At 50.3% G+C, this 70,619-nt stretch overlaps 1 protein-coding gene and 1 long non-coding RNA gene across 5 annotated transcripts; one reads left to right on the top strand and one right to left on the bottom strand.

Annotated features, from left to right (window-relative positions):
• Positions 1-28,473: 28,473 nt before the first annotated feature.
• Positions 28,474-65,819, bottom strand: RPS6KA1 (ribosomal protein S6 kinase A1). 4 transcript variants are annotated; one of them, XM_043909357.1, is made up of 22 exons: positions 65,585-65,819; positions 59,366-59,410; positions 50,896-51,012; positions 50,523-50,604; positions 48,643-48,723; positions 48,381-48,460; positions 46,660-46,766; positions 45,652-45,689; positions 45,171-45,313; positions 44,685-44,755; positions 44,277-44,365; positions 43,259-43,323; positions 42,898-43,000; positions 41,373-41,503; positions 39,756-39,881; positions 39,443-39,532; positions 38,915-39,073; positions 31,525-31,686; positions 31,210-31,286; positions 30,816-30,933; positions 29,766-29,903; positions 28,474-29,424 (listed from the first exon to the last, which is right to left on the bottom strand). In XM_043909357.1, exons 1-22 carry the CDS (start codon positions 65,645-65,647, stop codon positions 29,302-29,304), a joined length of 2,208 nt encoding a protein of 735 aa, XP_043765292.1. In that variant the 5' UTR covers positions 65,648-65,819; the 3' UTR covers positions 28,474-29,301. The 4 variants fall into 4 exon arrangements, with proteins under 4 accessions (XP_043765292.1, XP_043765293.1, XP_043765291.1 ...); XM_043909358.1 differs by lacking the exons at positions 59,366-59,410; positions 65,585-65,819 and adding an exon at positions 53,806-53,931; XM_043909356.1 differs by lacking the exons at positions 59,366-59,410; positions 65,585-65,819 and adding an exon at positions 51,866-52,085 and having other exon boundaries at positions 39,756-39,878.
• On the top strand, positions 64,471-68,488 carry LOC122698397. The gene is made up of 4 exons (XR_006342323.1): positions 64,471-64,560; positions 64,993-65,122; positions 65,225-65,305; positions 68,313-68,488. It is a non-coding gene; the product is annotated as an uncharacterized LOC122698397 (long non-coding RNA).
• Positions 68,489-70,619: the final 2,131 nt, after the last annotated feature.

Below are 70,619 nucleotides of genomic sequence, written 5' to 3'. Positions count from 1 at the left end.
ATTCAAGGTCTCTCTGTTCATCCCACCAGATTAGCTAACAGTTACTCAGGCCAAATAGCCACAGTATCTTTGACTCCACTCTATTTCTCATATACCCCTCCCCTCTTATTAGTTCAGTTCAGTTCAATTCAGTCGCACAGTCGTGTCCGACTCTTTGCGACCCCATGAATCGCAGCACGCCAGGCCTCCCTGTCCATCACCAACTCCTGGAGTTTACGCCCATCGAGTCGGTGATGCCATCCAGCCATCTCACCCTCTGTCACCCCCTTCTCCTCCTGCCCCCAATCCCTCCCAGCATCAGGGTCTTTTCTAATGAGTCAACTCTTCGCATGAGGTGGCCACAGTACTGGAGTTTCAGCTTCAACATCAGTCCTTCCAATGAACACCCAGGACTGCAAATCCTGGTACGTTTACCTCTAAAATCTAACAACTTGTCAGCATCTCTGCTGCTGCTGTCCTGATCTGAGACACCATTGTTTTTTGCCTAGATTCCTGCAATTGCCTCCCGAACTGTTCTCCCTGCTTCTGCCCTTGCTATCCTATCTTCTTTTTTTCTGCAAAGCAGCCAGAATAAACCTTCTAAAACATAAGTCATATCATAAAACATAAATCATTCCTCCAATGACTTCCCGTGTCACTCAAATAAAAGTCTTTAATGACTTCCAAGGCCCTACAATTCTGCCCCCTACACTGCTGCTTCCCTGGCCTAGCTCCTAAATCTCTCCCTAGCTCACTCTATTCAGCTACACTAGTCTCCTTCAACAAGGAAACTCTTGTCTGAAGACCTTTACATTTGCTGTTCTTTCTGCCAGGAATTCTTTTCTCTCTAATGTTTGTAAAGTGTCCTCCATTTTTTTTAATGTCTTAGCTCAGGGGGCCCTTTCTGATCATCCTTTGTAAAATGGATAACTCTACCCAAACAATAGCCTCATCTCCCTTCACCCTACTGTCTGATTCTCCACAACCTTGAGCACCATGAGGTAGACTGTAGGTTTACTTATTTCTTGTTTGCTTCCTCCCCTGCCCTTCAAAATATAAGTTCCTGAGGACAGCGATTTTATTCTCTGTTCTTAGAACACAGATTTCAGCTCCTAGAACACTGCCTGGCTCAATGAATTTAGAGGCAGGTGACTAAAGAACAGAGCCTATTTGATCAATGACTGAATGAACAGAAAGACAAAATCGTTCTCCTGAGGATGGGAAAGCACTTTTTAAACTAGGAAGTCATGGCAGAGGTTTATTTCTTCCAGTTGATTCTTTGGTTTCGAAGCCTTAAGAACAGCTTCTGGACTCCCCTGGTGGCTCTGTGGTAAAGAATCCACCTGCCAATGCAGGAGACACAGATTCGATCCCCGGTCCAGGAAGATTCCACATTCCTCTAGGCAATTAAGTCCGTGCCCACAACTACCAAGCCAGCCTAGAGTCAGGGCTTTGCAACAAGAGGAGTCACAGGAGTGAGAAAGCTGGCCCTGCAACAAAGAGGAGCCCCTGCTCACCTCAACTAGAGAAAGCTCGAGCACAGCAACGAAGACCCAGCACAACTTAAAGAAAAACTCAACAACTTCTGAAAGCTTTAACTAAATTGAGTGGATCAAATGATCTTGGTTTATGCAGTGCTGACTACCAGTTGGCAGGCTACCAGTCATATAACTGGGTATGTCCAGGAGCACAGTCTTGCCCCTATCACCTTCTCTGGTTCACTGCAAGGCTTACTGAATACCTTTCTCTTTTCTTTGTTTCTTTTTAAAAATATTATATGACATATTTATTTAACGTGTATAATACACATATGTTACTCTTTTCTAAGACACACTTCCATGCCTTTGGCTTTTTTGAGTTTTTTATTCTGGGCAATGGGAGTGATAGTTGGTCCCTGTCTGTGGTTGGGATTCTATACAGGGAAAGTCATTCAATTAAATCAAGCAGTATTGAATCCTTAATTGACACAAATGAGACAGACAGACAGCTGGAGGAGTGGGGGAGGGACAAGGAGCAGGTGCTCTGCATAATGGAGAAAGAAGAGGGGCAGAATATAAATTCAGCTCACTTGTGAGTCTAGGGTTTCTACCGCAAGATAGGTAAGTTTTGCCACAGCTTACTTTACATACAGCAGAAAGGATCTGGTGGTATCTTTGCCAAGGATAAGGCAACAGATTCCAAATGCTTGTGCCATTTTGGCTGCCCTGATGGCCAAGTCGGCCTCTTTTCAGGTACAGTCATTTATGAAAATCACTCTTGGTGGAGCCCAGGGTTTGTTTGTTTTTTTCCCCAGATAACTTTATCACATAATGTTTGAATGAAAGAAACCACTTTTTAAATTCCTTTCTCAAACAAAGGGATTCTTAACACATGAGTTAGGAAAGTGAGGGAAAGGATGTTTCTAAATCATCAAATGCCAGATATAGGGGCATTCCTGCTGAGGAGGCATGTCCCTTGACAACTCTGGAATTTCCCTGAGAATGTTGGGGGTATTTTTTCCTCTTAGCCCCATCTTGATCTGAGCTTTGACTCCTCAGCTCAGACAATTCTTCTCTGTATCCATGGGAATTGCTCCCATAATTAGCAGTGTCTCCTGCCTGGAACACAGACAAGTAAATGTTCAAACCTGGCAGCTGATCCTGGGAAGGAAAGCTGATTAAATCTTTCCTGTTGAGAGGCACCTCTCTGATTTGAATGTGACACCTACATCCTCCACCTCAGGTTTGTCTGAGAGAAGCAATTTCACCCATGCCTTCATAACCGGAGATCCTGATATTTAAAGATATTTAATCTTAAAAAGAGCCCACTAGTTTCCCACTGATTTAGTAAAAAGCACAGGCTTCTCCCCCACCCCTTTCCTGGCCCCTTCTCCACTAAACACCACCCTGGATTTGGTATGATGAAAGCTCCTGCTGCACAGGTCTCATCAAATGCCAGGAGCCTTGAGGAATAAAAGGAGTTCAGAACACCACTAAGTACACGTAAGTATTAACTGCAGTGGAAGAGTGAAAGAGCGGGCAAACTCTTTAAAAGTTTTGGTAAGACAGGCTGGAACCATGAAGCCCCAAAGTGAACATTCTTGGTGATATTCTGTTCCAGAAAAGCTTTCTATGGGAGGAGGTGTATTCTTATCTGGATGTATCTAGGGTTATGTATGACCATTCAAATGTGTGCAGGAGAGACAGTATCCATTTTCTTCTGATATCAAGGCAACCCTTTAAGTGTATCCAAATTTATTTCGGTTAGTGCAATAAAAAAGCCAGGTTGGAGAATTATGTCTAAAACAAAAACAAAAGCCATTGTATGCTTGAAGTTTCCCACTGAAAGCCTGCTTTTCGAGCAGTTTGCCTCTCCACAGTTCCAGTCACCTCACAGTATTTGCATTCAGGCAGGTTGGCTGTGAACAAAGCAAGTTTGCTTCACAGGCAGTAGCCCTAAACATACTCTCTCAGGACAAAAGTTTTCCTTAGCAGTGTTTTCTACACGGCTCTGGTGAAGGGCCATTCACTTACCTCCAACCTCTTTCTCCTGGGAGACAAAGGCACCTTTGGGCAGCAGTGACATGGGAGAGTTAGAATCAGATTTGTTATCGCCATTGCAGCCTTCAATTTCAGTAAGAGGCTAAATCTGTCTATTCCAACTACAGGAAGGCAGTCTTTATAACCCCTGGAGCACTTGGCCAATTATGCACCTGCAAATATACCATACAGGACATTTCAGGTTCCTAAGCACTTTGAAAACCGATACTTAAACAGTCTCAAGGGATCCTATCACCCACCTCGAATAATAGCTGCTTTGGAATCTGTTGTTGGCACCAGAAAAAGAAAGAGTCCTCTGAAGTCATTCTAAAGCCATTTTTATTGTGCATTTTCAAACAAAGAACCTCACCAAAAGAACTTCTGTTACAAAATCAGGGTAGAAAGTCAAACTCATCTCGTCTAAGAGTCAATTACCCTGGCAATTTTGTGAAGGGATGGGAAATGAGTGCTAGGGGAAAGGGTTGTGGGGAGGGGGTGGGATTGGCTTTTAAAATCCCCTGGGTGAGAAGGGTGTTCCCACTGACTCTAAGCTCTAACAATTACAACAGAAGGGCCTCTGTGACTTTCTGGCTATAAACTTTTTATGATTATTAACTGGGGAAATCTAGAATATGTGGAATTTTAACAATCGGCTTTCAACCTCCATTTGCTTCTTTCTGAGAAATTTGTTTTTGCACAGAGTGTAATAACCTAAGGCTCAGAATTTACGTTGACTACCTTATATTCCTTGCTTAAACCCACCTTCTTACATATCTTACTTCCAATAAAGAGGCAGATGCCCTACATGCTGTTTATCTCGGGAAAGAAATACATGTGGGAAAAGAAGCAATTTTCTTCTTGCAATTAAATTGTCATGACCACCTGTTGTGGGATTATCCTGCCATCTGCTGTTCAAAAGAGAAACAACAGCAGAGAAACAGGTTGGATGAGCTAAAATGTTCCTCAGTTGATAAAGGGTTTCAGTACAGTTTAAAATCTTCTTTTTTTTTTTTTTTAAAGAGTATCGCTCTCAATTACTATTGTGAAGTAGAGCTAATGGCTGATGGAATATCCCCAAAATGGGAGGACAACTGGCACTATTGTTTCTAGTTGTAGAACCTTTTTCCCTTGACCTAATAATTTCACTCCTAGAAACCTCTTCTAAAGGATGAATCTGAAATTCAGAAAAGGCCATGTGTGCAAAGATGTTTATCATGATGATCATTTTATATTGAAAAAAATTACAGAAGCAACTCAAAAGCCCACCAACTAGCAAATGGTTAGGATCATCTACTTGGTGGAATATTCTGAAGCTACTGTAATTATTTACATGAAAAATTTGACATGATGGTGTGCTTAAAATGCACCATAAAAATAAAACAGATTAAAAGAGCAGATTAAGGACATCCCTGTTGTTCTAGTGGTTAAGAATACGCCTGCCCATGCAGGGGCCCCGGGTTTGATCCCCGGTCCTAGAAGATCCCACATGCCGTGCGGCAGCTAAGTCCCTGCACCACAACTAGTGAGCCCTCGTTCTAGAGCCCAGACAATGCAACTGTTGTGGCAGTCCGAGGGCAGCTAGGAAAAGTATTTCCAGACACAGTATTTCAGACAGGAGTGAGTTTATTAAGAACAAAGAGCAGAGATAATGAGAGTCCTGCAAGCTCAGCGGGCTGACCTCCTGACAGACCAGGAGAGTCCACGGGAGGCTGTTAGAACAGTGGGCGGGCTCAGGGGAGAGCCGACGCTTTCGTGGGCTAGGAGCCAATTTTTATAGCCTCAAGACAAAGAAAATTCCTGCTGCAAGGGTGGCACGAGGTGACTGGTTAGGACACTACAGGGTGAGTGCACCCAGGGTGGGCATTTTTGCCTAATATGGGGTCAGAATACTCTGGTGGTTCCGATGGTAAAGAATCTGCCTGTCATGCAGGAGACCTGGGTTCAATCCCTGGGTCGGGAAGGTCCCCTGGAGGAGAGCATGGCAACCCACTCCGGCATTCTTGCCTGGAGAATCCCATGGACAGAGGAGCCTGGTGGGCTACAGTCTGTGGGGTCGAAAAGAATCGGACACGACTGAGCGACTAACACTTTCACTATTCGTGGGGTCAGGAAGCTGGCTGGTAAAGATCAGGGGGCTTTTGGCAATGGTTACAATGGGGCTCAGTCAGTTCCAGAGGTGACCTTGGTTCTGAGCTCCACTTCCGTGGCCTTGGTGCAAGGCCTCGCACCTGTGACCTTGGTATGGAATTACTGAAGCCCAAGGCCCAGAGCTTGTGCTCTACAACAGGAGAAGCCACCACAACGAGAAGCCCACACAAGCAGAGAGCAGCCCTTGCTCGCTGAAGCTAGAGAAAGCCCGCATGCAGCAACAAAGACCCAGAGGAGCCAAAAATAGATAAATAAAGAGCAATGTTCCTTAAGCTCTTTGGCTGCTCTAATTGTTTCCCATCTGACCATCTTGTGTAGTCTCTCTTCCCTCGTGGTGCCAGCCAGAGTGATCATTCTAAAATGCAAGGTTGGGATTTCCCTGGCAATCCAGTGAGTAAGATGCTGTGCTTCCATTATAGGGGGCATGGGTTCGATCCCTGGTTGGGGAACTAAGATTCCACTTGCTGCATGGCATGGTCAAAAGAAAAGAAAGAAAAAAAAAGGAAGGTTGATGAAGCTATTCCCCAGCTCAAAATCTTTCAAAGGCTCCCACTGCCTTATGAAATTAAGTTCAAACTCCATGCTATTTCACCCCTTTGTGATTTTGCTCATGCTGTTCCCACTGCCAGGGATGCCTCTTCTCACTATCTGCCTGACAACTCCTCCCCATCTTTTGGGACTCGGTTCGGGCATCAGCTCCTCTTGACACCTTTCCTGACACCTGGCCCTTCAACAGAACTGACCACAGCCTCCTTTGTACCAGTGGCTCCCCTCCCCACCATACTATAATAACATCACTTATCACATAGGTAATTTTCTCTTTCCTTATCTGACTCCTTCCCTGGATGTAAAGCTCCTTGTTTATGAATCTTACATCAAGGGGTAGATCCCGGACTTCCCTGGTGGTCCAGTGTTTGAGAGTCTGCCTGCCAATGCAGAGGATGCAGTTTTGATCCCTGGTCTGGGAGAATTCTACATGCTGCTTGGCAACTAAGGCCGTGGGCCACCACTACTGAAACCTGCACCCCAGAGCTTGTATTCCACAAGAGAAGCCGCTACAGTGAGAAGCCCACGCACTGCAACTAGAGTAGCCCCTGCTCACTGCATCAGAAAAAGCCCTCAAGCAGCAACAAAGACCCAGTGCCGCCAAAATAAATAAAATGAAAAAATTTTAAAGGTGTATATCCCAGCACCTAGTACTGTGTCTTGTTTATACTAGAAGTTCTATAAATGCTTGCTCAATAAGGAATTCATCTAAAACATTTTGTTTATTTATTTATTTTGGCCGTACCACTTGGCTTGTGGGATCTTGGTTCCCCAACCAGGGATTGTACCTGTGCCATGGCAGTGAAAGCTCGGAATACTAACCACTCAGTCACCAGGGAATTCCCACATCTAACATTTTAATTTCCAGAAGGCTTTCATTATAATGTGGCATTTGATTCCGATAAGTGGCAAAGCAAGGACTTGAACCCAGGTTTTCTAAAAGGAAGGAAAAAACTCAAACCCTGTAGCAGATACTATTTTTGCTCACCCCAAATCCTCTCAGATCTTTTACCAGTTCCTCCACACCTCTTTTAGGTGCTGTTTGCTTTTGCTTCCAGTAACCAGTACCTGCGGCTCTTCCCAGGAGGACGGTCCTCAGGCTACTAGAATGGCTTTGATTCTTTCCTCTTCCCTTTTCGTGCAATGGTGTTAAGTCACCTCAGTTGAGTCAGACTCTGCAACCCTACTGACTGTAGCCCACCAGGCTCCTCTGTCTATGGGATTCTCCAGGAAAGAATACTAGAGAGTGTTGCCATTTCCCACTTCAGAGGCTCTTCCTGACCCAGGGATGGAACACTCGTCTCTTGTTCCTGAATTGGCAGGCGGGTTCTTTACCACTAGCGGCACCTAGGAAGTCCTCTGTCTTCCCTGCTACTGCTGCTGCCAAGTCGCTTCAGTCGTGGCCGACTCTGTGGGACCCCATAGACGGCAGTCCACCAGGCTCCTCTGTCCCTGGGATTCTCCAGGCAAGAATACTGGACTGGATTGCCATTTCCTTCTCCAGTCTCTCTTCCCTAGCCTCTAGCAAATGACTAACTGGAGGTGGGAATTTGCAAACTCAGTTGATTGTCTCCAGTAGAATTTATACTCCTGAGTTCCCTAAGGGATTAAGCTACGCTTTCTGGGACTACCTGAAACCTCATTTTTGCTTGGCTTCTTTCTCTTCTTTGCCTTGCTTCCCCTTGGCCCTCTCTGGCTTCTTGGAGGACTTCCTTAATTAATCGCCTATCTAGGATCGTTGTCTCAGACTCTGCTTCTAAGGTTTCCAAAGCATCCACCTAAGCATTTCCTTAGTTCCTACTTTACGTCGGAACCTGTTAAGTGCTCTTACAAAAGCTAGTTTATTTATACCTCACCAACTCTCTGTGAATGACGTATATAAATTTTTTTTAACACCTGAATAAACAGGCTTAGAGAGCCAAGGTAATTTATCCAAGGTCACAGCCATCGGAAGAGTCAGAAGTTGAACCTAGTTATTTTTACCCCAAAGATGTGTCCTTTTCACTAAGTCTTGATGCCTCTTGTGACTCTAAATTCAATGTTTTTCTCTTTGTGAGGATGGCATCATAGGCTGACTGAGTTTAGTGGGAACTCTTATTTTGGACATTTATCTGCACATCGGGTGGATTCATTTGCCAGTTTGTATAAATTTTAGTAATGTCAGATAAATAGTAAGAGCAGGTAAAAGACAAAAAGCACTTCATCAAAATAGGCTTGCTCTTTTCTCTACTGCAGGATGTTCCTAGAATAACTATATATCATTCTAAAAACTTGGGATCTTTTGCCAGTTTCCTAACTCTCTGGGCCTCAATTTTATCATCTTTAAAATGGGGAAATAAGATAATAAGAATACCCACTTAACTTGATAGGTTAATGAAAAACACTTAGAACTGACACAAAGTGTGTGTTCAGTAAGTGTTGGTTACTCTTGTTATTATTAAAACTGCTACTTAATATTAAACATGTCTTTGTCCTTTTGGTCACATGTACATTACAGTGTAGAGACTCAGGATGGACAAAACACTAGCAATGAGTCACTTACAGAAGCCCTGTGTGTACTAAGAAGGAGCTTGTTCCTCAGATATCAATATTGCTATCAATATTTCCAAGTAGGTAGATTGTTGTTTAGTTGCTAAGTCATGTCTGACTCTTTGCGACCCCATGGACTGCAGCATGCCAGGCTTCCCTGTCCTTCACTATCTCCTGGAATTTGCTCAAACTCATGTCCATTGAGTTGGTGATGCCATCCAACCATCTCATCCTCGTCGCCCCCTTCTCCTCCTGTCCTCAATCTTTCCTAGTATCGGAGTAGATAAAAAGTATTATTGAGTTGTTCACAGTCCACAGAAGTTAATTCATAGTCCCTCTTGTGGTGACTCCTAGAATTACCGTTATCACTTAGATAAATCATAGAGGATCACATTTGCAGGAGTTGTCAGACACTGAAAGACCACTTTAGTTCAGAGGTTACAAAGCTAGAGTTCCAGACCCCCATATGTCAGAGAAGGTCTAATGAAAATTTTCAAAATTTCAAAAAGTCTAGCTAAAATTGTTCTTTTACTTATCACAGAAAAAAGTTTTTTCCACACATATTAACTCTTTTAATCCTTTGAGATAGGTGTCACACTATTATTCCCATTTTGCAGATGGGGAAGTTAATTCATAGAGACATTGAATAATCTGTCCAAGGAAGCAAATAACAGAAATGGCTTTGAATCCAGGCAGTGTAGCTTCAGGGCCTATCTCGTCACCTAATTGCCTAGCTGTATAGTTGCAGTAGTACTAGCTCTATTTCCCCAGTGCCCACTATATATGCCAGTCCACAAATTAAGCTCACATCATATTTTCTCACTCCGGAGCTGCATTTTGCAGATAAAAAAGCTCAGACTCAAAAAGGGCACAAGGAAGGTTAGAAGTGAAAGATTCATCACCTCTTTGTGAAGATGGATTCACAGGTGTATACAGATGTCAAAACATCCAATTTACACTGTGTAGTCTATCGTATGTCAGTTTTATTTCAATAGAGCTGTTTTTAAAAACAGCAAGAAAAATATTTTAAAAATAAAAACAACATGGAGATGTCAGGTTGTAGCATGAGACTAGTAAAAATTATAAAGCTGGGGAATGTTAACTGTTAGCCAGAATGAGGGGATATAGAGATTCAAGAGCCAATATAGCCATTCTGGAGAACAATTTGCCAGTACACAGTCAAGTGAATTCTGGATTTAGCCTATGCCCCAGTAATTCTGTTCTTGAGTCAACATTAAAAAAAGAAGAGTCACACCATAGTGAAACTGCACAAAATCAAGGAAAAGAAAACACACAAATATTCAGGAGAGGGGGACTTTTTTGGCTTTGTGGAGCAGCTTGAGAGACCCTTAGTTCTCCCATCAGGGATCAAACCTGAGCCCCCTGCATTGAAGGTACACAGTCTTAACCACTGAACCACCAAGGAAGTCCCAGGAGAGGCATACTTTTAACCTCAATATTAATATTTACTTTAAATATTATAAAGCTATAGTATGAAGTAACTATAGTATAAACTATAATATAAAGCTTTAGTAATAAAACAGTGTGGTATTATGTTAAGACATATACCTCAATAGAATAGAGAGTTAAGGGACAGAGCCACATGTATATGGTCAGTTGGTTACCAAGAAAAGTGCTGTAAAAGGATAGTCAGTCTTTCAAAAAATGGTGCAGAACCAACTTGGATATCCATAAGTAAAAAATAAATTTCAACTCTTCTCTCATACCATACAAAAAAATTAATTTGAAGTGGATCATAAACCTAATCATAGATGCTAAAACTTTGCAAGAAAGTAGAAGAAAATCTTTGAGAACTTGGGATAGAAAAAGCTTTCTTAGGAACTTCTCTGGTGGTCCAGTGACTAAGACTCCATGCTCCCAATGCAGGGAGCTTAGGTTCTATCATTGGTCAGAGAACTAGATCCCACATGCCCCAACTAAAGATCCTTGCATGCTGCAAGGGAGATCAAAGATCCCATGTACTGCAGCTAAGACCTGGCACAACCACATAAATAAGTAAAAAGAACTTTTAAAGTCACTTAAAAAAAAAGAGAGAGAGTTTTCTTAGAGTTAAAAAAGAAAATTAACCATCAGAGTAAGACTTTACATTGAAACTACTTGATAAAAAAAAGTCTTCTGCCCTTCTAAAGACAATGCAAGTTGCAGACTAGGGGAAAATATTTTTTATGTATATTACTGACAAGGAAACTGTATCCAGAATACATTAAAAAACGTATTCTCAATACGTCTTAAAAAACCTATCAACTCAATAATAAGAAAACTCAGGGAAAAAGAAGTGAAAGATTTGCTCAGATTCTTTTCCAAGGAAGATATATGAACAATGAGCAAGCGCATGAGGAGATGCTCAGCATCATTAGCCATCAGGGGAAATGCAGATTAAACCACAATATGATATATCTGTATGCTTCCACCAGAAAAGCTGTAATTTAAACAGGCATAACACCAAGTGTCAGTGATGTTGCAGAGCAACCAGAACCCTCAAATGTGGCTGATGGGATTGTAAAGTGGTTCATACAAATATTTTGGAGAACAGTTTGATAGTTCCTTAAAAGTTGAACATATGCTTAACTTATGACCCAGCAATTCTACTAGATAAGTAAAAACGTATGTCTACAAAAAGTCTTGGGACTTCTCTGGTGGTCCAGTGGCTAAGACTCCATGCTCCCAATGCAGGGAACCCACGTTCCATCCTTGGTCAGAGAACGAGATCTCTCATGCCACAACTAAGGAGCCTGCATCCAGAACAACAACAACAAAAGATCCCGAATGCCTCAATAAAGATTGAGGAACCTGCAGCTGCAACTAAGACCTGCTGCAGCCAAATAAATAATTAATTTTTTTTAAACTTTAAAAAACCTAATCCTTAAAAAAGTCTTGTATATGAATGTTTATAGCAGCTCCATTCATAATAGCCCCAAATTGCTAGTAACCCAAGTGTCTTTGAACAGGTAAATGAATAAATGAACTGTGGTATAATAATACAATGGAATACCACCTGGCAATAAAAAGGAATGAACTACTGAAATATGCAATTATGGATGAATCTTGAAAACATCATGCTGATGAAGGAAGATAGACAAACAAAGAGTATATCAGCACATCATGTATTACCCTCTTTACATGAAATTTTAAGGAAAAACTGGTGAGAACTCACTACCGTCTCATCATTGAAACTGAGGTCCAGCACGCTGAAAAAAAAGGAAAAACTGGAGATAGAATCAGTGATTTTCTGGGGGTAGAGAGGTTAATAGCAATAGAATTTTGGGGGCTAATGTAAATGTTCTATATCTTGATTGGGGAGTTTTTGCATAAGTATATATATTTGTCAAAACTCATCCAACTGTATACTTTAAGTGGATGTATTTTATTAAGTGAAAATTATGATATTTCTTTCACCTTTTCACTTTGATTTTAAAAATAAAAAAGATTAGAAGGAGACAAAAGGAGTAGGAGGAGGGAGGGGAAGAGGAAAGAGAAGGTGAGGGAGAAGCATCACTCAGGCTCAGAAACCAAAGTCATTTACCTAAGGTCCCATAGCTGATGAACTGTGGAGTTGAGAGCCCAGTCTAGATCTACCTGACTTCAAATCTCAGTCTCTTGCCACTGTTCCCATCAGCCAATGTGGTTCGATTTTAGACACAGGATTAGTGAAAGAAAAAATAACACAAAGGGATATTTAGTGGTTTTAAACAAACAGAACTGTTGGTTGGGTTTTAGTCCCTCACATTACAGATGAGAAACCTGAAGTCCAGAGAAGGAGGTGACTTACCCAAGGTCACACAGCTGGTAAATGACACGATTGGGACAATAACTCGGCTTCAGTGTTTTTAAGATTTCTCCTTGAGACACTTCTCCTCCAGTTTCATTCTATCATTTTTCTCTGCCTCAAAGAGAAAAGCATAAAGAAAGAGTAATAAAAAAGATGAAAAAACAATAGTCAAATGAGTGTTGCAAGCAACAAAAATAAAAAGAGGCAAGAGCAAGCTATGAGGCTCAAATGATGAAGAATGTTTTTCTGGAGGAGGCAGGACTTGATGGAAACCTGGAAAGACAGCCATAGTGACATTTGTGTGCAAGAGAGTTTAATTACAGGGGGGTGGGTAGATTTCATGGGAATATGTTTACAAGGTACCCTGCCATCCCATTCAGAGTGTTTTCCTCTGGAAACCTGCCAACCCCAGAATGTTATCTTTCACTGGAGCCTTAATTGTTTAGGTTGAGATCATATTCATATGTTTCCAGGAGTCCTAGGTCGTAGAAACTCTCCAACACACTGAATGCAGAATTCAGTCATGAGCTCTTCCATCATTTCATAACTGTGCCTACCGAGTGGGGGTGCAGAGTATGAAGAGGTGTGGAATGAGGGGTACGACCCTGTGTGAGCTTCTCAGGTCCAAAGAGACAGATCCTGGGAGACTTGGAGGCTGTGGATGATGAGAATGGACCTTTTGTTGATCTCTTAGGGTAGTTCTTGCTGGGGTAAGAAAGAAACCCATGAACAATTTTTTTTTGGCTAATGTGAAGTCCAGAACAGGTGTCCCTGATTGACATGTGACCTTCTTCTAAACGGATTCATTAACCCAAGCTCTTTCCATCTCATGGCTCTGCCATCTCACCACATAAAGCCCAAAGTGACTATGTTTGTCAAACTGCAGAAAGGAGAAAGAGATGGGGAGGTCTTCTTGGGAGGATTTTGTGAACAGATAATGTCTGCTCGCATCCCATTGGCTAGAACTCTGTCACATGAGCACATCTAATATCAAGTGTAGTCTAGCTGTGTGCCCAGGAAGAAGAGGAAGCAGAGAGTCAGAGGGGATAAAGACAAAAGGGACCTTGCCTGCAGCTTGTAAATAAAATAATTACGACTGATTGAATGTCTGCTTCAGTGCCAAACATGGTGCAGGGCACTTTACTTAACTCAGTCCTCTGAAACACTTGTGTAAAGTAGGTATATTATACAGAAGATGGTAGAGAAAAACACTGAGGTTCAGAAAGGTTGGATATTTTACCCAAAGTCATACAGATAGTGGGTCGTACAGCCAAGTTCTCAAGCCTGGGTCTGTCTGATTCTAGAGCCCAGTCTAGTTGTAAGAATGGGATCCCTTGGACTTGTGTTCCTTAGTTTTATTTCTATCTGATCACCTTTATATAAACTACTAAAGAGCAAACAAATTATTCATTTATGCATCCTCCCAGTGCTTCCCAGTATAGGCTGTGATCTATATATATACATATTTAAATTCTTGGCTGCACTGAGTCTTTGTTGCTGTGTTCAGGCTTTCTCTAGTTGTGGCAAGTGGGATTGCTCTCTAGTTGTGGTCCCCTGTTGCAGGGGCCCCTCTTGCTGCAGAGCATGAGCTGCGAAGTGTGCGGGCTTCAGCAACTGCAGCTCTTGGACACTAGAGCAAGGGCTCAGTAATCATGGTGCCCAGGCTCCACAGCATGTGGATTTCATTTCATTTTGTCCCTGAACAGCATTCCACGGACTGAATGTGCCACAATTCGTTTAACCCATTCATCTGTTGACAGACATTTTCCCCCATTTTGGCTCCTATGAATATTCATGTAGGAGCTTTGTGTGAACATATGTTTTTATTTCTCTTGGGTAAATAGAGTTGACCCACAGCATGTGGAATCTTCCTGGACCAGGGATTGAGCCTGTGTCCTCTCCATTGGCAAGCAGACTGTTAACCACTGGGCCACCAGGGAAATCCCAATACTGTTTTTTGATTAAATAATAATGCAAGTTAAAAGTGCCTTAAAAGTGTACAAAGTCCATTTGTGACTTTAAAACAATCCTCATAAAAAACCTAAGCAAGGACTTCCCTGGTGGCTCAGTAGTTAAGACTCCACGTCCCCAGTGAAGAGGCACAGGTTTGATCCCTTGTCTTGGGACGATCTGATGCTGCATGCCCCTCCAAAAAAAAAAAAAAAACAAAACCCCAAAACGCCAAAAAACTTAAGGAAAAAACTAAACTGAGTTGTTCAGTGTCTTGCCTAAAATCACATGGTAAAAGCAAAATCAGAACAAAGTCTACCAATGCCAAGTCCAGTACTGATACCAGCTTTACCACTCTCTAATAGGATGACCTTGGGTAGGTAATTTAACATCAAAATAATTTAACCTCATACTCTTAAGTAAAATGAGTATAATAAAAGGTAAGTAAGTAAAGGCAGTAATTCTTATAAAGCACTTAGTACAGTGAGTAGCACCCATAAGCACTCAATGCACATGAACTACTGATTAAAGGATTTAAGTTCTTTGATATTTCAGTTGTTTAAGTTCTCTGACATTCCATTTTTTCATGTGTGAAATAACAATATCTCTTTGATGTGGTTTTTGATAATTAAATGAGCTAACCTGACTTGAAGAGCCAACTCATCGGAAAAGACTCCCTGATTCTGGGAAAGATTGAAGGAAGGAGGAGAAGGGGCAACAGAGGATGAGATGGTTGGATGGTATCACTGATTCAATGGACATGAGTTTGAACAAACTACGGGAGATAGTGAAGGACAGGGAAGCCTGGCATGCTGCAGTCCATGGGGTCTCAAAGAGTCGGAGACGACTTAGCCGATGAACAGCAACAACAAAAACTTGCATTTCAAGGCCCGGGTTAAGTGCTGAGCATGTGGTAAATGGGAGGAAAGAAGAGTGATTACCTTTTAACAAACACCAAACCAAAGTCATCATTTTTTTCCTCCAAAAATTAGATGTTTTTTGGGTAGGTGCCCAGGAAATATTTGTTGACTGACAAATGAGCTGATGCCAACATCACTGCAGTGTATCATGTAATAAATAAATTTCATCTGTCTAAACATGTTGCTTTTCAGGCAATCAAAACACTTTCCCATCCCTATTTAGGCTTTCTCAGTTTCAGTGTTGGGGATCAGTAAATCATTCCTTTTTCCCATGGTGTCCCTGAGACCCTGGACAGTAGTTAAGACTCTCCTTGATATCCAGAAGGCAGAAAGATGGCTCTATAGGGCTATGGTCAAGGGTACAGTAGCTAATTCTGAATCTCTGCACTGGTTTGGTTCTTGGGACGTGTGCTTGAGGCTGGATTGAAACACACAGGCATGTATATATTTTTTGTGTATGAGTTTGTGACTTCTTTTAAAGTCCATAGCTTCATTTTAAAAAGTTAGTCAAAAAAAAAAAAAAATAAAAAAAAAAAATAAAAAGTTAGTCAAGTCTTTTAAAAGCACAAAGAAGAATCATTGTTAACATTTTGTTGTCTATCATTTTGGCTTTTTCTATACATATAACATTAAGAAGATAAATCTATCTTATACTGTACTCATACTTGCCTTTTTTTTTAATTTTAATATTTATTGGCTGTGCCAGGCCTGGGAACTCTTAGTTTTAGCATGTGTGACCTAGTTCCCTATCCAGGGATCCAATCCAGGCCCCTGCATTAGGAGCACAGAGTCTTAGCTACCGGACCACCAAGGTCAGGAAGTCTCCCCAATTTTTTAAATGAAGCAAAAGTTTTGAACAGACAAAAGAATATGTAGGAATAACCAGTAAATACATGAAAAGATGTTCAGCATCAATAGTCATTAGAGAAATGCAAAGTAAAACCACAAAGGGAAACCAATTCACACCCACTAGAATGACTAAAGTTAAAAAGACTAATAATACCAAAGATTGGCAAGGGTATGAAGCAAATGGAACTTTCATACATTGCTAGTCAGGGTGTAAAATGTCCTTTGGGAAACAGCTGAGTCATTTTTTAGTTAAACATACACCTACCCCAGCATGGAGCAACGACACTTCTATATATTTACCCAAGAGAAATAAAAACGTATGTCCACACAAAGCTCCTACATGAATATTCATATGAGCCAAAATGGGAAAAAGTGTCCATAAACAGATGAATGGGTTAAACGAATTGTGGCACATTCAGTCCATGGAGAGCAGTTCAGGGACAAAACGAAATGAATTCCTGACACAGGCAACAACACAGGCGAATGTTTATTGATGTTATGTTGAACAAAGGAAGTCAGACATGAAAGAGCACACTCTGTATAATTCCATTTATACATGTTCTAGAACAGGCAACACTAATTTATAGAGACAAAAAATTAGAATGGTGGCTGCCTCTGACCTTGGGGGAGATGGAGAAGGGACAGGAGGAAATTCTCTGGGTAATAAAAGCGTATCTTGTGAGTGGTATGGGTTTCACAGGTGTACACATTTGTCAAAACTCATCTGATCGTATACATATAACCCATGCATCTTGTTGATGGTGAATTAAACCTCACATAGCTGATATAAATACACTTGTGGAATTGCTTCCTGGTCTGTCAGCTTGTGTTGGAGTTTAGGAAAGGAACCCCCCTCTGAGTCACCCCAGAGTGGAATAGGGCCGGTCATAGTCAAGGATTAGCCCACCTGCTGGCAGTTTGCCTGCCCCCCCAAAAGTTGTATCTGCACCTCAGCTCCCTCATTGTGACCCCAAGGCCCTTTTTTTTTTTCTTTTTTGGCTGCACTGTGTGACTTGTGGTATCTTAGTTCTCTGACCAGGAAAGGAACCTGGGCCCCAGAAGTGAAGGCATCTAACCACTGGGCTGCCAGAGGATTCCCAACTTTTTATTACTATTATTATTATTTATTTATTTATTTTGGCTGCGTGTGGTGCTCCGGCTTTTCTTGTTGTAGAGCATGGGCTCTAGAGCCCACAGGCTTAGGTGATGCGTCACGGCATATGTCCTTAGTGGCCTCGAATGGGATCGAACCTGCATCTCCTGTGTTGGAAGGTGGATTCTTAATCACTAGACCACCAGGGAAGTCCCCCCAGCACCTTTCTTATGCAATGCTGATCCTGCTAGTCTTGGCTAACCAGAGGGAACTTAGGCAAGTCACAGGCCTGGCGGGGAGGGGGGCCTCTCCTGATACAAATGTGGCCAGCTTTGCAGTCAGAGATTTGGGGTTCCAATCCCAGCAGTAGGCTTCCTTCCGTTCTCAGCTGTCTGTACCTTGGCTAAATCACTTACCCGCCCTGAAGCCCAGTGCTCCAGACAGGCGAGGAACATTGGTCTTTGCAGTTCAGTGCTGGGATGAGAAGACTGTTCCGCATGCTTGTCAAGTAAAAATCTAATATCTGCTCCCCTGGACACAATGGTTCTCAACAGTTTAGGGGATCACAAACCCCTCTGAGAATCTGATGAGAACCCTGAACCTTCTCCCCAAGAAAACTACACAAGTGTACACCCTTTTACATATCATTTCCTCGTTTCTGGGAAGCCCATGGACCTCAAGTTAAGATCCCTGGTTCTGGAGGGTTTCTTTCAGCTCTGAATGTTCTATCAAGCATTCTTGCAGCATAGCTACCATTTTTCCTGCACCTAATCTCTGCAAGAACCTTCACTCTTATGACCCTCTGAGGATGGTTTACAAATGAAGAAAACAAAATTCAGAGAGGTCAAGTGACCTGCCCGAGATCACACAGCCTGTCATGGCTGATGTTGAGACCTGACTTCACTCTCGTGCCTTCTGATTCTAATCCTCTACTTACTGCTCCAGGTGAGAATATTCAGTCCCCTTCAGTTGCTCCCTGATGCTCACACAAAGGGTCTGGGACCTGGAATGCTCTGTAATAACAGCAGGAATGACTGTCCTTACCCAGTCCTCTAGTAAGAAGATTCTGCAATGGGTGAGTGACGCCAGGCCCAGCCCAGGTGCAGACCTCAGGCTCCACTCAAGCATGTGTCATCTGCCCCTCGATTTCTCAATTTAGCCCACAGCCTGAGGAGTGGGTGTGGAGCGGAAGAAGGGAAGAGAAACAGAGGAAATTACTTATAAAAAGAAGTTTCAGGTTGAGTCATACACATGAGTTATAACTCAGAGAGAGGCTCTGAGGTAGGAGAGGAAAAGACAGAGACAGTCCTTTTGAGAGGGTTCCTTCTTCTCGTGGGACAAAGATGTTCAGATGAGTTGCTGGTGTCTCTGCTCTGGAGACAGAGAGACAGAGAGGCAGAGACAGAAGTCTTTGCCCTGGGAGGAGTGAGTGGGTAGTAGTGTTAACAACACGTGTTAATCGTTAATCGTTTCCTATGTGTCAGGCCCTCTGCCATGTGCTTCTGAGGCGGTGCTTAATTTTACCTTTACCAGAGTAGACAGTACTATTAATTCCCATTTTTAAAGAAGGGGAAATTGAGACAGAAAGGCTAAATGACTTGCCCAAGGTCACACAGACAAGTGGTCAACATTGGCTTCTAACCCAGAAATGTTTATACTTTAAGAAAAAAAAAAAAAAAAGTAAACAATGTGGAGTCCTTCCCCAAGGCTACTGAGCAGGACCTCATACCAAGGCTACAGAAGTGGAGTCTAGAAACAAGGTCATCTTGGGAACTGACTGAGCCCCATTGTAACCGCTGCCAAAAGCCCCCCTGATTATCACCAGCAGGCTTCCTGACCCCAGTTCAGTTCAGTTGCTCAGTCGTGTCCGGCTCTTTGCGACCCCATGGACTACAGCACGCCAGGCTTCCCTGTCCTTCACCAGCTCCTGGCGCTTTCTCAAATTCATGTCCATCCAACTATCTCATCCTCTGTCGTCCCTTTCTCTTCCTGCCTTCAATCTTTCCCAGCATCAGGGTCTTTTCCAATGAGTCAGTTCTTTGCATCAGGTGGCCAAAGGATTGGAGTTTCAGCTGACCCCATATTAGGCAAAAATGCCCACCTCAGTGCTCACCCTACAGTTCCCTAACTAGTCACCTAACTTCCCTGGTACCTCAGATGGTAAAGAATCTGCCTGCAACACGGAAGACCTGCTTTGATCCCTGGGTTAAAGATACCCTGGAGAAGGGAACAGCTACCCACTCCGGTGTTCTTGCCTGGAGAATGCCCATGGACAGAGGAGCCTGGCGGGCTACAGTCCATGGGGTCGCAAAGAGTTGGACATGACTGAACAATTTTCACTTCACAATGCCAATCTGCCAGCAGGAATTTTCTTTGTCTTGAGGCTATAAAAATTGGCTATTAACCCATGAAAAGCGTCAGCTCTCCCTTGAGTCAACCCGCTGTTCTCACAGCGTCTCAGTCGGCTCTCACTGGCCTGTCAGGAAGTCAACCCACTGTGCTCACCACGCCCTCATTATCTCTGCTCCCTGCTCTTAATAAACTCACTCCCTTCTAAAACGCTCTGTGTCTGGAAATTCTTTTCTAACCCGCGCTTGGACTGCCACGACAAACAAAACCAGGACGGCTCTGACTGGAGTCCGTACTTAATCCCCGGACTCCGGGTTTCTTCCTACGTTCTGTTTGATGTTTGCTTATAACCAAGACTCTGTAGACACACCCTCTCCTTTAACACTCACATCAGCCCGTTTGACCGTTGGGGAAACCTCAGAGGAGTGAAATGACTCGCCCCAGGTCAAAGAGCAGGTCAGCCTTGGGGTTGGGGAGTGACTGCAGATCCAGCTGTTCCCACCACCGCCACCTGCCTTCAGGGACGAGTTGGGCCAGAGGGTCCACTGCACAGCCCTGGGGAGGGCATGGCTCCCAAGGCCCTCCTGCTCACCTCCGCATCTGTGTCTCTTGACAGCACAACCTTTGCCTGTGGCTGCAGCTGCTTCCCTGAGGGTGGGGATGGGGGTGTCCTTTAGATTTCCCTCCTGTTACTGCTGAGTCATTTCTCCCTCGAGTCCTTGGAGTTAGTGGGAACCCCCTCAAGAAATGGAAGCTACGCAGAAGACCTCAGTTCAAAGCAGAGGAATCTTCCTGCCATGTGGGGGAATGCCTTGTGATGTGGTGGTGGTGGTGGGGGGTCTCCGTAATTGCTGGCGGTATCTGAGTAGAAACGGGAGAACCATCTGTTGGAGATTCCTGTCGTGGGTGGAGACTGGGTTGAGGCCTTTAGAGCCCTTTTAACTGTGAAATTTTACAAGTCAGTGTGGGATGAAACGTAGGCTGTGCAGCAGAGTGGCCTAGAATGAGCTTTGGGGCCAAATAGCATGTGTGCTTGCTTAGTTGCTTCAGGCATGTACAACTCTTTGCGATCCCCTGGGCTGTAGCCTGCCAGGTTCCTCTGTCCATGGGATTCTCCAGGCAAATACTGGAGTGGGTTGCCATGCCCTCCTTCGGGGGATCTTCCCTACCCAGGGATTGAACCCGTGTCTCCTGAGGCTCCTATATTGCAGGTGGATTCTTTACTGTTAAGCCACCAGGGAAGCCCGGGGCCAAATAGACCTGGGCTCAAAACCTGGCTCAGTCAACCTCCTTGCTGGTGACTGGTGGGCAAGTTTCTTCTCTTAGCTTCAGTTTCCTTGTTATAAGATGGAAATGATCATACCCACCTCATGAGATTGCTTTGAGTATTAGGGGTGATATATATACTGTGCCCAGCATAAAGCAGGAACTCAGTCATGCCTACTATCATTGCCAGTAAATGAATGGCCAGATCAAGGATTAAATCCATATGTTAATCAAAGTACCAAATGTTTGGATGCTTAACATTTAGGGGAAACCAGCCTTTTCTCTGAGGGTGCCTGTCCCAGAAATAACCATGAAAAACATAAAATGTAAGTGGGTGAAATACAAGAAACAATTAGGGACTTTGATGCCTGTGCCAACAATTGAGAACTGGCGTCTCTGACTCAGAGGGGATGTGTAAAATCATCTAAATAAGTCCCCACCTGGCAACAGGAATCTTCTCGAAGATCTTGACAAGTCTCATTAGTTCTCTGCCTTAGCCCAGGCTATGGGGAACTCACTACCTTCTGAGACTGTCCATAGGAAACTCCCCAAATTCCCTAAGTTGTTTTCTGTCCTTTGCCAGCTGGGAAAACAACTTTCTAACAACATCTTCTAATTGAGACCAGACCCCAATACTATAGGCACCTTTATGACCACATGGCTAGCTGAGGTGGAGAGTGATAACCAGACAGCTCTGTGGAATATGGTAAGTAGATTTGGGGCTTCTTGGAAGCGGAGAGGTGGGACAGTACCCTGTTAAGAGCAAAGTTTCAGAACCACACAGACCTCAGTTTGAGTTCTACTCTTTCACTTAGCTGTATCCTTGGGCGAGGATATTTTTCACACAGCTGTATCCTGTAACCTCCTAGCCTCAACTTTCTCATGCTTGGAATGGAATTAATCATATCTCTGGGGACTTCCCCAGTAGTCCAGTGGTTAGACCTCTGCGCTTCCACTGCAGGGGGCATGAGTTCGATCCCTAGTTGGGGAACTAAGATCCTGCAAGCCACGGAGCACAGCCAGAAAAAAAAAAATCTCCTTCACATGAGGATCAACTGAAATAAAGCCTGGAAAACAGCTGGCATCCAGCGCTTCCACAGAGCGAGTATCTGTTTAATAGGTGCATGGGGATATTTCATGGGATGGGCACCCTAGAGGATGGCAGCTCAGGCACTGTTATTTGAGCCTTAATGGGAAGAGTGACTCTGGAACTTGGGAACATCTGGACTGACAATTCGATTCCTCAAGTCAGGTTATTTCTATAAATGGGTTTTGCCCAGGGAGTCAGCACTCAGAGAGGAAAGTTCCTGGCTAAGATGCTGGTGACTGAGAAGTGTGCTTCTGAAGTCTATTGAGTTCCTGAGGGCAGGGGGTGGGGGTGGGGGCTGAGCTTGTAAAAGTTAGAACAAGCTTAACTGTGCAAGTCACGCTTTTTACCTTCCAAAACATGTGCAAACTTACTTGCTCATTTGATCTTTAGGTTAAGCTGTGACATGAGCCCAGGTTGTAATTCCCATTTAGCAAGTGAGGAACCTGAGGCTCAGAGAGGTGAAGTATATGAGTGTCAGGGTTTAGCTGCTGAGAGAGCAGTTGTGGGCTCCCACTCTACCCATCGTCACTTCTTGGTTCTTGAATCCTCCGTCTGGTGCCTGGGGCAGGACACTAACTGCTTGGTTCGTCAGAGCATCAGCTTCCTTTCCTCCTTCTTAGATGTCTTTCCAGGCTCCTGCGACTCTGTGGGTGAAGTTTCTATGCTTCCTCTTACATCTCCAAGCCCACTGTTTCTGTGTTCTCTCTCATTCATTCATTCAACAAATGCTAGCTGAGGACCAAAATATTGTGTGCCAGGCCTGGAGCTAGGTGCTTGGGATACAGAAATGAACAAAACACAGCCCATACCTTCGAATTCACAGTCTGGGTAGGGAGAAAATACATCATTAGCCAGTTCTAAATCTGTATAACATACAGTGTCTGGGGATCCCAAAGGAGAACTGCCAAACCCTGTCTGGGATGTCCTAGTTGGCTTCCTGGAGGTGTCATTTGAATTTTCCTAAAGGATGAGTAGAAGTTAACCAGGCAGAATCCGGTGGAGGCAGGAGCCTGGCAAGTTCAGGTCTTGTGAGCAATCTGGGGACAAGTTATGAGAGCTGATGCTGGGGCTCAGCAGGGACCAGGTCACACAGGACACTGACTGTCAGACTAGGACTGACTGTCTGGGCTCTCTCTGTGGACAGCAGGGAGCCACTCCAGAGCAGACGCTGGGTCAGAATTTGTGATTCTAAATGGAGGATGCTGGGGACACAAAAGACCGAAGGGAAGTAGTAGGCAGCGGCAAAGAACAACAACAACAAAAAAACAAGATCGGGGACTTCCCTGGTAGTCCAGTGGTTGAGAATCTGCCTTCCAATGGGTGGGGTGGAGGTGCTGGTTGGGCCCCTGGTTAGGGAACTAAGATCCTACATGCAGCAGGGCAGCTAAGCCCACGTGCCACAACTAGAGCGAAGCCTGTGAGTCACAACAGAGATTCCACGTGCTGCAGCTAAGACCCAATGCAGCTAATAAATAAATAATAAATATTAAAAAACAAAAACAAATAAGCAACAAAAAAGAGGCAGACGGGGAGAAGGGAGAGAAGGGGATGGATCCCTAAAGTATTTAGGGAACAATACTGATGGGACCAGAAGGCAGACTGGATGTAGGAAGTGGGGGACGGGGTCAGGGATGAGCCTCAGGATTCCAGCAGGGATGATGGGGTCCAGGGTGGATGACCTCGGGTGGTGGGTGGGACCAGAAATGAACACACCGTGGTCAGGGGGCTCAGCACTATGTGTGTGAGTGGGTGTTCACGAGGGTGCCTCAGCCTTTGGGGTTCCAGTGCAGGTTTCCCTGCTCCTGTAGAGAGACTGCGAGCTCAGAAACTGCAAGCCAAGGTCAGCTCAGAAGTTGAACTGCTAGTGTCAGAATCTCCTTCTATCATAATAAGACTTACTCATCTCTTGGGTCCTTGCTTTCTTATCTATAAAGTGAGAAGGTTGAGAAATAACAGAAGCAAAAGCCTCTGGTTCGTAAAGCTTTGGATTGTGCCAGACTGGCAGGTTCCCATTCACTGTTACCTCCTTTCCTTTGCTGGCTCTCCCTCCTCCCCGTCATCTCCTCTAAATGCTAGTATGTGCTCAGTCTCCATCAGTCCCCGTCTCTGCTCTCAGTCCCTACAATTGTTATTATTGTTCAGTCGCTAAATTGTGTCTGATTCTTTGTGACCCCATGTACTGCAGCATGCCAGGCTTTCCTGTCCTTCACCATCTCCTCGAGTTTGTTCAAATTCATGTCCATTGAGCCGGTGATGCTATCCAACCATCTCATCCTCTGTCATCCCCCACTCTTGCCCTCAGTCTTTCTCAGCATCAGGGTCTTTTCCAATGAGTCCCTCTTCCAATCAGGTGGTGAAAGTATTGGAGCTTCAGCTTCAGAGTCAGTGCTTCCAATGAATGTTCAGAGTTGATTTCCTTTAAGATAGACTGGTTTGATCTCCATGCAGTCCAAGGGACTCTCAAGAGTCTTCTCCAACACCACAGTTCAAAAGCAGCAATTCTTTGGCGCTCAGCCTTCTTTATGGTCCAACTCTCACATCTGTACATGATTACTAGAAAGACCATAGCTTTGACTATATGGACCTTTATCAGAATGTGATGTCTCTGCTTTTTAATATGCTGTCTAGGTTTGTCACAGCTTTCCTTCCAAGGAGCAAGCATCTTTTAATTTCATGGCTGCATTCACTGTAGTGATTTTGGAGCCCAAGAAGAGAAAATCTGTTACCACTTCCACTTTTCCCCCATCTATTTGCCATGAAGTGATGGGACTGGATGCCATGATCTTAGTTTTTTGAACATTGAGTTTTAAGCCAGCCTTTTCACTCTCTTCCTTCACCCTCATCAAGAGGCTCTTTAGTTCCTCTTCACTTTCTGGCATTAGAGTGGTATCATCTGCATATCTGAGGTTGTTGATATTTCTCCCAGGAATCTTGATTCCAGTTTGTGATTCATCCAGCCTGGCATTTCACATGGTATACTCTGCACAGAAGTTAAATAAGCAGGGTGACAATATATAGCCTTGACGTACTCCTTTCCCAATTTGGAACCAGTCCATTGTTCCATGTCTGGTTCTAACCTGCTTCTTGACCTGTATACAGGCTTCTCAGGAGACAGGTAAGATGATCTGGTATTCTCATCTCTAAGAATTTTCCGCAGTTTGCTGTGATCCATACAGTCAAAAGCTTTAGAGTAGTCAATGAAGCAGAAGTAGATGTTTTTCTGGTATTCCCTTGCTTTCTCTATGATCCAACGAAAGTTGGCAATTTGACCTCTGATTCCTCTGCCTTTTCTAAACCCAGTTTGTACATCTGGAAGTTCTTGGCTCACATACTGTTGAAACCTAGCTTGAAGGATTTTGAGCATAACCTTACAAGTATGTGTAATGAATGCAATTGCATGGTAGTTTAAACATTCTTTGGCATTGCCCCTCTTTGGGATTGGAATGAAAACTGACCTTTTCCAGTCCTTTGGCCACCGCTGAGTTTTCCAAGTTTGTTGACATATTGAATGCAACACTTTAGCACCATCATCTTTTAGGATTTTGAATAGCTCTGCTGGAATTCCATCACCTCCACCAACTTTGTTTGCAGTAATGCTTTCTAAGGCTCACTTGACTTCACAGTCCAGGATGTCTGGCTCTACGTGAGTGACCACACCATCATGGTTTTCTGGGTCATTAAGACCTTTTTTGTGTAGTTCTTCTGTGTGTTCTTGCCACCTCTTCTTAATCTCTTCTGCTTCTGTTAGGTCCTTACCATTTCTGTCCTTTATGGTGTCCATCCTTGCACAAAATATTCCCTTGCTATCTCCAATTTCCCCATTCTGTTGTTTTCCTCTATTTCTTTGCATTGTTCATTTAAGAAGGCCTTCTTTTCTCTCCTTGCTATTCTCTGGAATTCTGCATTTCAATTTCTCCCTTGCCTTTCACTTCTCTTCTTTCCTCAGCCATTTGTAAAACCTCCTCAGACAACTACTTTGCCTTCTTGCATTTCTTTTTCTTGGGGATGGTTTTGGTCACTGCCGCCTGTACAATGTTATCTACTTCCGTCTATAGTTCTTCAGGCAATCTGTCTACTAGATCTAATCCCTTGAATTTATTACCTCCACTGTATAAATCATAAGGGATCTGATTTAGGTCATACCCGAATGGTCCAGTGGTTTTCCCTACTTTCTTCAATTTAAGCCTGAATTTTGCAATAAGGAGCTGATGGTCTGAGCCACAGTCAGCTCCAAGTCTTGTTTTTGCTGACTGTATAGAGCTTCTCTATCCTCGGCTGCAAAAAATACAATCACTCTGATTTCGGTATTGACTATTAGGTGATTTCCATGTGTAGAGTTGTCTCTTGTCTTGTTGGAAAGGGTGTTTGGTATGAGCAGTCCCTACAATAGCACTTCTCAAACTTTAATGTGCACACAAATCACATGTAGATCTCATTAGAGTGTAGATTCTGACTGAGCAATTCTGGGGATGGCCCTAAGTTTCTGCATTTCTAACAAGTTCCCAGGTGATGCTGATACTGCTGGTCCAGGGACCACATTTTTAAAGTCCAACCTCCTGGCTCTACAAACTTTATCCAAACTAATGGCTCCCAAATTTAGACTTCCAATCCAGACCTCTCTCCTGAACTGCCACTTCTAATTACAACTCTTAGTTGACACCTCTGTTTGGATATTCATAAGGCATCTCCTAAACTTCTCAAGGGCTTCCCTGGTGGCTCAGAATGGTAAAGAATCTGCCTGCCACTGCAGGAGACATGGGTTTGATCCCTGATCTGGGAAGATCTCCTGGAGAAGGAAATGGCAACCCACTCCAGTTTTCTTGCCTGGGGAATCCCATGGACAGAGGAGCCTGGCGGGACTATCCTTCGGGTCACAAAAGAGTCAGACACGACATAGTGACTAAGCAACAACAGGGTTCTCAAACCTACTCTTGCCCAATGTCTCCCTTAGGACTCAAGAACTCAAGTCAAAACCCTAAAAACTGTCCATGAATATCCTTTTTCTCAGTCTCTACATCCAAACTGATAGCAAGTGCTGTCTACTTTACCTGCAAAGCTTATCTGGACCCCGTTTACTCCCTCTGCTCTCCACTCCCACCACCCTAGTCCAGGCGGCCTCCTCGCTTGTATGAGCTACTGCAGAAGCCACTGGTGACTTTGCTTCCTGCCTGTCCGCTCCCCTTTCTCCCCCATCCATTCTCTACACATTAGTTAGAGTGATTTTTCTAAAGTATAAATCAAATCGCGTCACTTTCCTGCTTCATGAAATCCCTTTAGGAGCTTGCATCTCATCTAGAATTGAATCCTAACTCCTTACCCTAGCCTGTAACACCCAGCATGTCTGGCCTCTGCCTTCCTTCCGAACCTCATCTCAGGCAAACCCCTGGCCCTGACACCACAGTCTTGTTGGCTTCTCTCCAGTCCCTGAGCATGGCCTATTTCCTCCTTGGGCCTTTGTTCTGACTCTGCCCTCTGTCTCCTGGTCCTGGCTGGGCCCTTCTCATCATTCAGATCTCAGCTTCTCGGTCACCTCCCCTGAGAGGCCTTCCCTGATCACCTTATCTCTCACGCCAATTTCACTCCGCATGTTTCACCAGTAGCTGACCTTTGTTTGTCTGTTTCTCCACTAGGAAGTAAGTCCAGGAATACAATAACCTTGTTTTCTACTTGATTCACCAGCATCTGGAACAGGGCCAGAATAGGTACCCAGAGAAAATTTATCATGTGAAGAAATGTCAATTCCCTCCACCCCAAGCCTCAGTTTCCCCATCTATTAAACAGGGATAATAACATGATAGCATCTTCCTCACAGAGTTAAGATTAAATGAGAAGGACTTCCCTAGAGGTCCAGTGGTTAAGAATCCGCCTGCCAATGCAGGGGACACAGGTTCAATCCCTGGTCTGGGAAGATTCTATACACCTCAGAGCAACTAAGCCTGTGCCCTACAGCACTCAGCCTGTGCTCTGGAGGTCAAAGGTCACCAAACTGAGCCCACATACAAAAATTACTGAAGCCTGCATGCCTAAAGCCTGTGCTCTGCAACAACAGAAGCCCCTTCAATGAGAAGCTTGTGCACCGCAAATAGAGAGTAGCCCCCACCCCCTATTGCTGCAACGAGAGAAAGCCTAAACGTAGCAGTAAAGACCCAGCACAGCCAAAAATAAAATAAATTTTAAAAAAAGATCAATTGAGAAATACACATAAGGCTCAGGCACAGTGCCTGGCACTTGGTCACAAGTGGCTAATAATCCCATTACTATTATCAATACCATAACGGAATCCCTGGCAGAAATGGGGAGAGCCAATGGGACTCCCACTGCTCCCCAACTGAGCTCCAAGCAGTGGGCTAACTTGCCCGGGCCCAGTACTGGTCATGACCAAAGTCCTCAACACCCAACAGCAGAGGGCAGGCAAATCCAGGGATGATAAGCGGAGGCGAACGTGCTTCAATTCAACTGTAAGTTTATTAGAAAGGCCATGGACAGATGAACCCTGAGTTACCAGCTGAGGAAGAAATGAAAAAAGCTCCTGCCCCTCTCGGCCCGCCCCACAGGCCTCTCATGAACTCTGTCCTGTGGCGGACTCCAAGAGAAGTCAGCCAGAAAGTGCTTTCTCGATGCTCCTTCAGGGGGTGCTCGACCTGACTGCAGGGGGCCCAGGGGTGGATGCTGGTGCCTGGAGCTGGGAGCCACAGGGCCTTGGTCCTCTCCTCTAGCAGAAAGTGGTTCCAGACCTCCCTCTCGCAGCACAACAGAACAGAATAGGAGCCAACCAGGGTAGACCAAGTTCTGCTAAACAGCCAAAGGCTCTGGGAGGGGACGCCAGACTGCCTCGGAGGTGGGTGCAGATGGCTACAGACAGCCAATCGTGGGGGTCCCCCGGGGGAATCCTAAAGCTGCTCTAAGGGGTCTCAGCCACAGAGCGCCCTTATGACTCAGCGCCCTCCTGGGGCTCCACTGGCTACTTCTGCTCCCAGAAAGGCAAATGGATCTTGTAGAAATCCATGGTGGTTGATGCCATTTTGTCCTTAAAAATAGATAAAGAGTTTGTACAGTGAATCGATTTCAACCAGCAGAGCCTGAGCCGAGAAGAATCTGTCCTGGGGAAGGAGAAGGCACTTCTCACACCCTCCCTGGGGTGATCCGGGCTGGCTGCTTCCTGGGCCCCGCGGGGCTCCGCTCCCTCTGGCCCTGGGATTCAGGTCTGCTTCCTCTGGGAAGCACGCTGCCTCCATCCAGCTAGCACCGCCCTGCGGCCTGGATGCTCAGGCCCCTCACAGGGTGGTGGACGGCAGCTTCCTCACCCGCCGCTGGGCCAAGATAGACGACTCGATGGGCTTCAGCTGAGGGGTGGGCTTGGAGCTGTTGAGCGCTGAGTAGGTAGCTGCCATGGCTCCCTGGGAGACAAGGGGGACTCAGTTCATGACAGTGGGAGGTACATGTGCTCCAGGGCCAAGCCAGCCCCTCCCAGGGTTCTGTAGCCCACCCGGGCCCCCGTTAATCCTGCCTTGGTGGTTCTTCACTGCCTCCTCCCTCAGATCGAAGGCTTCAGAGGGCAGGAGCTGTGCCTTCCCCCAAAGGACTGGAGGCCATGAAGGCACTGTCGACACCCTGGTGTGTCAGACAGGGCTCCCTGGGGAGAGACGCACATGGCATCTCCTGGCTCTACCACCCCGAGTCCTTGCCCCCGGAACCCTGGCTTGGGCCCCTGCGGCTCGGCAGCCTGGGGCGGCGGTACCTTCACAAGCTGCAGGTCCTGGTGTGACAGCTGGCTCTGTGGAAGCTTGTCTTTCTGGGTGATCCACGGGTGCTGCAGGACCTGCTTGGCTGTGAGGCGCTGGTGGGGGTCCACATGTAGCATCTTGGACACCAGGTCCTGGGGAAGAGCAGGCAAGGGGGTTGGTGGGAGAGGCCAGCCGGGGAGCAGAGTGCTAGGCCTGGCCGATGGGGACTGGCTGAGGCAGCCGTTTCCTGCAGTCTCCCGCCTGGACCCTTGCAGTAGCCCCTGCAATCCTTTCTCCACGCTGCTCCAGGGCCTCCTCGAGTGGCACATGCCCTTTTTGGGGATTTCTTCCTGGAAGGCCCTTTCTTTTCTCTTTCACCATCTAGAAGCCACGCAGGAAGGTGGGAAGAACCAAAGGCTGGGGCTGGGAAGGATCAAAACCTGACTCTGCTGCTGATCGACTGCCTATCTGGGGCAAATTAATTTGACTCTCTGAGCCTCAGCTTCCCCTCTGAGAAATAGGATGACAAAAGTACCCGACTCATAAGGTCAATGCGAGGGGGTACTGTTCACTAAGGACTCAACCCAGTGTCTGACACAGAGGTTCCCACCACTGGGAAGCACTGAAAGCGCAAACGTTCCCTCCTCTGAGAAGGCCTGTCTGCCTGGTGGCCCGTAGCTCTGCCTGGGCCTCCAATGCCTATACCTCTGACCAGGAGGACCTGCCTCTGTCCCCCTGTGTGCAAGCCTGTCTCTCCCCTCACACTAAGTCCCCACGAGGCAGGGGCCGTGACAGTGCAGCCCTCTGTCCCCCTTCAGGGCCCAGAACACAGGAAGGGCCAGTGAACGATCACCAAGTTGTCCAAATAACACACAAGATAGAGTGCAGGGGAGGGGGCAGCAGTCTGCCTGGGAATCTTCCACTTGCAGAAATACAGCAACAGAGGTCTGTGGGATATTCCACTTGGAGAAATGAGGCTGCCGGTCACCTGTCTGTGAAAGCCCTGGGATGGGACCCTGCCTCCCCAGCCCTGAGTGAGCAGGGTCCAGGCCTTACAGACTCACCTTGGCTGTGTCTGAAACCGTGTTCCAGTTTCCCCCGCTGAGAGTGAACTTGCCACTGCCAATCCGGGTCAGGATTTCCTCTGGTGTGTCACTGGGTCCGTTGGCAAATGGAGTGTATCTGGAGGAGAGTCCACCGGGTGTGGGTATAGCCTCTGGCCTCCTGGCGGCGGGGGTGGCGAGGGGGGACTGTGTCTCCCCCTTCAGAGTGGGTGCCCCCAAAGGTGGCACTTCCTCCCCAAGGTGGAGCTCCCAAAGGCAGCAGCACGTTCCTGTCTCCAGCCCTTCCTCAAGCAGGGATGAGTCTCTCCCATCAGACAAGCGCCACCCCAGCCTGTGCACTAGGGCTGGAGGGAGGGCGGGGGGCGGACGGGGTGCAGGCCAGAGGGGCACTCACCCCGCCAGCATGGTGTACAGCAGAATGCCCAGGCTCCAAATGTCGCAGCCTTCATCATAGCCCTGGCGCTTCAGAACCTGGCAGGAAGGCAGGCAGGGAAGGGTGGTTGGGCCAAGGGGCATATGCCTGCCTGCTGCTCCCCAGAATGCAGGACAAGGGTCCCAGGTGTGGGCTGATCCTCCCTTGGTACCTGGACCGAGGCCACACAGACTGGAGTCCTGGACAGCGTGGGGCCTCTGGAAGGGACACAAGGCCCCCGTGCCAGGCCCCCCCCCCCCCCCCAGCTCTTGTAGCTGACGAGGCCGGGCCACTCACCTCGGGTGCCACGAAGTTGGCGGTGTAGCAAGGTGTCATGAGGAGCCCGTTCTCAGCCCGCAGCTGCTTGGCAAAGCCAAAGTCACAGATGCGCAGGCACTCGGGGTTCCCAGACTCGTCCACATACAGGATGTTGCTGGGCTTGAGGTCCCTGTGCACGACCTGGGGGCAGAGGGTCCGGGTCAGTTCTCCATGTGGGCAGGCTGCTGGGGGCCCAGGTCCACTGCCAGGGATGGGAGAGTCGGAAGATGGGCCCAGAGAGGGGGCAGAAGGACCCAGAAGCTGAAAGGGAGGGAAGGGGCTGCCAAGGGGCCTTGGTGCTGCTGGTGTTATCAACTTGAACCCTCTAGGTCAATGTCTGTGTGTGTGCATGTGCTCAGTCGCGTCCGACTTTCAATCCCATGGACCGTAGCCCGTCAGGTTCCTCTGTCCATGGAATTTTCCAGGCAAGAATACTGGTGTGGGTTGCCATTTCTTACCCCAGGGGGTCTTTCTGACTCAGAGATCAAACCCGAGTCTCTTGTGTCTCCTGCACTGGCAGGCGGGTTCTTTACCACTGAGCCACTTGGCAGCCCTAACTTCACTGTCCACAGTGAACTCCTCACATCTGCCTGCCACACATGTGTGTACGTGCATGCATGCTAAGTCACTTCAGTCGTGTCTGACTCTTTGAGAACCTATGGACTGTAGCCTGCCAGACTCCTCTGTCCACTGGACTTTCTAGGCATGAATACTGGAGTGGGTGCCATGACGTCCTCCAAGGGATCTTCCCAACTCAGGGATCAAACCCATGTCTCCTTATGTCTCCTGCATTGGCAGGTGGGTTCTTTACCACTAGTGCCACCTGGGAAGCGGGGACCACACATGTGACCTAATGGCAACTCCATCCTTCCCACTGCATGGGTCAAAATCTTAGAGTCATTCTTAATTCCTCTTTTTTTCTCATATTCCTCGATCAATCCATCAGCAAACACTGCTGGCTCTACCATTAAAATATATCCAGGGACTTCCCTGGATAGTGGTCCAGTGGTTAAGACTCTGTGCTCTCAATGCAGGCGGCCCAGGTTTGATTCCTGGTCAGGGAACAACATCCCATATGCCATAGCTAAAGATCTGGAGTGCCGCAACTAAGACCTGGTACAGTCAAATAAATAAATATTTTTAAAAAAATATCCAGAGCCCAGGTACTTTTCAGCTCCTCTACTGGCAGCATGAGGATCCCAGCCATTATCATCCCTCCCCTGGATTATGGCAACAACCTCCTAACTGGTCTCCCTGCTTCTGCTTCATCTCCTATGGCCTGTTCTAAACAGAGCAGCCAGAGTGATCCTGTTAAATGTAAGTCAGTTCATGTCACCTCCAAGGGGTCCCCTCTTAAGAAGAAAAGTCTTTACAGTGGCCTGGTGGCCTCACCTCCTCGCTCCCCTACCCCTCACCCACATCGCTGGCACTCTCTGGCCCTCTAGCACTCCTTTCCTTGCTCAGCTGGCTTTGGCCATGCCAGCCTCTTTGCTCTTCCTTCAACTTGCTAAGCACACTCCTGCCCCAGGGCCTTTGCACTTGCTGTTCCCTCTTTCTGGAATATTCTTCCCTTAGGCATCTGCCTGGCTCATTCTCTTATTTCTTTCGGGTTTCAGCTCAAATGTCACCTCACCAGTTAAGGCCTTCCCTGGACCATTCCATATAAAATAGCAACCACAGACCAGAACGCCTTCGTCTCCTCACCCTGCTTTATCTTTATCCACAGCATTTACCACTGTTGGATATTTACTTCATCGTCTTCTGAACCCACCCACTGGAATGTAAGCTCCAGGAGTGTTTTGCTCACTGCTGCATCCCAGCATTAAGAACAGTTCCCAGCACATAGCAGGTATTCAATAAACACCTGCTGAAGAAACGGAGGCCTTAAGCACATGACTCTGCCCTGGGCCCACGTGCTCACGTGTAACCTGAGGCGGCTGACCCATTCCACTTCCTTTTCATCCACACCCTCTCCCTCTGCATGGTTCCATTCAGAGTCACTAACTCTCACCTAATTATTGACAACTCTCAGATCTCCGACAGTAACCCGGAACTTTCCTGAGTCCAGGATCACACAGCTGCTTACCAGATGGCAACCACTGAATGTCCCCCTAGCCCCTCAAGCCCAACAATCCCAGACTAAACTCATTTTCACCTTCCTTCTCCCATGAGCTCATGGTACCTCCCTGAGAGCTGTGAAAAACCTTCATTGGCTCCCTACTACTTCAGGATAAACCCTGAAGTCCCCGTCCTGGTGTGGAGAGCCTGGCTGTCCGTTCTAGCCTCATTGTCCACCACATCCCTCCAGTGCCTGGAGCTCAGGCCAGAGGGGGGTCCTTCAATCACGAACAGCCATATCTCTCTGTGGAATGCCTGCTCACCCCCAGGACGGAGCATAGGGACTCGCACACAGGAAGCGCTACGTGAACTCTGTGCCCTGAATGAATGAATCGCACCTCTGAAACACACAGACACTTTGCATATTAGATCGGCCGAATCTTGCCAGTTAGTTGGCTTTATAAGAGGATCCCTGCACAGTCCCTGTAGAGCCAGGCCAACAGGCTCCAGAGGCAGCTGCTGCTCACTCCAGCTGACAATCACTACGCAGCAACTCAGGCCCAGGTTTCAAAAGCAGCCGAATTACCAAACCAAATTACCAAACCAAGAAAACACCCGCGTTGCGCAGGCCAAACGCAGCCACTGAGTCACAGGCTGTGGCTCTAGTGAAGTTGTGATTTCAGTCAGGAGGCAGACGGGCTGTAGTGTGAATCCTGGCTCTACCGGCAGCGGCTGTGTGATCATGATGTGTCACTCAGCATCTCCAGCCTTTGGTTTTGTCACCTGTAGAACGGGGCTGATAAGAGTGCTTGGCCCCCAGCGTTACAGGAAGGCTCGTACGAGTTATGTACCAGAAGTATGTAGCACAGGGCCTGGAAAATGACAGCTGCTGCCATAGTGACCCCAGCACTTCCTGGGGCTGAACCCCACCATCATGCTGGATATCAAGATACAGCGAGTGCTTGTTAAGAAGCTCTTAAAAATTAGAGGACAAGAAGGGCAGGAAAATGAGGGCACAGATGCTGTCCAAAGCAGCAGCCAATCACACGCAAGGAAGGAGCTCAGAATCTGAAGCCAGTTTAGCTATGAGACTTTTACTTAAGCTCCCAGAGCCTCAATTTCCTCACCTATAAAATGGGTGAACTAATACTCACACCTTCTTCATAGGTTTGTTGAAACAATTAAGTGAGTGGATGTGTAAAATACTTAGAATCTGTCTGGCCTGTGGAAAGTTCTCTGTGGTGCCAGGGGCAGCAAAGTGCTCTGTCATCGCCAGCATCATCGGAGGATGCGCATTAGGGCACCTGTGACCAGCCACACACACACAGATAAAGGATGAAGCTCTTTGACGCAAGTCATCTGGTTAAACAGAGAAGTCAAAGTGTGAAGCACTACTGAGTTCTCAGACAGGCTGTTCTCGGCACCTTGGGGCCCTGACGGAAGCTAGAGACTTGAAAGGGCTCCACATCTTAAACGAAGAAGTCCTGCAAAATAAAATGAAAAAAAGCAGACAACCCAATTTCATTTAATGGACAAAAGACTTGAACCGACTTTCCATAAAGAGGCTGTCCAAATGGCAATAAACCGCCGAAGAGGTGCTCAGCTTCATCAGTCATCCGGAAAACGTAAATTAAAACCATTATGGGATACCACTCCTCCTCTCTTAAGAGTGGCTATAATTAAAAAGATGGAAAATGCCAAGTGTTGGCAAGTAACAGAACTCTCACACACTTTTGGACAGTATAACTATGTAAAACAACTTTAGAAAACTGGCAACATCTACTAAAGATGAATATATCCTGCACTATGACCCAGCAATTGCACTGTTATGTTTATACCCAGGTTATAGTGGACAAGTGTTCACGAAAGACAAGTGCAAGAATGTCACGGCAGTGTTACTTGTCATAGTCAAAAAACTGGTAACAGAGACTTCCCTGGTGGTCCAGTGGCTAAGACTCCAAGCTCCCAACGCAGGGGGCTCTGAACACAGTTCAGTCTCTTGCCAGGGAACTAGATCACACAAGCCAAAACTAAAGATCCCGCATCCTGCAACCAAGACCCAGAGCAGCCAAAAGAGAAGAAGAATCCTGAATATCATCAAAATCTTACTTTATCAGCTTTGTGAAGCAATATGCTGAAGGGACCATCACTATCAACTCTTTTGTTCTTGAATACCTTCTTTAAAAAAATAAATAAGTAAACTAGTAACAACCCATGTCCACTAACAGTAGAAAGGATAATTAAACTGTGGTTTATTCACACAGTAGAAACCACAGAGCAATGAGACTGAGGAAACTGTCCACACAACATCACAGGCGAATCTCAGAGACAGTGGTCAGTGGCTGAAGTCAGATATGAAAGAGTACATTTATATCAAATTAGAAGTCAGCTTAGAATGGTTATCTTGGAGGAGGGAGAGTGGAAGGGGTTCGAGGGGCTTGGGGAACTAGAAATCCTTCAGCTCCCACTCTAGAAAGCCCTTCCCTGAAGAGTTCCCTGGTGGTCCAGTGGTTAGGACTCCCAGTGTTCATTGCTAAGGGTGTGGGTTCAATTCCTGGTCGGGGAACTAAGCTGAGAGGCACAGCCCTGTCTGCTCTTGGTGCTAGTTATGTGGGTGTATTCACTTTTGAAGACTTATTGAATTGTACATGATGATCTGTTTATGTGATATTTCAATATGAAGATAAGATGAAAACAAATAGGAGGGCCCAGAACTGGTCACCCTCTTCTCATTCCTCAGCTGTTACGATGACTAGATTCCTGGCTTCTGGACCACAGACGCCAAAGTGGTAAACGGCTTGAGAATCTCCCTCCAAAAACCTCCATGAGAGCTTCCGATTTCCTCCTCATCTTCCCCTAGTATTTGGAAAGGGCCAGAAACTTTAGAGGCAGCTGGTAAAGAACCTGCCTGCAATGTGGAAGACCTGGGTTCGATTCCTGGGTTGGGAAGAGCCCCTGTAAAAGGGAAAGGCTACCAACTCCAGTATTCTGGACTGAAGAAACTTTAGGGCCCATAGGTTCCAAAATCCCAAAGATGTCCTTTGGGCAAGAAATAATATTCTCCCATGACACCTCTACAGAGTGAATGTCTGTACCTGGAGCTCACCTACCCCTCACAGAGAGGCTCACTACTTTTGGAAGCAGCTCCCACTCTAGAAAAGCCCTTCCCTGGTTAATTTCCTGGTGGTCCAGTGGTTGGGACTCTGAGCTTTCACAGCTGAGGGTGCAGGTTCAATCCCTCATTGAGGGAACTAATATCCTATAAGCTCTGAGGTACGGCCATCCCTGCTCTGAGCTTTAGGTGGCCTGCTGGAAACTCACCACTTCAGCTCTATCTTCTAAACCTTCTTCGGGTGACGCTAGCTAGTACTCACGTGAAAACAAAACAGGAAAGGGAAGCCTGTGTACTGTCTGACCTGACATATTTCCATATCAGTCTGTTGGCACCGGTCATTCCAAAACACATAACCACTTCAAACACGACCATGCAGTAACCAAACTAGACCTCTGGTGATAAGGTAAAGTTCTTTTTCACAAAAGAATCCCCCTAATAAGTTAGACAGAATCACACATTGTTATTTTTGCAAATTCTAATGAAATGATTCAGGGAAATGTCACAAAAGGCTGAAACCATTGCATGAAAGGTTGGTGAGGATCTCCATGATACACCTCACACCCACCTACTGCCTGACACCCGTTCACCCATCCCCAGACTGTGATGACTACCGGGGGCAAGGAGACACTGGCTCCCAGACATGATGCTGTGCGAACTTCACTGCACCTCCCATGGAGTGATTTTTGACTCCTTGCTCCCAAAAAGAAGTTGAAGCAAAATCTAATTAAGACTTTGGAGCACCTTGCAGTTTACAGGAAATATAAGCAATAGAAAAACAATTAAAATGATGCCACAAGAACAAACACATTCAAAATGCGGGACCAGGACTTCCTTGGTGGTCCAGTGGTTAAGACTTTGTGCTGCCAATGCAAGGGTTATGGATTCAATCCCTGGTTGGAGAACTAAGATCCAATATGTTCTGCAGTGCGGCCAAATAAATAAGTAAATAATGTGGGACATTCCACAGAACTGCTCTCTTCAACAAGTCAGTGGCATCCGAAAGGGAGGTTTTACTATGGAGGTGACATGGATGTACACATTTAATGAAACTCATCAACTTGTACACTGAAGATCTTCTGTAGGCAAATTTTATCTCAGTTTTATAAGAGGCTTAAGGGGTATGATAAGTGAATGAAAGGTATGAACCTTGCAGAGATTGTGAATCCAATAAACCAATCGCAGAAAGACATTTTTGACATTTTAGTCAGTTCTAATGAGGTGGATGAACCTGGAGCCTATTAAGTAAGTCAGAAAGAGAAACACCAATATATTAACACCAGTATATTAATGCATACATATGGAATTTAGAAAGATGGTAACGACAATCCTATATGAAAGGCAGCGAAAGAGACACAGATGTAAAGAACAGACTTTTGGACTCTGGGAGAAGGCAAGGGTGGGATGATTTGAGAGAATAGCATTGAAATATGTATATTACCATATGTAAAATAGTTGACCAGTGCAAGGTCAATGCATGAAGCAGAGCACTCAAAGCCAGTGCTCTGGGACAACCCAGAGGAATGGCGTGTGGAGGGAGGTGGGAGTGGGGCTCAGGATGGGGGGGACACATGTGCACCTGTGGCTGATTCATGTTGATGTACAGCAAAAACCACAATATTGTAAAGAAATTAGCCTGTGTTTCCAGCAGCATTTCCTCCTACATCCACTTCCTCTTATCCTGACAGCTGAACCCACAGCCAGGTTCCTCCCTGAAGCCTTGAAGCTCCCACAGTGATCTCGCTGCTTCCTAACTCAAAACCACTCTGCATCTGTAGCTCCCCACCCAAATTTCTCAGTCAAACACTCTGGCTCCCTTCTTCCCAGGCTGTGTGACCTCAGGCAAGTGAGCTCACATCTCTGAGCCTCGGCTTCCATAACTATAAAGTGAGACCAAGAACAGCATCTACCCAATAGAGTTGTTGCGAAAATCAGTTGAGATAATGCAAGAAGGAACACAGCATGATGCCTGCCTAGGTCCTGAATAAATGTTCCTTTTCACAATGTGGCCTCATCTGTCCCTCCTTTCCTTCCTTAAATCCATCCACTTGCCCACTCACCCGTCTCGAGTCTCCCCTCTGGCTGGTGGAAGATTGCCACTGTCTGGGCCAGTCATGGTCCATGCACTCTTTTGATGGTTAGACCCCAGGCTGCCCCCCAGCCCCAGGCCCACTCAGTAGCCCCCTACTCAAGACTTACCCCCTGGGAGTGCAGATATTCCACGGTCTTGCTGATGGTGTGCAGGACGAAGCTGGCCTCACGTTCCGAGAAGAATTTCTGCCGTAGGATCTTATCCAGCAGCTCCCCTCCCCGCATCAGCTCTGTCACCAGGTACACGTGTTTGCCGTCATCGTACACCTGCCAGAGACCTCACCATCAGGCCCCTCCCCTCGATGCCAGGCCTGAGCTCCTTGGTCACCAGCTCACCGGGCCAGGGAGGAAAGACCTGAGCCTTGGGCCTGCGTTCTGCTGTGTCTCATCACCCTGGCAGCACTTTCACCTGGGCCCCTGGACAGGATGCTGGCTCTGTCCTGAGGGCAAGAACGCTCTCGGAGAATGCCAGCGTCACCCAGGGAGGGCACCTGCTGCAGCCAGGCTAAAGGCACCTCAGTGGACCTCCCATCTGTGAGCAGAGGAGGACCAGAAGCCAAAGGAATGGCAACCCCGAGACCAGTCCGAGAGCCGAGGGCCCGTGTCCCCACCCCACCCTCAAGGACTCCCACTCACATCTTTCAGAGTGATGATGTTGGGGTGCTGCCCGTACCGCAGAAGAATTTCAATCTCTTCTGAGGGGTCTCGCTTGCTCTTGTCAATGACCTGAGGAAAGGGGGTGCATGTGGCAGTGTTGGGGGATCAACTCCAGAGTCCCTCCCTGCCACAGAGCCCCATGCTGCAGGGCATGGAGTCTCAGCCGCACACCTTCCATCCATCCACAGAGCTTCTAGCACCACCTGTCTCCGACCAGTGGGCCAGGGCTACATCACCCACCACCTCCACCCCAGCCGAGCGGCCTTGGCCTGGACAAGGTCATGAGGCTCACCTTGACAGCATACTCCATGTTGGTGGCCTTGTGGACACAGCGCTTGCACTCAGAGTAGGAGCCCACACCAATTGTCTCTTTTACCACGTAGCCATCGCTAAAAACCAGGTTCTTCCCATGTAGCTGCTGCAGGAGACCAAGAGGTGGGACTGATTATGTGCTCTGGAATGGAGAGTCATCTCCCAGAACCCCAGGCCTTGGGCCCCTGGAGGTGGCAGTGGGCAAGAAGGAAGCCTGGCGTGCTATAGTCCACGGGGTCACAAAGAGTCGGATACAACTCAGTGCCTGAACAACAGGAGGCAGGAGGCTTGGGGTAGAAGACCTCAGGCAAGAGTCTGCCCCTCTTTGGGCCTGTTTCCTACACTATGATGGGCACTTGCCGGCTCCTGGGTGCCAGGCTGCAGTTTGTGGTCAGCGGGTGCTGGAGGGGGCAGGTAAGGAGACAACACACACATGGAGCAGTTGGAGGCTCCGAGAACCCCGGCAGGCCTGAGGGGGCATGGGAGCCCTGAGCCAGGTCCCAGCTCTGCCATTTACTGCGGGCTTCGGCGGGTTGTTTCCCTTTGCTGGGTGACACAGCCCACCTTGTGGGATGTCTCAAGGCTCTGAGACATGAACTGTATCAAATGCTTCTGTGATGCTGAGTGTGTGGCAGGTACTATTATGAGCCCTTCTCACCAGGTGACCACACAGCCCACACGCGGCCCTGGTTCACGTCTGTTGCCCTCACATCCAGTCTGGTTTAACACTTGTCTGGGACCAAGATATCCCAGTTGGATAATAAATCACATAGTCACCCTAACTTTATACACAGTAACTCACATAATTCTTGAAACGACCCTTGGGGAAAGGTTCTATATCACCCCCACTTACAGATGAGGAAACTGAGGCACCAGGACGTGTCCCCTCCACAATCCCTGACCTTGGAAGTTCTGACCCAGGCAGTGAGCTCCAAAGTCTCCATTCTTGCCCCTCAACTCTAAATTTCCCACGGAGTTGGGAGAGTAGGCAAGTGGGAGACAGTGGGAAGAGATCTGAGTGTACCCCCCATCCCTGTCAGGCCAGCCACCGCCCAGCACCACCAACCTGGCTTTGCCCTGGCCCTACAACATTCTGCCTCTGTGTCAAGAAACTCATAACCTGGAGGAGGGAATGGCTACCTACTGCAGTATTCTTGCCTGGAAAATTCCATGGACAAAGCAGCCTGGCAGGCTACAGTCCATGGGGTCTCAGAGAGTCAGACAGGACTGAGCAACTGAACACACACACACACACAGGACTTATAAGGACCAAACATGTGTGAAAGGAAAGCAGATGGTGATTCTTGAAAAAGTCAAATTTCAGAATATTTTAAAGTTTCAAATTATATATGTATATATGCATGTGTGTGTGTGTGTGTGTGTGTGTGTGTACACAAAGAAACTCATAACCACGCTGCCTTCCCTGTTTTACAAATGGGGAAACTGAGGCTCAAGGAGGTTGAGGTGCAGTGGGCTCCTCGGTGGCAGCAGGGTCTGAACCCAAGTCTGTCCAAGTTCAGTGCCTGTGTTCTCAGCTGTTCTGCCTTGTGGTTTCCAAGAGGAAAAGGACACTCGAGAAGTTTCTCCCGCCCCTCACCTGTACCACCGCGTGCAGGGGAGTCTGTGTGGCCCGAGGCTTGCCGTCGTCCTCCATTAGGCCGGTGGCCACGAAGCTGAAGCCGCGGAACAGCTGATGGGCACCGGCACTTGGGGGGATGCCTGGGGAGTCTGCAGAGGCAGGAGGGGGATGTGAACCAGAGGAGGTACCCTTGACCCAAGGGAGCCCAGAAAGCTGGCCAGGACGGGAGCCTGGGCAGGACCTCTCATCCCCAGCTTTAGCCCATCTGCCCGTGTGTGTTCAGACCAGCCCAGTGCTGTCATACAAGAAACAGCAAAAACCCTCACATCCACCACCCGCCTACTTTACCCCTTCCTGGAGGCCTCCTTGTGTCTGGTCTGCCCCTTCAGGTCCATCTTCTATGCAGCAGCCAGAGGGATGGTTCCAAACACAAGTCTGCCCCCTGTCTGTACCCTTCCTCTTCCCTTGGGATAGCCCAGGCAATGAGGTGCTTGTGATCTTAGCCTCCTCTCGCCCCACTCCACAGCTCAGCCACGCCCAGCTTCTCAGATCCTTAGAGGAGACTCTAAGCCATTGCACGTGCTGTTCCTACTAACTAGACCATTCCTTGTCCATCCTTTGAGGCTCAGCTCACACACTGTCCTCTGAGAAACCTGGCTTCACGCTGCTCCTCCAGCCTGTTGCCCCCATTAAGCTGCACTTGCCAAGCTGCCCAGAGCTGACTTCGTGTCTCTCTCCCACTAGAGCCTGAGCCATATGAAGGCAGGGCCAGGGTCTGTCTTGTTTACCGTCAATCCCCGCATGACTGGCACACTAATAGGGACCTGGTACATACTTGTCAGATAAATAAAGAGGGGACACACTGCTCAGAGAAGTGACAAGTTCCCCGACATCAGAGACGTGCAAGCCACAGTGAGAAAGGCACTCCCTCTGCTAAAACCTGTCCCCCCGGGAGGACTTTCAGAACACTTCCCCCATATGTGGCCAAAACGTTAGGATTTACCAAGCCCCCTCCCAGAAGCCGCCTCCTTGGCTTCTAGCAGTAACCCCATGGACTGAGTGGGTCTACGGCTGAGCCCGTGTTCCAGATGCGTCACCGAAGCCCAGCTGTCAGAGCAGCCAAAGCCGATTCCCACGCTTGCCCCTGACCTCTGGGCATTGTCACCCCGGCTCTGCCAGACCGTCCCCACCTCGCGTGTTTGCCAGGTCAGATTCTTCACCCCTGACGTGAGTGGGAGCCTGAGGTGTCTGGTCTTTCCAGTGGGCTGAAGGTGCCTGGGGCCAAGGTCCTGACTTTTCTATTGTGGCCCACCACCCACTCACTCCCACCCCCTTGCCCAGGCACAAAGAGGCCCATAGAGCCCCGGAGTGGGACAGCCAGGCTGAACGAGACGGGGACAAAGAGGCAGAGACTCCCGCCTGTCTGCCCACACACCTTGGCCTGCCTTAGCCCTCAGGGCCCCTGCGCCCCAAGAGGCCCCTGACTCCCCGCTTCCCTCCTGGGGAAGGGAAAGCCCAGGACAAAGTCAGACGAGGGACGCACCCTTGGGCGTGCGGGACGTGAACTCAGTGTCAAAGTAGAAGGTGTCATCGGGTTGCGCCACGGCCGGCTTGAAGGGTGGCTTGATCTCACGCCGGTACAGCTTCTGCAAGGTGGGGTGGGCGCCCTGGTTACCTTGGCACCCCCACAGCCCGCCGGAAGCCCCATGCAGGAGGAGTTAATGGCCTGGACAGATCACAGGCTATGCAGATGGGGCATAACTGCTCGCCCTGGGGAGGCCAGCCCATGCCCCCAAGCCCACGCCGTCGCCTCTGCTTCACGCTGGAGGCTCGAGTCAGCAGAAGCCCCCTCCCACCACAGCTGAAGGCCTGCCTGGGGCCCCAGGGTGGACAGGCTCACTCACATTCCAGTCAATGGTGGAGTAGAAGACATGCCGCTTGATTTCCTCTGCCCCGTCAGGGCCGGAGCCTGAAAGAGCCCAGATGAGGGGTCTGCTCCAGGACGTTCTGACCCCCACGCACCCACCCTGTCCTCCGAGCGGCCACGCCTCACTGGGGTCTGGGACCAGAGGCTAGGCTCATGCCACCCCAAGTCCATCCAGCCATCACCGCGAGGCCTACAGACCACTCAGCATTTTCCACTTTCTGGAGCCTCTTGATGATCAGGCTCCCATGTACTGATGGGAGAAGGAGGGTCCAGAGAAGAGAGGCTAGACTACTTGTCCAAGGTCAAAGTCAGGACAGGATCTGCCAGAGGGTCCCCACCTCCCCCAACCCCCACCAACTTAGGCCTCATCTCTGCTGCTCTTAGCCCATCGCCCTTGTCAGTCACCAGACAGGCTCTCCCTCCATTCAAGCCCAGACACCTGGATGGGACCTTAGGAAGCTGGTCAAGGTCCAGGTGAACCCAGGAGCCAAGGAGCCAACACATCTGAGCAGCTACTACAGGCACGTTCACGTGACTTCATTTAATCCACGAAGCTCAAGACCATTGTCCCCAGTGGAGACAAGGACCTCGGGCTCCAGGGGGAGACGTCAACTGCCTTGGGTCACTCTGCTCACAAACAGTACTCATTCGACCACGGTATCTGTGGAGGGACCACCACGTGCCAGCAGTGGGGTCCTGAGCCCCTGGCGCCTGAACTTGTGCCCCTTCTCCTGAGCCAGCAGCCTTGGCGGAGGAGCCGTGCCGGCCTCTGTCCTCATCCCCAGGGGGAGTGGAGATGACTCAGTTCCTGCTTTCCCCCAGACACAGGTCACCACCCCCCCGCCCCCCAATCCACACATGGGGCCAGAAGGCAGGGTGGCCGCCGGCATTGTCTGCCCACACAAAGGACAACAGCCCCTTTCAGCCCCAGATGTGGCCCTGTGGCCTAGGCCGCAGCTGTACCCGTTCCCCTCCCCTGAGCTGGGGCCACTTACCGAGTCGGTTGGCAGGATTCCGCTTGAACAGGGCCCGCAGGAGGCTCTGGGCTTCCGTGCTTAGAAACTGGGGCATGCCTAGCTTCGCCCTGCAATGGCCCCCGGGTCTCGTCAGGGTTGAGCCCCGCCCCGGAGGCCCTGTCTCACCTCCCGCCTCTGTCCACATCTCATTTCCAGCTCAGTCAGTCCAGACAAGCTGTCCACTAACTTCCCTCCCAGGGACTCAGGATTCTCCGCCCATAGGCCCCTGTGGGTGAAAAGGGAGCCCTAGCCAAAGCACAGCGCTTGAACCAGTGGAGTGTCTCATTCTTGGAGAATCTGGGGGTAGGTGTGGGGTGTTATTCTGACCCCCAAACGAGGCCAAGGAGAGGAGACACCTGGAGGTGTCAGAGAGAGGCTGGAGCTTACTTCAGAATCAGTGTCATGGTCTCCTTCCGGTCCTTCCCCTGGAAGGGCAGGGAGCCCGTCAACATCTCAAACTGCAGGGAACAAGGGTCCGTTCAGGCTCTGGTCCTGCCCCCGAGACTCCCCCACCTCCTCCCACCCGGGCCAGCCACTCAGCCCCCCGCCCAGGAGGTCCACCTGGATCAAGGACTGTGTGTGTCCCTCCCCACTCCGTCAATCAGACCACCAGGAGCAGGACTAGGGGCCTGAGGTTGGGGAGAGGCCCAGTACCGGGCCGGGGGCACCCCAGGTAGGGCCAAGCCCGGAATCCTTCCAAGGAAGGAAACTGCAGCTCGGAGGAGTGTGAGGCCAGTTTAGCTATGAGAGGACAAGAGAAGAGCCTTAGAGACCAGCAACCACCCTCCCCCGCCCCCTGCCCCACAGATGGGGAAACTGAGGCCCAATGCCTGGGCTGGATGCTGGATGCTTTACCCCTGCGTGGGCACTCACCATCAGCACCCCATAGGACCACCAGTCTGCACTGTGGGTGTGGCCCTGGCGGTTGACGACCTCGGGGGCCATGTACTCCACCGTTCCACAGAAGGAATAGGCCTTCTTCTCATGGTCGATGGCCTCCTTGCTCAAGCCGAAGTCTGTGGCAAGGAGGGCAAGCGGACACACCTTCAGGACCCCCTGCCTTCCTCGCTGCCACCCCTGCACACCCATCCCCCCTGTCCAGAGGCCTGAGGGCATCACTGCCATGGTACTCAGGAGGAAACTGAGGCCCAGGGGGGTGAGATGGTCTGCTCAGCATTACACAGTGGGGACCTGGGATTCAAACCCAGGTCATGCCAGGCCTGGACTTTTGACCACTTCTAAGTGCCTGGCACAGCCTCTCACAACAAGAGGATACCCTAGTAGCCAGCCCAGGTCCATCTAGAGCCCATCTTGCCCTCCCCTGAAACCGGAGGGGCAGGTGCCCTCCACTCACCAGTGAGTTTGATGTGGCCTTCCTCATCCAGAAGGATGCTGCAATGGAGAGAGGGGGTCAGGGCCCCTCAGCCGTGGGCCTTTGGTGGAGTCAGATGACACCATGGGGCTGTAGAGGTTGGGCCCAGCCCAGAGAAGCTGATCCACCCAGGTCCGGCTGATGAATGGGTGGGTGGAGCAGGTACTCATGGTGCCATACAGGTGTGTTGCCTACCTTTCCACTAATTCTCGAAACAACTGTGTGAGGCAGGTACTTTCATGGCCCCATTTTAATCATGGGGAAGTTAAGGCCCAGGAAGGTTAAATAACTCCCCTGGTCAGAGAGTTAGGAGGTGGCAGAGATAAGATCTGAATTCAGGTCTGCCTGACTCTGGGCTTCCCTGGTAGCTCAGATGGTAAAGAATCTGCCTGCAATGCAGGAAACCCAGGTTCAATCCCTGGGTCAGGAATATCCCCTGGAGAAAGGAATGGCTACCCACTCCAGTGATATTGCCTGGAGAATTCCACGGACAGAAGAATCTGGTGGGCTACAGTCCAAGTGGCTGCAAAAAGTTGGACATGACTGACTTAACACTTTCACTTTTCACTTTCTGCCTGACTCTAAAGCCACATCTCACTTCACGTTAGCACCTGCCCCTGGCTCCCAAGTTACCACTTAAGGATATTTAGATGTTAAGGAAAATTCTACAGAGGTTCATATCAAGGAAGGGCTTTTAATGGTGGCATCTCAGATGTCATGCTGGATTAGCAAAAAAAGTAGGCAACCCCCAGGCACAGAGGTACCTGGTGCTTGGTGATGGCAGCACTAGTGATGAGGCAGCCCCCCAGGTGAGCCTGGTGCTACCACCACACTGCTCCACCCACCCATTCTCGGGGCAACCCAAGAGAGGGGGACTTTCTCAGGGGAAGTCACACCCACCCGCCTCAGACTGGCTCTGTTCTAGAAGAGGCCCCTGGGGCCTGCCTCTGCACACCCTAGGGAGCTGGGCAGAGCTGGGCCTTCACTCACTTCTCAGGCTTCAGGTCTCTGTAAATGATGCCTAGACTGTGCAGGTGGTCCAGGCCCAATGCCAGCTCGGCCAGGTAAAACTTCACATCCTCTTCCGTGAACATAACCTGCAACAGGAGGGAGGGGGCTTCAGCCGGGATCGCCCCTTTCTCAGGAGCTGGGGCACTGGGCAGTCAGCAGCTTTCCTCGTCCTCCTCAGAGATTCCATACCCTCTTCTCTTTATGAAGGGGTTTGAAGAATGAAATGACTAATATCCAAGTCACTCATGGTAGCATTGAAAGGCAAAATAGGGAAAGACTGGAAACAGCCCAAGGGTCAAGCAGTAAACTAAACTGTCTACTTCCCACACAATGGAGTGCTATGCCAGCTATGAGGGGTTCCCAGGTGGTTCAGTGATGAAGAATCTGCCTGCCAAGCAGGAGACACGGGTTCAACATCTGGGTTGGGAAGATCCCCTGGAAGAGGACATGGCAACCCATTCCAGTATTCTTGTCTGGAAAATCCCATGGACAGAGGAACCTGGCAGGCTACAGTCCATGGGGTCGCAAAAGAGTCAGACTTGACTTGGCAACTAAACAACAAAAATGCAGCCATAAACTAGAGCAAGGATTCCTCCATACAATGGATGGCTACAGATTCATCTCCAAGATATAAGTGCTAAGTCACTCCAAAACAAACTGTCATGAAAAAAGCAAAGTACAGTATATACAGAACAGTATTTTGTATATAAGAAAGTAGGGGTCAGGATTCAGATCATACATTGAATTGGTTTGTAATTTTTTCCCAAAGAAACATGGGAAATTTAGATAAGAAAAATGTTTACCTAGGGGGGAGTCGAGAGGGCTGGAGTGGGAGGAAGATTTCTCAATGGATATTTTTCTTCTCAGTCATGTATTATCTATTCGATCATTCAAACAGCATTTTAAACATTTAAAAACTTTGGTTCTCTTCTAAAATTTAATTTGTATTAATGGTCCCATTTTTATATCTGGTTCAAATTCTTTTATGTGAGTTCAAAAGCCTTTTGGTTAACAGGACATAATCCTAAAGCATCCAGCTTTCCAGATGGATTTGGGCTTCTCCAAATCCTCATAACCCTGCCTGGAGAAGCCCTGAAAAAATGGAAGTGAAGGGGTTTCCCTGGTGGTCCAGTGGTTAAGAATCCATCTTGCAGTGTAAGGGGCATGGATTCGATCCTGGTCTGGGAAGATCCCACGTGCCTTGGAGCAACTAAATCTGTGCACCACAACTGCTAAGCCCGAGCTCTAGAGGCCACAAGCTACAACTACTGAAGCCCATTCACCCTAGAGCTTGTGCTCTATGAGAGAAACTACCTCAGTGAGGAACCCAAGCACTGCAATGAAGAATGGCCCCCACTCGCAGCAACTAGGGAAAGCCTGCACGCAGCAATAAAGACCCACCACAGCCAAAAAATAAATAAAAACTGGTAAATAAATAAATCCAAAAAAAAAAGAAGAAGCATGGAGGTGAAGAGGTGAGAGCCACCCTTGGGTTCCTGGAATCAGGGCAGGATCACATCCTGGGCCTGATTCGCCTCACCCATCTCAGGGAACTCTCAGAAACTCTGCCAGGGAATGGGCTCTGTCCCAGGGTGGGTCAGGGAATGCTGGGCAGGCCTGGGGAGTCCCAGGAGGAGGCCTCACTGTCACGCCAGCTCCATCCGCGGCCCTGGCAGTGGGTGTCCCGGGTGTCAGCTCACCTCTTTAGAGAGCCGGGTGAAGAGGTCCCCGCCGCGCAGAAAGTCCAGGATAAGGTAGAGCTTGCCCTCGGTCTGGAAGGCTGCGGAGACGGGAAAAGGCCATGGAGGAGCCAGCTGGGCCCTGGGCCCTGTCCCTCTGCCCCTCGGCTCCCTTGGTCTGCCAGGCGGCAGATGGGGCAGTATGCAGGGAAGGCAACAGGCCCCCGGCAAGGGCAAAGGCCGGCAGGCGGGGTGGGAGGTCAGGGAGGCTCCGCGGTCTCACCGTAGTGCAGCTTCACCACGAACGGGTGGTTTACGTCAGCCAGGATGTCTCTCTCCATTTTGGTCCGAACGCGGTCACGCACTGGTCAAAGGAAGAAAGGGCTTACCAAAGGTCCAGCTGCCCAGCACAGCGCCCCTCCAGCCTTGGCTAAGAAGGACTCTCTTTTCTACTTGTTCCTCATGTCTCTCGGCAGCGCCCAAGACTGGCCCTTGGTGCCCTGCCCATCTCTCTAGCCCTGTCGCTAGCTGTGCCCCAAGGGGCCATTCAATCCAGCCAGTCTAAGGAACCTGTTCCTTGCGTGCCCCCAGCCTCTGCCCCTGTGGCTCCCCCTGGGATGCCTTAATCAGCCCCCTCTCCATCTGGCATAAAAATCTCCAATTCCCAGACTTCCCTGGTGGTCCAGTGGTTAAGACTCTGCCCTTCCACTACAGTGGGTGTGGGTTCGATCCCTGGTTGGGGAAGTTCCACATGCCATGCGGTGTGGCCAAAAAAAGCAAGAAAAAAATCCCCAATTCTAGCCTGAGGCAGAGTCCCTGGGCCTGAAATTCAGACTCATGGGTCTGAGCAGGCACCTCACCCTTTTTTTTTTTTAAAGAATAAAAGTCCCTAAGCCGTTCTGATCATCAGCAGGTTCTCCTCTGACTCAGTTCAGACATTTTCTCCTCCAGGAAGCCTTCCTTAACTTGCCAAGCTGAGCTGGAACCCTCTGGACTCCTATAGTGCTCTATTTTCCCCTTCAGAGCACCTTTCACCCTCTTGTAATTTTCTTGCTTCCCTCACCAGACAAGACTGGGACCATACCGGATTAACTACCCTCATCACTGTTTCCAAAATACACCTAACATTTTCAAACTATTACTATTCCTCTACATTTCTGTTCAGGCATAGTTACTCCCTCCTGGGGTATCTTTCCTCTATGTTTTCAGTCTGGAGAGAAGGCCTAACTCGCTCTCTAAAGACACAGCTCACCTGGCTACTCCCATGGGAGCCCCTTCCCTGTGAGGCTGAAACCCAGAATCTCCTGGGTCCCAGCACCAACTGCACCACCCTGGGGGGGTCCCGCACCCGCTCCCCCGTCCCAGCCCAGGAGCCCTTCACAGCATCTTTCTTCTCCCATCATCCTTCCTGGTGAAGGATTCCCATCCCTACCAGGGTGGTCTTACAGCACCACAGCTAAGCCCACTGTGGCCACAGGAACCCAAGGCCAGTACCTCCTATTCTGCCCCCATCCTAGCCGGGGTCCACTCCTCCTGGTCAGCGGGACCAGCCTTGTCCAGTCCAAAGCCCACTCCCAACCACCCTCACACCCTCTGTAAGTCTGGGAATGCTAGACATGGGCTCAGCTCCCTTCTGAACCTCTCCATCCATCTCTGGGGCCCTGCCCGACTCATCCTTTCCAACCTACCCCAACCGCCTTGTTCCCTGGGCCCCCTCCTCTCCTCTCATGCACTCCTCCACTCTGAGAGGCCTCCTTCAGACTCTTCAAGCATCATGAAGCAATTCTACTCACAGAATGCCTCTGCCCAACCAAGCTGATGCCTGATATCTGAAGCCCTTGCCCACCCCCACCAACACACCGCACTCACCCCCTGCCTCCTGCCAGACGCCCTTCAGCTACAGACACTGGCACTTGGCTTAGGGGGGTGGGAAGGGGTTAATCCCCGGAAGTCTTTTCTTCTGCATGGATCCTGTCTTTGCCATCAGGGGAGGTGGGAGAGAAGGAGGGGCTGAAAATAGACCTGTTCTGGATCTTCAGATCTGGTATTCCTGGTGAGACAGCTGTCTCTCCCATCAGACCCAAGGCCCCTAAGCGCTGGGTGTTATCTGTCCTCTATCTCTGCCCAGCCTGAGGCTCTGCAGGGGAGGCACCCCCCACTCACCTTTCAGTGTTGCCTTCTTTAGTACCTTCATGGCGTACAAGTGCCCACTGTCAGGTCGGGTGACCTTTCGTACCAGGAAGACCTGAGACGGTATTGGGGGGGTTTGGAGGCGGGGTGGTCAGGGAGAAGCAGAAAAGAAGATGGGCAGGGGGCTGAACCTGCCAGCTCGCATGCCCCAGGTCCCAGGCTGACCTCCAGCTTCCCTGAGCACCACGTTGACCTGTGTCGCCCCTGGGAACCACAGTGACCTCTCTCCTCCTCCCCTCAGACCCGTCAACCCTTGCCCTCTGACCCTTTGAGCTCCAAGGTGGTCCTCCCACCCCCACTGTGACATGACCAGTGCTGCCCTCCCAGCTGTGGGCTCAGGACTCACTTTGCCAAAGGATCCCTGGCCCAGGACCTTGAGGAGCTCAAAATGGGATGGGTCGGCCTTCTCCGAGCCAGCCTTGACATGGTGCGTAATGGAGATCTCCTTGAGAACGCCCTCATCCTGATGGAGGAACAGAGCTGGTGAGCACGGTGGGCCCCATCCAGGTCAGCACAGGGCATGGCCCCCCACCCTGAGATCCAACTCCTGCCAGATCTCAGCAGACAGGGTCCTGCAGGCCCAACCAGCCAGCTACCCTGGAAGACGGGGCCTCCCAGTTCATCAATATCAAAACCCAGGGAGGGTCAAACTACCAAGGTGCCAGGTCAGGTGAGCTCATATCGCTCCTGCTGCTCCAGCCTGGTCAAGCCCAGAGGGGTGCCCAGGCACGGCCAGGCAGAGCCAATGCCGGGCTCTGGTTGAGGCCTACAGGCCTGCCCCTGGTCCTCCCTGTGAGGCTCCCCTCCGCAGCTACAAAGGTTTTGGTTTTGATACAATAGGAAGTAGAGTTTGCTTGCGTCCTGGGAAGGCATAACTGGGCTTTTGTTTCTGGTCAAGATGGAAGATGGGCTCTCTCTGGTAGAAGGACAGGGCTAAGGTACCCAAGAACACAGGGTCGTCACCTCAGACTCCCCCTACCAGCCAAATAAGTGCCAGCCTGGGGTGGGTGCGAGCAAGACCGGAGACTCTATGCCCCACCGTCTGAAACCTCCTTCACGCAAGTCTACCAGAAACCCCTGCCAGGTCCCAGATGTTCTAGAACCCCTCTGCTCTCCCTCCAATCTGTCGATACCGCCCTGGAGCCCGGAAGTGCCTCCTCACTTTCCCAGGAAGTAAGGCTGGACAGGGTCTAGTCACCCAGGAGGGTCAGGCATGGGCAAGGAGAACCCAGAGCCAGCTGTTTCCAAACCGGTTACCGGGGCACCTGTTCCAGGGGCCACCGTCAGGCCAGGCCCAGATATCTGGGCACACTCACCGAGTCCTGCCTGGGGCCAGGGCCAGGGCCAGGGCCGGGGGCAGGCAGGGAGGTCTGGCTGATCCTGGGCCGCTGCTTCCTGGGCAGCCAGGGGAGCAGGGCCCAGAGCCGCAGACGGGGCGGCTTGGGATCCTGTTCCATGCGCCCGGCCGGGCCGAGGCACCATGGCAGGAGCAGGCAGCGTCCGGGGCTGCTGCGGAGGTGGCCAGGCCCAAGGCGGATGTGCAGGGTAAAGGCGGGGGCTGGGCCAGCCCAGGGCCGCCAATCACTCAGGGCCTGTGGTTTCCCAGCTCTCTTACCACGTTCCCTTCCTCTCTCTTCTCCCCCCTTCCCCATCGCCAGAGGGCTGCCCTCTGGCCCTCCCCCCCATCCTCCCTGTGGGCCTGCAGAGGGAAAGCCCCATGCCAAGCCAGCTGCTGAGGAGGAGACAGGTGCCCAACAGGCAGACACAGGGACCTGACATGTTCAGGCAGATAAGGAGGGACACCCAACAGGCAGAGGCAGGCACCCTACAGGTGAAGACAGATGAAGGCGCACACCCAACAGATGGGTAGGAGAGTCCACGTGCCCAACAGGCTGAGATGCACGGGGCCATGTACCCAACAGGAAGGAGGTGGGAAGAATACACATCCAACAGGCAGAGACAGATGGGGACATGTACCAAACACACAGTGGAGGCAGGAAGGGACTCACACCCAACAGGCAGAAGTAGACAGAGACTCATATCTACCATGAAGAGGCAGATGAGGGGGACACATTCCAACAGGCAAAGATAGATGGTGACATGTACCCAACAGGCAGAGACAGATGGAGATCCAACAGGCAGAGGCAGATGGGGGCTTGCATCCAACAGGTGGAGACAGATGGGGAATGTACTCAACAGGCAGAGACAGACGGGACACGACCCAACAAGCACCCAGCTAATGTGACGTGGACCCAACAGGTAAAGACAGGCACTCATGGAGTGGAGACAGACAGGAGCCCAACAACAGAAGCAGATGGGCAGCAGTCAGAGGCAGCCAGCATCAGTGAGGCCCAAGGAGGCTGACAGACACCCAGGGCAGACACACGGGCATCCAGAGAGTCAAACCCTGGACTTAAGGGCAAGAGCTCTGGGTTCCTGCTGGTCCACCTGGGGGAACATCACCTGCAAAACCCCAGCATTGAGAGAGAGCAGTCTGGTACTTGTGGCCGACTCATCTCTGAGGAATTCCATTTCTTTGGGCTTTCAGTCCCATGCCAGGGCCTGAGAGGCGCCCAGGATCAAGTCACCCGACGGAGACGGATGTCTGCTGAGTGTAATCTGATGACTCTGACCCTGACCCAGACAGATATCCCAAAGCTGTCATGCCCCACTTCAGGAACCAGAATCTGAGCTCCACCAGACAGCAACTCACCCAGGCTCAAAGTGAACTGGTGGCAGAGCCGGCTCAAACCCAAGTCCTTTCCCTGGTCCCTGCCTGCCTAGGGGTCAGCAGGCCTCAGGAGCCAGGAAATGGAGGGCGGGTAAGTCAGCCAGAAACACATCCTGCCGAGCCAAGCCCACCCTCTCCCTTAGTACCAGGGACAGTCTGGGGACTTCCCACTCTAGATGTCGACCCTCAGAGATGCCTCCCTTGAGGGACCCTAAACAGCCACAGAAGCTGCAGTCATGAGAAACTGCAGGTCAATCAGGCCCCGGAGAGGAACCCAGTAGGTGGGACAGGCAGAAAACCTGGCTCCGAGAGGGGCTGGGGAGGGCCAAGACCACACAGCAACACCTACCCACCCCGTCCTGAAGTCTGAGTCTCCACCTCTCGGCCTGCCTCTGACTGAGAACCGTCCCTGGGGACAGAGGTAGCCACCCGGAAACCTCAGGGCACAGAGCCACCCCCAAACCCATTCCTGGCTCAGCGTCTTGGTGACAGACACCGCTGGAGGCTGGCCAAGCCTCTGCTCACCTTTCTGGGGCAGGGGCGTGAGTCTCTCTCAACTCTGGGGAAGTCTGCCGGGGTCTGCATGGTGGGGCCCACGCCTATGGCCAGAGAGCCCGGCTATTCCCCTCACTTCTGCTTTTTCAACTTTCCTGGACCAGAAGGCAGGGTCCCTGACCCCCTCCTTCTCACTTCCCCCTCTGCCGGGAGGAGGGACAGAATGTGGGCAAGGCTCCCCTGCGGAGGAGGGGACACCGTAGACCCCAAGCCCCCGACTCCAGGGTGGACCCAGAGAGACCCCTCTCCTCGTCTCCTCTGATCCTAAAGAAGGGAGACCGGGACACAGACAGAAGTCACAAGGAGAGGCGGCAGCGACACAGGGGGCACCCTCTACCTGCAAACGTCCTGAGGAGAGAACGGCGGGCAAAAGCCACCAAGGCCACCATCTCTGACAGCCCGGCCCAGGGCACGGGCGTTCCCTCCCCTGTGGTGACCTCCCCGCGGCTGGGCCCACCCAACATGGCAACAGGCACGACCACACTCAGCGCTGCCCTGAAGAAGCCCGTCAGCCCAGGGCCCTGTGGCGGGGTGGGGTGGGGTGGGCAACGGGGCAGAAGGCATGGACCTCACAGGTAGCCGTGGGGCAGGGTGGGGACCAGGCCCGGCCCTTTGCCACATGGGCCTACCACATCACTCACCCAGGACCCGCACAGGAACTGACACACACACAAATGCACACAGTCCGCTGATCGGAAACCATTTCCACAGACATCCCCTATGTGGAAACACGCCCCCACGTACACAAACTTCCCCTTCCAGTCCCCACAGAGCCCCTGACAGCAGTCTGAGGAGGGCCTGCCGGCTGTTGTGCAAGATGCTTCCTTAGACTGAGGCCTCTCGTTGTACCTCAGCTGCTTCTGGAGGGCCTGGGGTCTGGGGTTGCCCTGAGAGCCTCAAAGCTCTCTGGTCCAGTACCAGCTATGCAGCCCCCGTCGACTCCCCACTACCCCCGTATCCTTCAGAAGCAAAGGAAGGCTCTGCATGTACCCATGGGGGGGGTACAAGAAGGGGCAACAGGAAGGAAGCTGTCTCCAAACTGCCTTCACCGAAGGGGTACGTGCAGGGCCTGGGAGCCTCCGGTGGCAGCAGCGGGGAGGACAGCACCAGACCCCACCCCCTGGTCGCGGCCCCATTCCCCCCATAGATACTTCCTCTTATTTACTTCCTACCACAAGGCAGCTGGAGAGAAGCCCAGAGCGACCCCCCCGCCCCCAATGCCTCCAACACACACCCTGCCTGATCCCTGGCCTGTAGGGTCCCCAGCCCGGGCCTCCCTCCAGCAGCTGCAGCCCAAGCCCACCTGCTGATCTCTGGCCCTAACGGACACCAACAGCCCCTCCCCCAGCTAGCAGCATCTGCAGGGCCTCCCAGGGGTGCCCCCTCTCATGGGGCAAACAGCCCCAGACGCCTCTCCCGGCATGCCTCTGGGCCGTGGGGCCACAGTTCCCAGGCCTCCTTGATAGGTGAGCTGGCCTTGGGCCCGAGGCCAGGACTGGCATGCAGTGATGATGAGAATCGTGCCCCTTAACTGAGCATTTATTGCAGGAAGCCATTCTTTCCTTCAGCTTTTATTGGTGTGGATTCTGCCAGGCTCAGGTGTCCTACTCCAAGGGAAGTGCTGTCATCCCATTCCAGAGAAGAGGAAACTACATTCAGACAGAAAGTGACTTGCCCAAGGCCACATGGCCAGAAAGGCGGAGAGCTCGGGGCAAAATCGAAGCCTACAGGCTGAAGCATTTCATCATCACTCTCCTTGCGAGGCCCACCAGCCTGCCTCCCCTCTGGACATTACTCACAGCTACGGGCCCCCGGGTGTATCCCCAGGCCAGGAGCCAGATACTAGGAGGCGCACGTGTTAAGGAAGACTCCAGCCTTGTCCTCAGACAGCTCCCCCAAACACACAACAAAACGGAACTATGGCACACACAGCAGCGCAGGCAAGGTGCTGGAGGGGCCCACAGGTTCTGTCGCCCGGGGTGAGATCTGGGAAGATGCGACAGTCTGGCTGGACCCTGAAGATGAACAGGAGCTGGTCAAGCAGAGAGGAGGAAAACAGACACTCCACGTAGAGAGCATGGAAAAGAGGCCTGAGGCCAGGAAGGCCGGGTGGGAAGTTAAGAACCGTCTACTCATTTGTTCCCATGCAACCCTCTCTCCCTATCTGAGCCTCAGTTTCTTCTGTAAAATGTTCACACCCTCAGAAGGTTGTTTCGAGAAGCAAAATGGACCACAGAGATAAAGAAATGTGGTAAACAGAACGCCCTGAATGGCAAGGGTATTCTTACCACTGCAGGGTCTCCTCTGGGCAGGATGAAGGGACAGAGTCCACGGGCCTCAGGTGTTGAGATGGTGGAGGGTGGGGGAGCCTTCCCCGGCCAGTCCCAGGGAAATTCCCCTCCAACACCTGAGACTCCCAAGGCTCCCCGAAGTCCACAATCACATCCTGCCTGAGCTCCAGCCAGGGGAGCATGAGGGATCCGGGAGGGATCAGGGTTTCATAAACAGGAAGAGAGGAGGGGAGGGGGGGAGACGCACAGCTCTCAAAATAGACCTGCAGGCGCTTCCAAGGGGTCCAGCTCCGGAGATAGCCAGGGAGGGGGCCTGGGGTGCCCAGTCCACCCCCAGGAAGGGAGGGAGGGTGAATGGAGCCCCAGCATGCCTGAAGGACCAGGTGCACACGGGGAGCTCTCATCCTAGACTGCAGTCCTCTCTACAGCTGCTAAAACCCCAATCCCTTCTTCTGCCTGAAACGGATCAAATAAACAAGCATTAAACACCAATATGATGTCTCAAACACTGCTGGATGCTCCAATTTATGCACATCACGTTCCCTCCTTCTGGGTGGCCCTGATGGGTGGACTCTATTCTCCTTTTACAGAAGAGGCATCTGAGCTTCCGAGGGGTAAAACAACTCGCCCAAGGTCAGCCGGCAAATAAGAAAGAGGAGCAGGATTTTGAACTCAGAGAGCCTGCCTCTCCTCCAAGCAAGACCTCTCCTCCCCCTGGAAGGCCCACTTCTCTCTCCAGCTGCCCAAATCCCGGCTTTCGAGGCCCTGGCAAATGCCAGCTCTGCAGGGAAGGTGACCTGGTGCCCCACAGCCCACGCTTCCTCTTCTGTCATACACAGCAGTGCCCGTCCATCTGGTCCACCCTCAACCTTGAGTGTGGATGCTATTGGGTTCCCTGGGACGTGCTCATCTCATCATGCCCCAGAGAGGCAGGTAGGAAGGTGGTATATTTCACTGCCCACTGTCAGGCCTGGCACTGAATGGAGGTTCTATGTGCCCACAGCCTGTTCTCCATCACTGCATCCACCACACAGCTGTCTTGTTACCACCCTTCCCCAACACTGAGAACTCCCTGATGGTGGGGTGTTGACTTCATTTTGGGTGCCAGTGCCATGAAAATGTGATGATGCAAAAGATAAACCAGCTCCTTCCACTGCACAAAGTGATGAGGTTCTGACCACAGGCTGAGCGCCCCCTGGTGTGTTGAGCCCAAAAGTGGGCACTGGGGATGCTATGAGATTCTGCAGCAACAGAGAAGGTGAATGAGCAGGTGCCGAGTAATGATGGAAACTGGGGTCACGGGGACACAATGCTCCTCCTCCTCTTCAACACTCAGTGTGTTTCCTGGGCTGGGAGGAATGTGGGTTCTGTGGTCAAGCAAGACCTGACTTCGTTGCCCACTAGCAATATGACCTTGGGCCTCAACTTTCTCATCTGTACAATGGGGAGAGTAACAGTTTCTACCTCTGGGGGTGTTATGAGAACCAAATGCAAAGCTCTTGGTATGGCACTTTCTCTCTCTTAATGTGGCATTCAAGGCTCTCCCTGCCCCATCCAAGTCCAGCCTCGTCTCCCTTCCCACCCCAGGATCTGCTCTAGAAGCAGGAAGAAGTCACAGACTTGGGATCAAATGTAGGTCGTCCACCTGGGTAATTGCTTGTCCTCTCTTAACCAGCCCCTCTAGCTCTGAGGTGAGAAGCTGCACTCACTACCAGTTCCCTCAAAGCTGCAGGCACCTCTGCAACCCTGAGAACTTACAGTCCCAAGATCTGAACATCTGGATCTTCACTGGAGACCTACAGTCCCTTCATTACTAGGCAACCAGGGGTAGCTATGTGGTGGGAAGAGATTCTCCCACATGAAGCTGAGACAAGTCAAGGGGCCCAGTCCACACGACTCGGCCTGGCCTTTGGTGACCCAAGGTTGCCATAGTGAAAAAGAGGAGGGGGTGGGAGCCTACTTCTGTTGGCCTGCCCTACCCCAGGAAACTCGGCTCCCTTATCTTTGGAGGCTGAGTCAAGACAAACATCAGGGCCAGCCCTTGGTCTATCTCAAAGGTCGGGCTTATGGTCTGGTACCGAGGCAGACCCAGGCCAGGAGGGCGCGGCCACTAACAGGCAATGGGGCTGAGCAACACGGCCAGGCATTCAGGCTGCCAGGGCTAAAGCTACTGTGTGCCAGGCAGCTGCTCTTCCATTTGTCCTTCACATCACTCCTGAGAGGTAGGAGGCAGGCACCATCATTCCCAATTTACTGCTGAGGAAACTAGACTCAGAAGGGAGAAGCTTCAGGTCAAATGGTGATGGTGGAGGCAGGACTAGAACTCAGGTCAGCTCTACCGCCAGAACTCACGCCCTGTCCTGCCTGGTGGCTTCCACAGCCGCTTCCCAGCCAGCAGCTCTGTGACCTCACGGCACCTTGAGGATCGGGTGAGGTCATTCCCAACACGGCGATGAGAAAGCCCAGGCCAGATTGCCCCCCAGCCTCAGCAGTGCTATCAACACACAAAACCAGCAACTGGACCGGAGGGCTGAAGGGAGGCGCCCAAGGGAAGCAGAGAGCGGAGAGGTGAGGGAGCCGGCCTGGGGCTGGGAGCCCTGAGAAACGGGCTGTGTGCCACATGCCAGGCACTGGGTCCTGGTTTGATTGGACGCCGCCAGGTTCCCTCCAGCGCCAGGTGCCCAGACCATTCCAGGCCCTTGTCAGGCCCAGTGGACTTGAGCCTCTCCCGTCACCCCTTCACCCTCTTAATACAGTCAGCCAAGCCACCACGAGTAAATAAACAGAGGAAGCATCCTGGTCTGGGTGACGGGTAAACCTGAGTTCTAGCCTGGCTTCTGACCCTGACTGGGCCATAGTCCACTCACCTGAGAAACCAGAAGGTGGAAGGGAGTAATCTTGACATACGGGGTTGCCTCCAGTATTAGGTGGGACCAGAGAAGGACTTGGTGGCTCAGTTGGTAAAGAATCCACCTTCAATGCGGGGTTCAATCCCTGGGTTGGGAAGATCCCTTGGAGAAGGGAACGGCTACCCACTCCAGTATTCTGGCCTGGAGAATCCCATGGACTATATAGTCCATGGGGTTGCAAAGAGTCGGACACGACTGAGTGACTTTCACTTTCACTTTCAGAGAAGGAAGGCTGAGCTGGGCCAGGGGGCCTCACACCTGGGTGGGACAAGGTCAGTGTCTCCCTCCTCTTCTTCTCCATGCAGTGACTCCGTCCCTGACGATCCTTACCTTGGATGGCTGAAGCCCAGCTTCTTCCCCTGAGGCTTGTCCATTCTGGAAAAGAGAAGAGAGAGTGGGGAACACTGTCAGAATTTACCAGAGTGGCACAAAGCAAAGACAGCCCCTACGGGGCACCCCGGCCCTTGGATGCTCCCAGTGGCTAGAAGGGCCCTGGAGGCAGGGGCGGGAGTTCTGGGAGGGCACAGGCCTCAAGCCTCCTGCAGTCACCCCGACTCAGGCAGCCCATTTTGGGCACCCCTCTCCCACGGTCTCTGCCTAGAAAACATCTCATCTTTGAAGGTCTGGCTCAAATGTCACCTCCTCCCAGTGAGAAGGAAAGGACTCTGTGTGTGTGTGCCAACTAACCAACTCAAGAGGCCTCAGTTTCCTGATCTGTAACATGGGTATTTACATCCACCTCCCAGAGTTGACATAAGGGCTAAAGGAGACAAAGTCTGGGAGAGTGTCCAGCCCAGAAATGCCCTGGCCCTGCCTTCTCTGGGACCCCTCTCCATCCTTGCAGAATCACTGCTACTCCCTATGAGCCTTCATTTTACCACTTATCACAATGCAGGGACTACTGACTCATGGGCGGTGCGTGCTAAGTCACTTCAATTGTGTCCGACTCTTCACGACCCCATGGACTGTAGCCTGCCCGGCTCCTCTGTCCATGGGATTCTCCAGACCAGAGTATTAGAGTGGGTTGCCGTTCCCTTCTCCAGGGAATCTTCCCCACCCAGGGATCGAACCCACGTCTCTCAGGTCTCCTGCATTGGCAGGCAGGTTCTTTACCACTAGTGTCACCTGGGAGCCCCTCCTAATAAATGGGGAGCCCGGGAGGCAGAGATTAGGCTTTGGTGCTAACAGCTGCTCTCTTCCGAGCCCCTGCTGCACGCCCAGCTCTGCACTTGATGCCTCACACCTGTGGCACCATTAAACCCTCCTGACCTGACCTGGGCAGTAGGCCCGGGTCCCATTTGGCTGAGAAAGAAACTGACGCACAGAGGGGCCTCGTGATGGCACCTAAGGTCATACCACTGCTAAGCGGGGATTCAAAATCCGGTCTCTGACACCAGGAGGTGCTCAAGAGGACTGAGGATGAGAAGCCCGGTGCCCAGCCAGGGCAACAGAGAGGCAGGCACGGGAGCTCGCCCCTGGGCAGTCCTCCAGGCGCCAGATTTCGCCCTCTGCTGGGTGCTGTCCACCCTGGGTATACCACCCCTTTCCTGTGTGATATGAGGTGGGTAACCTACCCCATCCGGGCCTTGGGAAGCTAAAAGGAGCTGTCCCCAGCCCTCCTGCGCAGCAAGAGTGTGGAGAAACCAGGAAGACCCAGGACTTTGGAGCCAGGGGCCAAGTCCACAGGGCAGCTGCAGTCTTGTTGGCAGCAGCGGGCACAGCTGTGCTCTCCCGGTTATATAATCTCCCCGCTCCTGGAGCAGCACTCCCTCCCCAGCACTCCCTGGACATCCTGCCCCTTGAACCTCCTTAATGCCCCTAATCCTCCCCAGGGGCCAGTATTCCGAGGCCCCACCATATGTGTTCTTCCTCAGGAGCTTGGGGAGCAAGACCGGGTGGAACCAGGCCTGAGGGGAGGAGGAGGTGTGATGCCTTTGTAGACGGAGTTCCACTTCACCCAGCATTGTAGACTCTTGACATAACCCCGGATGGTAACAAGGGCCTACACACTAGCCTCCCCCATTCTAAGCCCTCACCCTTCCTAAAACTCAACTGCAATCATTACACTTGAGTAAGACTCCCCTGGTCACTCACTCACTCCTTATTGAGAACTTTCTAGGTACCGGGCCTCAAACTCTTCCATGGCTTCCCACTGCCTGTGGGATAAAGTCCCAGCTCCTTGGTATGGTATTCAAAGCCATCATCTCTAGCTCCCACAGATGATTAATGTGGGTTCTGGAATCTGACCTTGTGGGTTCAAATTCTGGTTTCTATCACCTGCATAATAACCCTGAGGTTACTTCATTTCTCAAAGCTTCAGTTCCCTCATCTGTGAAATGGGGATAAAAGTAATGTACCTCACTGGGTGGCTTTAAGAAGCAAGCAAAATAATGTCTCTAAAATACATACATCCAGGGACTTCCCTGGTGGTCCAGTGGGCTAAGACTTTACACTCCCAATGCAGGGGGCCCAGGTTTGATTCCTGGTCAGATCCCACATGCCACAACTAAAGATCCCAAGTGCTACAACTAAGATCCGGCACAGCTAAATAAAGAAATATTAAAAAAAAAAAAAAAAAAAAACTACACCTGGCATATAACTGGTCCACAAACAATCACCATTTATTACTATTCCTATTTTGGAGCTAAACTGAACAACCTGAGACCCCGAACAGACCAGCGTGTCCCCAAGCATTTGCACGGTGGCTCCTTCTACCAAGAAAATCTTTCCTGCCCAGTCACTTCAGCACACTCCTGGTCTTTCAGAGCTCAGTTAAATGTCTTCTCCTCTGTCCACACAGCCTCAAGTCCTTTCCTCCCTCCTCTGGGCCTCACAGCACCGAGCAAACCTCAGATTAACTCAGGGAGGAGCCACGGCTTGTCCAGTATTGTCTCCTTGGCACCCAGCTCAGGGTCTGGCACATAGCCTGTCAAATGAAACCTCAAACCAGCAAAGCGAGCAAGGAGGCCACAGTAGGTTGTTACTCCCATTTTTCAGATGAGGCTCAGAAGAGCTGAGTGACTTAACTGCAGCCCCTCCGTTAGCAGGTAACAGACATGGGGCTATGACCCAGAGTCACATGCATCCCTAGTGAGAGAGAGCAGGAGGTGGTGGGTGAACCCAGAGGAGGGTTACAGAGAAGTATCTTGGAGGATTCAGGGAGCCTGTTTGGCTGCCTCCAGTCCCCGGGTCTGGCTTGGGTACCATCCTGATGGAACCCCAGGCCTGTAAGAGCTGATGCACAAGGTCTCTAGTGGGGAATGGGCGGCCCTGGAAAAAGGACTAGGAGTGCAAAGAGGACCACAGGTGACCTTCCCCTTGAAAGCCAGGGTCCTGGGAAGACAGGGCGCATCTGCCCTTCTGGACTGACTGTTGCACAGAGGGTGGAAAGAACACAGGTCTGCAGCCACAGAGACAGAGTCCCTAATGCTAGCTCTGCCAGCCACTCACTCTGAATGTGTCTGTCACATTACTTCTCTGAGCCTTGGTTTCCTCACCTGTACTAGGAGGGCAGGTCTGTCTTGTTCACAGTGACACCCTGCTGGTTGGAGAAGTATTTGTCACATTGTAAGTGCTCAATAAATATTTGCTGAATGAATGAATAAGGACAATGATACTGACCTTGCAGAATACTGAATGAAAGACCTTGTCTACAAGTCTGGTACAGGAAAGGGCTTCTAGCCTCTTAGAGGAGGGAGACTCACTCTTCTCCCACTTCCTCAGAGAGCAATACTCATGGGCACAGCAACTGAGGGACCCCAGGCCATTATTTCCCCTCCCCAGAGGTCAGAGATGGGTTCCAATAAGCATCCTTCCTTCCCACCCAAGCCGCTCTGTCTTGGGAAGAGAAGCGTCCAGGGCAGTGTCTGGAGAAGCCGGGCAGCAGATGGACAAAGACGGCACGTGCCCCACAGGCAGGAAGCAGCCCCAGGAGTTGGGTTCAGAGCCCAGCACTGGCAACCCTGCCCGCTGCTGGAAGCTGGGGGCCAGGTGCCAGGGCTGGCTGGCACTACTAGCCCTCAGCCAAGGTTGGACAGGAGAGTCTGCCAACATCCGGAGCCTCTCCTGGAGTACCTTCCACCTGGCCAGCTTGATCCCAGCTCTTGCCTGTCCTTAAGACTCTCCCTACTGGGTAGAAGACAGTGGGAGATCTGGGTTCTAATTCTGACTCTGACATTAATTCACAGGCCAGTTCCGTCTGAGTTCACTTGTTCCATATGAAGACAGGGGTAATAATCCCTACCTTGAGAAACTGTTTGGAGAATTATTTGATTTTAATAAGGTCACAGTGCTGAAGTGGGGTGGATTGCACAGACTGAAGCTCTGCACCCAGCGAGGCTGGGCCTGGGGCCAAGGTTACTGCGCCCAGCAGGGCCAGGGGAAGGCCCCAGCAGAATCCTCACCCACACTTCCAGTGGGTTGACTCCACCTGGGCCACACCCCAGACAAGGCCCTGCCTCCGAGCAGCCCATTTTCAGCAGCGTCACAGGGAGGGCAGATCCCAGGCCTCTGCCAAATGCCCTGCCAGTCCTCGGCCAGCTTCCCTCCCGGCCAGGAGCCTGTACCTGCAGGTCAGGGTGCTGTATCACTTACATGTCACCTGGGCTGAGAACAGCGAGGCCCTGTTCTCCAGTAAGAACCTGCACCCTACCCGCGCCCTGGCTGCCCCGTGGCTCCTGTTACCCAAACAATAACACCGAGTCGCCTGGCACCTCCATGGAGTGGGGAGGAGGAAAATAGGCAGTGCTCCTTAGGGCTCTGCACCCTCTCAGGCCCAGAAAGCAGAGGCCAGAACTCAGCCCTGGCCAGTGGAGAAACAGAGGTCCAGAGAGGCTACGGAATGACTGAGGGTCATACTGCGAATCTGAGGTGAAGCTCCTGGAGAAATCACAGCCCCCCTAATCCAAGGAAATAAGCCCACCTTTTTTTCCTCTCAAAGTTCAGGTGCAGTAGGACTAAAACTGAGTTGAGTTTCCTGTTTAAACCTGGTCCCTGCCTCAGGATTTCCCAAAGAGAAGCAGGAAGCAGTGCCCTGGACTGGGAATCAAGTTTCTGGGTGTCTGCCTTCCAGACTAGTATAACCCACGGTAAGTCCCTCCCTGGCCTCTCCTAGTCCACCTTCCTCTAGAGAGGCCTAGGTCTCAAGGGTGTGCCAGGACAAAGGAATTTACCTCTGAGCACCACCACCACCCCAACCCCTTGTGCCCCAGTCCCAGGGGGTGGGCAGCCCGTGGATAGGGGCTGCAGAGGGCCATGTTCCTCAGTTTGGAGGGTGAGTCAGCGGGAGAACTTCTGAGCTGTGCAGGGCCCGTAAAAACCCCATGGCAGGAATCCCAGAGCAATTTACTCCAAATTGCGCCTTCAGGTTGGTTACCTAATCTTGCCGCGCCCACCCTCCAATAGCCAGTGTCAGCCATGACCATCCCTTTAAAGGGGCAGCACACTCTGGGCGCTGGGGACCCAGGATCCTCACTCAGCTCTCAACCAGCGGCCCTGAGAGGCAGGGCACTTGGTGGTTGCCCCAGGTAAGAGAGGGCAGAGGAGGGGATCTAAGCGGGGAGGGGTCCGAGCCCCAGCCAGAAGAAAATCACTCTGGATCTCAGGCTCTCTGAGGTTTCCATCGTCGCCCTCATATCCCCACATCCCTCTGGAAAGGCAGTATCACCTACTGTCCTTCCCATAAGGAGGCTGAGGGGAAAGTTTTCTCCATCTGCTGGTTCAAGGGCTTGACCTTGACCCTGGAGGGTCAAAGGGCACAGGAAGAGCAGGCCTCTGCAACGTTAGGGCCTAAACCACAGTATCCTCGGAAGGCAAGAGTTGCTTCTGGAAGAGGCAAAGGCCAAATTCTCTGGAGGCCCAACCCTTTCTATGGGAGGGGGGCAGGAACCAACGACCTCCTCATCTCCAGGAATAATTTTCTCAGGTCTAAGGGCTTTTCCCCATTCTCTTCTCCCCAGCCTGGAAGAGGTGACACAGGCGTCCTCTGACCCTAGCCTGGGGCAAAGAAAACCAAGGGTTTCAGCCCCAGACGGGCAGAGTCACCCCAAATTCCACAACTGCGACGATCAAGAAGGAAAGCCTTCTAAGGTCAGCAGCGGAGACACTGGGAGCTCTTGGGGTAGGGCCGCTGTGAGACATCAAGAAGTGGTGGTGGTGGTGGGGGGGTCCCATGACCCTTGTCTCTTGTAGAATCCAAGACATCTGGCATCCCAGCCCTGGGCCGTGTGCCCTAGTGAAGGAACCTCCTACAGCTCCGGGTACAGGTCCCAGGTATGTGTGGGGTGAGGCGGCGGTCAGATCTAAGCGCAGCACGGGGTTCCCTCTCCGGGGTAAGGGGCTTCCTGGGGGCTTGGCAGAACGGACCCTCGCGCACACACACCCGGGGCATTAGGGGGTGGAGCCGGAGACGAAGCTGGAGATCGGCGGGCACTCGCGTCCTCGCGGGCGCCCGCCAGGCTACAGCGGCGCCGCGGGCCGCCCCGCCCCTGTGGGGACTCGGGCTTGCCGGCCGCCGGCGCCCGGCGCCCGTCCCCCGCCCAGCTCACTCACCTCCGGGTCCAGCGGCACCAGCTCCATGAGCGGCCAGGGCTCCTTGAGCTGGGCGAGCGGCATCGCGCCGCCGCCGGGCCGCCCGTGCTCCACCGGCGGCCCGAGCCGCGCCGCCTCCTGGGTCCTGAGGTCCCACGCTCAGAGACCCCAGCGCCCCCTTTCTCCCCGCCGAGACCCTCTTGCTCTGGCTGGGCCGTCCGCCGCCGCCGCCGCCGCCGCGGCACTAGCACTTCGGCTCCCTCCGTCACCCGGCGCCGCCGCACCCATTGGCTACCTGCGCGAGGGGGCGGGGACAGCGAAGCCCCGCCCCGGCCCCCGCGGCGCGGCATTCCCATGGAGGACCCCCGCCTCCGCCACGCGGGGAGTGAGGGCCCCGCCTCCACCGCGAGCCCCGGGCCCACGCTCCGCCCAGCCCAGGAGAGGTCCTCCTGGCTCCTCCCTCCCAAACCTGGTCCCCGGGGTCCAAACTCGTTAGGGCCACCGATCTCCCCACACTCAGCACATTTGGAATAGTTCCCCAAATGCCCCCTCTCTCTCCAGCGGGCCTTACTCTCTTTACCTCCCCATCTCCCCTCAACCCCAGCACCCCCACCCCACCCCCAGTCACACCGAATGTCCTAGGCCTGACCCAGGGAGAAGCTGGAAGGGAACTTGAGCCCTACTCCCCTCGTTGCGAGGCCCTAAGACACTCCCCGCATCCCACTCCCCCGCCCCCAAAGCGACACTGGGATCCCCTGCGCCCCAGCTCCGGGCAGGGTACGGATCTTCTTTTGCCACCATCAGGGCCCACAGTGCCTGCAGACTGATGTCTTAATAGGCATGCTTTGCTCTTTTAAGCCAAGTCTCTCCAGAATCTCTCCAGCTGCAGCCCTGGCTCTGGGCTGATTTGGGTTTGCGCCCCCTCTGGGGAGGCCAGGGCCCAGGCTCCCAGGATCCACCGACGCTTGGGCTGCACTTGTAGTAAGAGACCAGGGAGAGGGATTCCCACTGGAGAGACTCAGCCTCCATCTAAAGCAGTGTTAGGGGTCCAGGTGTGGTGAGATTCACACCTGGAAGAGTGGAGAGATGGGTTTGCGGGTTTCATGGAGGGGGAAGAATGGCCATTTGCAGAGCTGTTCTAAGGCAGGATTATCAGAAGCCTTCTTCTGATCAGGCTTCACCAACTTATGACCCCTGTGGATCCTCACCACCACCTGGTTTACACGTCATAAAACAGCTTCAGAAAGATGGGGTGACTTACCTGAGGTCACACAACAGGTCGGGAACAGATTATAGGACTTTGATTAATCAAAGTCAATGAAGGTTTCTACTGAATCCACATGCTCCTGCTATTCCATGATTTTCCAAGGGTAGCACCTCAACTGTTGAAGTGAATTGAGTTTTGAGTGGAAAGACTTTGGAACCTAACAAATCTGGATTGGAATCCCGTCCCTGCTACCTCTTTAACATTGGAAAACTCCTTTCATGTCCCTAAACCTGTTTCCTTATCTGTAAAAAGGGAATTATGATTCCAATCTTTCTGGTATATCCTGAGGACAAATTTAATTCAATAAACATTTATGGGTATATATTACATGCCAGGCCCTCTTCTTGAGCATGTACTGTAAAACAGCCCCACTCCTAGCAATGAACAAAAGAAAATCCATGTTCTCATGGAGTTTACATTTGGTCTGGTGTGATTAGATAAACAATCACAGCTAACATTAACACAGCATTTACTTTGGACCAGGTACTGTTCTAAACACTTCATCTGTAAATGCATTTAATCCTCACGACATCTTTATAATGTAGGTGCTATTATTATCTGCAATATACAGATGAAGAAATTGAGGACAGAGAAGTTAAGCATTTCATTTGTTGGGTCCCTCCAAGGTTACACAGCTAGAAATAGGCAGAGCTGAAAGACAACCCTGGTAGTCTGGGCCCAGAGTCTTGTTCACTCACTTGGTTACCTCCCTGGTGAGGGCCAAACCGGAGGTAACCTGGGCCAGTGTTGATACCTGTTATTATCATCAGCGTTAGTTATCAGTTGACCGGAGCCAGTTTCTGACACCCCAGCCCCTGCTGCTCAGGGATAGCGTTGTAATATTTGGACCTAGTTAGACTAAAAAATTGTTGTTTATCTGAATTCAGATTTAACTGGGTATCCCATTGATTTGCTAAATCTAGTCATCTTACTCAGGGCTCAGAATAGATTGCACACAGGTGCCAAATATCTGGCTGCAAGCTAGTTTAAATAAATTAAACTTGGGAAGAGACATTGAGACCCAGAGAATAAGGGCAAAGGACTGGGTGAGGAAAATGAGGTAGATGAGTGGGAGGGGTATAGATGAAGGGAAAACTGATTTTGCCTTCAGTCTGCCCCCTTCCTGAAGCTGCTGGTCTCGTCCTTCCCCTTCTTACACGAAAGGATTCCCTATCAAGTGCATCATCTCAATTTAAGGATCCAGTAGTGATTGTGTTTTCCTATGAATATTTCATTTCCTGTGTCCTCTGAAAAGTATTGGGGAGGCAGCAGGTCATGATGGAAAAGGGAGCGGAGGGTGGGGGAGGAGACAGGACTCCTGGGCCATGCCTGGGAGCTTGGGCAGGTCAGCTTGCCATCATTGTAGTAGGAATGTTGCAGTCACTCAGCAGAGAGCTGTAGACACCAAGACACCAATCTATAGCCTACAATGTGCTGATCCCACTGCCACCTCAGTTCACCGTGTTCTCCATTTCTCTCCAGGCTCCAGCCTCACTGACTTTCCTGCAGTTCCCCTGCCACAGCACCTTCTTCTTTGTTCTTAAAACTATTTTCCATATTCCTCAAGCCAGTTTATCTCCACAATCACTTCCTCCAGGACATCTTTCTTTACCTCCCTGTTATGGACAATGGACACTGCTCCTGAGTGCTCCTCAAGATATGAAAATGAAACTGTTAGTTGCTCAGTCGTGTCCAACTCTCTGAGACCCCATGAACTGTAGCCTACCAGGCTCCACTGTTCATGACATTCTCCAGGAGAGAATACTGGAGTGGTTTGCCATTTCCTTCTCCAGGGGATCGTCCCAGCCCAGGGATCGAACTCAGGTCTCCGGCAATGCAAGCAGATTCTCTAGTGTCTGGGCCTCCAGGGAAGTATACCTCAAGGTATACTTTTGCATTTTTTTTTTTTTTGTGATTACTTGATTAACATCTGGCTCTCCAATTAGACAGTAAGCTGTGAGAGGGCGGCAGTCGGCTCTTCTTGGCTCTTTCCTGTTTTCCTGGCACCTGACACATTGCCTGGCACATAGGAGATGTTCAGCGAGGCTAAATGATATGTCCAACATCATCTGGTTACAACACAGCAAATCTGGGACTCGGATCCTATTCTCAGGCTCTGAAATGCTACACTCTGAGGCGTGCATAAATTCTAGCTATGATTACTATTCATAATAGGATGAAAACAGGCTGTTCCGGGCAGTCACTTGAGGTGTTTGTTAAATGAATGACTCATAAGTGTGTGCTGGACACAGGTGAGGTTCTTAGTCTGTCCCCTGTGGAAGAGGTTATTCTGGCCTGGAGCAGGGGTCTGAACTGATAGGGGCTGAGCACTTGGTTTTAGGTCCTTCTCCTGCAGCCTGGCCATGAGCTTGCTATAATGTTCAAGAGTACAGGTTCTGGATGCTCCCTGCCCCAGGAAGGGAGTCTGTCATTTTTTTCTTGGTCTTTCAGTAGAGGAAGGTATTGGCACATGTGTCTCCTGGCAGCAGGTAGAATAGCATGCGGAGAACGATCATAATGGTAGTTACCTTTAACCAGAGCTTGGCTCAGCATTTAAATAATCATCATCATCAGCTATGACAGCTTATTTTTTTAATCTGGATAATTAAACATTTAAAAAATATTTTATTTATTTATTTGGCTGCACCAGGTCTTAGTTGTGGTACATGGGGTTTTCAGTCTTTGTTCTGGCATGTGGCATCCAGTTCCCTGACCAGGGATTGAACCCCTGTCCCCTGCATCGGCAGGTGGATTCTTAACCACTGGACCACCAGGGAAGTCCCAATGGTATTTTCTCATCTTTCTTTCATGGCATGCCTCTCTACCAGCAATCATATTGTATATTTACCAGTTTATTGTTTGTTTCTCCCACTAGAAAAAAGCTCCATGAGGTAGGACTTATCTGTTGTGTTTACTGCTACTCGCTGGATATGGCAGATACGGCAAGCCCTCAAAATAGGCTTGTGAACAGAGCCACACCAACCTGGACTCTAACCCCTGCTCGCCCGCTTCCTAGTTGCATGACTGAGAATTTTGGTTAACACCTCTGAGTTTGTTTCTACATCTGTAAAATAGGAGTGGTTATGAGTTATTAGGTAAGTCAGGGAACAAAATACCTGTGCAGTGTCTGGTAGACGATCAGTGCTCACTGGAAAGGGTATGTAACAATCATAGACTCTCTCCCTTCTCTCCAAATTCTTGCCCCTGAAAAGTAGGAGGAGGGCAGTGGACTGGGGCTTGGGGGGCTCACTGGGTGAGTTCTCCATTGGTGTGAGATGAAGATGTAAGAAGAGGCTTCAGCTTGAAGGAATTCCCATGACTGTGATCAGTTCAGTTCAGTTCAGTCGCTCAGTCGTGTTTGACTCTTTGCAGCCCCATGAACTGCAGCACGCCAGGCCTCCCTGTCCATCACCAACTCCTGGAGTCCACCCAAACCCATGTCCGTTGTGTCGGTGATGCCATCCAACCATCTCATCCTCCATCATCCCCTTCCCTTCCTGCCCTCAATCTTTCCCAGCATCAGGGTCTTTTCAAATGAGTCAGTTCTTTGTATCAGGTGGACAAAGTACTGGAGTTTCAGCTTCGGCATCAGTCCTTCCAATGAACACCCAGGACTAATCTCCTTTAGGATGGACTGGTTGGATCTCCTTGCAGTCCAAGGGACTATCAGGAGTCTTCTCCAACACCACAGTTCAAAAGCATCAATTCTTCTGGGCTCAGCTTTCTTTATAGTCCAACTCTCACATCCATATGTGACCACTGAAAAAACCATAGCCTCGACTAGATGGA

Source organism: Cervus elaphus, chromosome 8, assembly GCF_910594005.1.
Source record: "Cervus elaphus chromosome 8, mCerEla1.1, whole genome shotgun sequence".
NCBI lineage: Eukaryota > Metazoa > Chordata > Mammalia > Artiodactyla > Cervidae > Cervus > Cervus elaphus.
The sequence above is the reverse complement of the archived record's forward strand: the minus strand, read 5'-3'. Positions and strand labels throughout refer to the sequence as shown.

Excerpts from the sequence above, each read along its gene's own strand:
- RPS6KA1 (XM_043909355.1), bottom strand. The coding sequence starts at position 52,006 with ATGGAACAGGATCCCAAGCCGCCCCGTCTGCGGCTCTGGGCCCTGCTC. Across the intron at positions 48,461-48,642 it reads CGTGGTGAAGCTGCACTACG|CCTTCCAGACCGAGGGCAAG; the intron begins GTGAGACCGCGG and ends CCGTCTCCGCAG. Across the intron at positions 44,366-44,684 it reads ACCATGACACTGATTCTGAA|GGCGAAGCTAGGCATGCCCC; the intron begins GTAAGCTCCAGC and ends GGGCCATTGCAG.